General features: G+C 55.7%; 1 protein-coding gene across 1 annotated transcript; it reads right to left on the reverse strand.

Moving 5' to 3' along the window:
* Positions 1-37380: 37380 nt before the first annotated feature.
* On the reverse strand, positions 37381-55172 carry VEGFA (vascular endothelial growth factor A). The gene is made up of 10 exons (XM_045573159.1): positions 55162-55172; positions 53499-53507; positions 52089-53001; positions 48998-49046; positions 45688-45884; positions 44891-44967; positions 44601-44630; positions 42722-42793; positions 41438-41569; positions 37381-39388 (listed from the first exon to the last, which is right to left on the reverse strand). The coding sequence occupies exons 1-10, from the start codon at positions 55170-55172 to the stop codon at positions 39367-39369; spliced, it is 1512 nt and encodes a 503-aa protein (XP_045429115.1). The 3' UTR covers positions 37381-39366.
* Between the last annotated feature and the right edge of the window lie 5907 nt (positions 55173-61079).

The raw sequence follows: 61079 nt of genomic DNA on the forward strand, positions 1-61079 counted from the left end.
CACACATGGCATGGGCCACCTGCCCACCCAGACACCCAGCCGGAGCATGGGAACCCCACACTCCACAGATGCCCTGCCCCCCAAGGGTCCCATGAGCCCCTGCCACAGCCGGGCAGGCACCAGGATGCCGCAGGCTGCTGGGGTCAAGCCCTGCACACCGGCTGCAGCCCTGGCCCCTTCGGCACAGGGAGGAGCACGGGTAACGGAGACCCCACTGTCCAGCACGCCGTTGAGCGTGCAAAGTCATGTAAATCACAGTAAATGCTCATATGCCAATTACCTGCTGAAATGATACTATTTTTATGTATTAGGCTAATTATGTATTATGCAATCTATCATTTAACGTTTTGCCTGTTCATTTTGCTTTTTTAAGGTGCCATTTAGTAGAAAATTTTAAAATGCACAAGTGGCTCGCAGGATAGTTCTGCTGGACACGCTGATGGGAAGGCTGTACCTTTTTCCTCCTGCCGGACCCCAGATACAGTCACACCAGCCGCCCCAGTCCCCGGAGCTGTCCGACCTCCTGGCCTCAGAGCCAGGTCTCTACTCTCTCCTCATTTTGCCCAACTGCCCAGACATTTGGGAGGGGACAGAGGTGGCCTTGTGGACGTCGGCCATCCATGCCCCGTGGCCGCCGTCCGAACCTCCTCTACACTGACCGGTGGTCAGATTAGATGCCGCCTGTTTCACTCCGGCGGTCTCGAGAAGAGGCATCCTTGCTCTGAGACGTGAGGTCGGGCATTCAGCAGGGTATGGAGCGCACCCGGGGCAGGAATGGCTTAGGATGCGCACCAATGACAAAACTGGAGGGAGGAACAGTCATGACCCAAAGCCTGTCAGCTTCCACCACTCTGCCTCTTTCCATCATTTTTCCATGCACAGACCCTTCCCAGGAGAGTTCCTACTGGCATGGAGGACCCCCAAGTCCACTCTTCTAAGATAGACATCCCAGCCCCTTATCCATTTCCCTGAAAACCCTGTCTCCAGGTACTTTCCCCTGTGCAGACACACTGTCCCAGCCACCTCCGTCAGAGGCCTTGAGCTGCTGACTGCCCTGCGGGTCAGTCACCTCTCTCGTTCTGCATACGATATACCCATTAGCCCAGCCTGTAATTACCGTGTTCTTTGAATCACTACAAGTCATTGCTGACACACCTGGACTTGTCAGCAAGCCTCCGAGTCTTTTGCACTAGTCCCTCTGCCCCTCCCACCACTGGCGTTTGGTGTCAATGTAAAGCCTGGCCAATGCCATCCTGTACCACTGTCTCCCTCCAGGCCACCTGTCATGGCCCCTCTGGGCCCTGATTCTCTGTCTGGTGGTTCCCTTTTCCTGCCAGTGGGGTCAGCATATTATCTAGGCCCCCTCCCAGTCCTAGCTTGGTGGGTTGGATTTCACCCCCACTACTCCCAAATAGTTCTCTGGTCATTCCCACGGTCAAGTCTCGGTCCTCACCCCCGTTGGTCGCTGAGAGCACCACCCAGCACAGTTGGTCACTCCCCTCACCTAAGCCTTTGTTCACTTGATTTTCAAGCCATCACACTCCTCCGGTTTTCCTCCTACACCCTGGCCACTTCTCAGTGCCCTCCACTGGTTCCTCTTAGCTCCCCGGCTCTGTAACGTTCGGATGCCCCTGGCCAGTCCCTCATTCACTGCCTTGGTGATCTCATACAGACGATAGGCTTTACATATTCTTTATAAGTTGATGACTCCAAAATTTAAATCTGCAGCTCAGACCTCTCCTCTGAATCCCAGACTCACATGTCCATTGTACACTCTCATCTCCACCTGGGTATCTAATGAGCATCTCAAACGTAGCATTCCAAACTTGACCTCTGGTCTCCCCATTCCCAGCCACAAGCTGCACCATCCCAGGGCCCAGGGTCCTGTCAACTCCATCCTTCCAGCTGCTCAGACAAAAAACTTTGTGCTCACTTAACAGCTCTCTTTCTCTCACATCCCAGGTCCAATTTGCCCACAAATCCTGTTGGCTCGATCTTCAAAACATATCAGAATTCGTTTCTCTGTCACTTCCGATCTGGTTCAAGCCACTATCATTTCTCGCTTGGAATTTCGCAAGAGCCTCATGACTTTTTCCCTTGCTCTTGGGATTACTACAGTTGCCCTGCTCTGCCCTCACCACCCCAGCCCCCACACCCCTTCGTCTTTTCTCAACACGGGAGCCAGAACCATGCTATTAAAACCTAATTGAGATCATACCCTCCTCTGCACAGACCCTTCAGTGGTTCCCACCTCACTCAGAAGAAAGTCTGAAAAGCTCACAGGGCCCCTCAGGTCCATGAGATCCAGTTCCATTTCCCTCTCTGCCCCATTTCCTCCCCTCTCCCCTCTGCTCTCTCGCTCGTTCTCTGTGCTCCAACCTTCTGACCTCCTTGCTGCTCCTCCAATGTCCCAAGTGTGCCACAAGGCTCCCGGGCTTTGCAACTGCCGTCCCTTTCCAGTTGGCCTCAAGGCTCCTCCCTCCCTCCCTCCCTCAGTTCTCTGCTCAAATGTCACCTTCTCGGTGAGGCCTTCCCTACCCACCCCGTTGGGAATCACAACCCCCATCCTTTCCGACTTCATTTTTCTTCCTAACGCTTTTTGTCTTTCTAACATAGTATGTATTTTCATACTTATTTTTGTTGTTGTCCATCTCCTATCGCTAGAACACACGATCCTGGAGGACAGTGATTTTTGTCTGTGCTGTGCACAGCTGTACCCTAGCTCCTAAACCAGCACCAGGCACATGGTAGATATTCAATCGATGTTTGTTGAATGAGCAAGACGGGGCTGATGAGAGAGCCCTGGCCCATGGCATCCACTGGAAACTAAGCTCTTCTAGACCAGTGTGGGTTCATTAAAACAATACTCTTGGGGTTTAGCTTTCTAATATCCTCCATAATTTACTTATTTATCCTGGTTTCATTTGTTATCTGCCTCCTATAAAGCCTAGCTCCACAAAGGAATTGTTGTTGTTGTTGTTGTTCTGTTTTGTTTATGGATTATCCCAGTGTCTAGAGCAGTGGTTCTCAACCGTTCTAATGCCATGACCCTTTAATACAGTTCCTCATGTTGTGGTGATCCCCAACCATAAAATTATTTTCGTTACTACTTCGTAACTGTAATTTTGCTACTGTTATGAATCGTAATGTAAATATCTGTGTTTTCCTGTGGTCTTAGGCTCTACAGCAGCAGTTTTCAATCTGTTGAGAACCACTAGCAGGGTCGCCTAAGACCATCAAAAAACACGGATCTTTACATTACAATTCATAACAGTAGCAAAATTACAGTTATGAAGTAGCAAGGAAAATAATTTTATGGTTGGGGGTCACCACAACATGAGGAACTGTATTAAAGGGTCGCAGCATTAGGAAGGTTGAGAACCACTGGTCCAGAGGAATGCCTAGCAAACAGTAGGCATTCCATGAATGTTTGTTAAATGAATGGATGACCATTTACCCAGCAACCGAGCCATAAGAACCACTTCAGGAGCCCAGCTCTATTTCTCCACCTTGACCATGAAAGTACCTGAGAGACTTTATCAAGAACTTTGTCAAATTCCCACACTTGCCATAATATCTGTATCTGCCAGTCTCCAGTCCTCCTCAGAGTCAAAGATCCATTAGTCAGAAATCTTACTGAGAGAAATGCATGTTAAAACTAGGGTTTTCTACGGGGACCGGTTTGGCTCAGTGGGTAGAGCGTCAGCCTGTGGACTGAAAGGTGCCGGGTTCGATTCTGGTCAAGGGCATGTACCGTGGTTGCAGGCACATCCCCAGTAGGGGGTGTACAAGAGGCAGCTAATCGATGATTCTCTTTCATCGATGTTTCTAACTCTCTATCCCTCTCTCTTCCTCTCTGTGAAAAATCAATAAAATATATTAAAAAAAAAAAAAAAAAACTAGCGTTTTCTTCTATCTGATCACCCAGCACCAGTAAGACCTGAAAGTTAGAAAACATGCTGTTAGCACAAATATAGAGAAACAGACATTAAAGATGAGAACAAAAAGGGGCACAACTTCTAAGATATTTGATGGTATCTATCAAAATTAAGCATGCATATATTCTTTGGCTCAACAAGTCTACCTCTGAGTATTCTATAGAAACTCATATGTTTCACATATATTAGAGATGCAGGAAGAAATATGTATGCAAGATTATTCATGATGGAAATGTTGATTCAGTGTGGGGCTGATTGGATAAATGACGGAGCAGTTGTACCACTGTGCTCCCAGGACATTAAAGAGTGACGCAGCTCATGTGCCCTGTTGTGTAAAAATTTCTAATACATATTGTTAGAGGGAAAGAAAGTTAGATTTTTAAAAAGGTAAATAAGCTTAGCTGGTGTGACTCAGTAGTTTAGCATCAACCTATGAACCAGGAGGTCACAGTTCAATTCCTGGTCAGGGCACATGCCTCGGTTTCAGGCTCAATCCCAGGGGGCATGCAGAAAGCAGCTGATCAATGATTTTTCCTTATCATTTATGTTTCTATCTTCCTCTCTCCCTTTCTCTCTGAAATCAATTAATATATATATAAATATATATATATTTTATTTATTTATTTTTTTTAAGCAAGTGAAATATGCTTCAAATTGCCTTTTTAGCCGAAACCGGTTTGGCTCAGTGGATAGAGCGTCGGTCTGCGGACTGAAAGGTCCCAGGTTTGATTCTGGTCAAGGGCATGTACATTGGTTGCGGGCACATCCCCAGTAGGGGGTGTGCAGGAGTCAGCTGGTCTATATTTCTCTCTCATCGACATTTCTAGCTCTCTGTCCCTCTCCCTTCCTCTCTGTGGAAAATCAATAAAAATATATATTTTTAAAAATTGCCCTTTTTAAAGGGGTAGATAGATAGGTGGACAGATAGATTATGTGAATAGGCAATGGTAACACTGGTTGCCTTTGAGGAGAGACACTGAGAGGCTAGGGGTCAGGGGTGAGAGGGAGCCTTTTCACTGTGTAACCTTTAGTCCTTTGGAATTTTATTCCATGGATGTTTCTTATCTATTTCTCAATGTTCTTGCTTTTCACTGCCCTGACACACGCGCCATGGTGAGCCCATACTGGCTCCTGCTGACCCCTCTTCCTTCTTTTCCTTTCACAATCTGCAAAGATCCTGGCCAGGACAGCCCTCCTTTTGAAACAGAGAGCCACATTCTTCCGTGCCCCCAGCTTCCCTGGAGGGGACCCAGCGGGCTGGACAGTCTTATTCACAAGCTTCCTTTGGGAGAGCCGCCTGCAGACACCAGGAGCTGCAGGTGGGAAGGACTCATCCTTCCTGCTCCTAAAACTCCACCTTACCCCCACTCCCGTACCCGCTTCTCCTTCCCACTGCGGCTCTCCTCTGGGTGTGAGGGCCAGCCTCCACTTCTCCGGAGAGGGCACCGCCCTTTCCGGGCCCGGGCAATGCCATCAGGCCCATCACAGCCTCTTCCCCCTCGGTCTCCTCAGGCTCTGACCCCGCCCAAACAAGTTTGGGTTGCCTCCAGCATCTTTCAAAAGGTGCCGCCTATTTTTGTCTTCCAGACACCATCTCTACAGGCCCCAGCCCTGTCTCCTACCTGCCCTGCCCTTCTCTGCTCAGTCCTCCTTAAAACAGCCATCTGGCAAAGAGCTCCCATGCGGCCCACTCATTTCCTCTTTCCTCATCACAGGGACACAGACTACCCTGGGTGTGATTGCACCGTCTAATGTACATTTGGGGAGCTTCCCAGCCCTCTTGAGACATCTCCTGCCCCCTCCCCCTGCTCCCTCCCCAGATGCGTGCCATGGAATCCTGTCTCTCTTGCTGCTGAAACATTCGCTGTCTGGCTTCGGACAGGCCCTCAGAGGCTCTCTGCTGGGTGGCTGAAAGAACCCCCTTGCTTCAGTCAGAGCGTCTTCCTCCAGCCTCTCCCGTTCATTCTCTGCCCCAGCACTGCGCCGTCTTTCCAAAATGCAGTCAGTCAGGATGGCTGAGTGGTCTAAGGCACCAGACTCAAGCTTAGCTTCCCAAAGTGCAGTCAGCCAGGCCCCTCCACTGCTGGACGTTACTCAAGACCCTTCAAGATAAACCCAAGGTGGTGGGATGCCTTGCAAAGCCCATCTCAGTCCGGTTCCTTGTCACCTCTCCACCTGCACCACCCCCTCTCCCTCGCCCTCTGACTTCATCCTTTCACTAAATATTTCATCGCTCTCACTTCCCTGGGCACAGGGTCTTATTTAACTCCTCTGTGTCTCTGCTCCTGCTTTTCCTTCTACCCAGTGTGACCTTCCAACTCTTCTGGATAGGGGTGTTCATGTCCTCCCTCAGGAGTCAGCTTTCTGAGGAAATCTTCCCTGGCACTGCCCCCTCCCACCCAGGTAGGGCTAACTCTGCTCCTCTGATTTCCCTTTGCATTCTGGGCCTAACCTAGCTCTTCCCACACATGGCCTTCTACCCAACAGCCATTTCTCCCCACTTCTTCCTCACTGCCACCTGAACCCCACCTTTTCAGGTGTTAATGTATCCAGGCCCAGGTATTTATCAGGATAAATCAAGGTCCACCTGCTCCCAGCCACCTGGCCCTCACCTTCCCGCCTCCCTTGCAGCTTTCCCTCTCATTTCTGGCCAGCGAGGCAAGAGAGGTCGTTTTTCAGAGGAGGCTTCTGGGAGACAGAAGATAAAAATACAGCCCTTTTCTTCTCTGCCTTGGGTATAATTGTAGGGAGTGCCACAACCACCAACTTGCAACCATGAGGCAACCAGCATGTGGACCAAACGTTAGCATTTTGAGGATGGCAGAGCAGCAGTATGTTCAAAAGCTTGGGTTTTCAGTGACCTCGCTGAGTCCTTTCACCAACCTGGAGCCACCTGTCTCCAGACTTTCTGCTGTGGAGACTGATAAACATCGTCATTGCTCAAGCCACTGTCCATTGGGCAGCCTGTTTCTGGAGGCCAAACGCAATCTACGCTGACGGAGCGCGTTGCATGAAAATGTTCTCGGTGGAATTTGTCTCCATGACTAGGTGGTATGCTCCCCGAGGGCAGGAATGCTGTCCAGTTCCTCCTGGTGTGTGCAGAGCCTCGCACAGGGACTCGGTAAGGGATGGCTAACCACACTGCACCAGCTTCCCTCCCCAAGCCATTGCAGCTCCACTTTCATCCCTGATTTCCACTATCACTGCCACCCTGCCAATCCACTCTGCCAACCAATCCTCCTTCCTCCACCCCCTTCCCTCAGCCCTCTGAAAGATGGCATGGTCCCCAACACCAGAAGAGAACTGGGCAGATGCCCAGCAGGTCCTCACAGAGGAGGTCCCCATCGGCTGTGTCCCACCCTGAGCCAGGTGAACACTGTGCTTCAAGAGAGTGCCAACCCTGCCGGGGCCGGTGTGGCTCAGTTAGTTGGAACATTGTCCTGTGCACCAGAAGGTCAATTCCTGGTCGGGGCACATGCCTAGGTTCTGGGTTTGGGTTCCATCTCCGGTTGAGGGAGGCAACTGATTCATGTATCGCTCTCACATCAATGTTCTCTGAGAGAGAGAGAGAGAGAGAGAGAGAGAGAGAGAGAGAGAGAGAGAGGAGCACCAGCCCTGTGCTGCCTCCATGTCTAGAAGGCAGGACACCCACCCTGTTAGCCCCAACTAGACAGTTACTCCTTCTGAGCAGCATCTGGACCCAGATTCCTACTGCCACGGGGATCTCGCCTCTGCTCTCTTTAGAGTAAAGGCAGGAACATGACCTTCAGGTGGATCCTGGCCTAGCCAAGTGCAGACACTTAACAAAGAGGGCACCACGCTGGCCCCTCCCAATCACACTGCCTTTCCCCATTTTTAACAGACCCGAAGTTTACAGTCAATGCTTGATGCTTAAACCACAGACGGCATTTCCTATTGATTCCCGGGGGCGCCAGATATGTGTGCTAAATACCAAACGTGGAATTCGTCTTCTGGTAAAAAGTAACAGAAAGTGCCACCCAGGCGCAGCTGCCCCCCTCGCCCACATTCTCACCCGGTGACCGGCCTGGCCTGGGGCCTCCTCCGATCGCCCTCACGGCCAGTGGGAAGCCGGGAAGCCGGGAAGCCTGCCCACAGCCCAGTGCCCATCATGTGGGGGTGCAGCCAGCCCCGGGGCTCTCCAACGTGCCGCCCCTTCCCATTCCCGCCAGCAAACCACGTGTGTCCCAAGAACCATTGTGTTTGTCCCCAAACCTGTTTGCTAGTTTCACTTTTTGTAATCACGTAATTTAATTAACTATAACACAAAACGATGGAATAGGACTGAAAAGAAAGGGTTTTTCTTTAAAATCCAAGTTGAATGTTTTGGAAGAGATTGGTAATAGAAACTGCTGGGAAGAATTGCCATTCAGTTGGACGTTTAAGAGACAGATTGGTGCTGGCAGGCCAGGCTGCAGCGGGGAAGGGGGTTGGGGGGTGGGGGAGGGAAGCAAGGGGGGCACGGAGGGGCAAACCTAAAAATCTGGAAGACTCCTGTGCTTGCTTGGTTCTTAAAAGATACGAATTTCTTTTCTTTTTTTAAAATATATTTTATTGATTTTTTTTATTTTTTATTTTTTTTTATTTTTTTTTACAGAGAGGAAAGGAGAGGGATAGAGAGCTAGAAACATCGATGAGAGAGAAACATTAACGAGCTGCCTCCTGCACAGCCTCTAATGGGGATGTGCCTGCAACCCAGGTACATGCCCTTGACCGGAATTGAACCTGGGACCTTTCTCAGTCTGCAGGCCGACACTCTATCCACTGAGCCAAACTGGTTTCGGCAAAAAGATATGAGTTTCTTGCTCCACTTGATATAAACCAAAACAGAATCCAAAGAAGACAGAGTGTCACAGGGTGGTTTATGCAAGAAAGACCGTCCAGGGCTCAGGAGGGCCTGTGCCAGGGCCAAGGCCTCAGCCATGCCTCACCCAGGGGTCTCTATGGAAAGGCAAGTTTACGGTGTAGGCCTCGTTACTTTATGATCCCGGTTCTACCCAGCCAGCTACGAGCCTTGCTGGTATTGGATGGGAGGGCATCGCTGCACCAGGTGTAAGCCCCACCGCAGAGGCCTCATCCCCCGGGACCTATGTTTGCTCGTGGACCGTGAAGATTAATGGGGAGAGTGACGTGGTTAGCAAAGGCCCCAGCACACAGGAAGCACTCCGTCCAGCCAACCGGGTCAGCCAGCCAGGAGACAGAGGAGCGCTCCACCTTCTCTCGCCCCCTCGCCGCCCACTCCATCCATCCAGCCTATTGGTGCAACCTGCCACGTCTGCTGCTGAAACCTCCTGAGCCTGTCCTGGGAGTCAGATTCCCTCAGCCACCCCCCTACCACCCACCCCTCCGGCCGGAGTCACCAACATCGGCCCCTGGAGGCTGGCACCAGGGTCCCCTGCTAGTCCTGCAGCTTTCACTCTGCGCCCACCCCAGAGGCCAGCCTCCTCCAGCACCCAGAGGGATGTTCTAAAGCCACAGATCTGGTCATGTCATTTCTTTGCTTAAAACTCTTTAAACAACTTTTCAAACTCCTTCAAATGTCCAAGAAAGCCCTGCACACTGCCTGCATACACACACACACACACACACACACACGAGCACTTCAGCTCCTCAGAATGTGCTCTGACCTTCCCTGCCTCAGGACCTTTGTACATGCTTGCCTACCATCTGGAACAGTCCCTCCCCTCCTTGACCTCCCCTCTTTAATGCCTCCTGGTCCTCTGGGCCACTTAAGTGCCATTTTCTCAGGAATGCTTTCCCTTCCACTTACACTATATGTATATATATATATGGCACCTTCTGTATACCAGGCGCTATTCTAGGTGCTGGAAAGACAACAGTGAACAAGACAGACAAAATCCCTGCCCTCTTAAAGATTACATTCTACTGGGTAAAAAAATAATAATAAATTATTAAATAAATCTTATATTCTGATGGTGGTAATAAGGGCATCTGATAAAAATGATTCATTTTATTCTTAGAAGATATAAATATTAGACAAAGCTGACAGTCTTAATTGTTTAAAAAATTAAGATTCAACAATATGTCAAAGGCATTTATTTTGATACATATCAAATATATAATAAAAAGTATAATATATACATGTATATGCATAATCACATGATGGTTAAAATTTAGTTCCACTATGTTGTTTCTGTTTGTATAATTTTGAAAGTGTGGCTTTGGCATGTTCATCCAATCAAGAAATAGTCATTCAGATGATAACCAACAACTGGGGTGGCAACAAGATACCCCAAATCCTCCCCGCGAACACACACACACACTTTCAACAGCTACCCAGCCATCTGACCTCTAACAGAGGCTGAAGTCAAATTAAAATAGAGATAAAGGTACTTGGTAATTTTGTGGTCATTCTCTACTCTGAATTTTACTCAGCCCCGAAGCCCAGCATCACACTCAGTGCCCACCACTCACCAATACATCCACCACTCACCACACACGAACATACATGAGCACACACACGACCCTCACGCCATGTAATGCCCATCCTCACATCCCTGAAGTCACTCACAAACCCCACACTCAGACACATGCACGGAGATGCAGAAAAGCTGCTGGGCTTCTCAGAAGACGGGAACATCTGAGGTGTGGACCCAGACTCCCCACCCCTCCACACCTGCACGTACCCAGTTCCCAGTCCTGCCCTCTCTCCTCCCACTGCCTGACAGGCAGTGTGACTCATCACAGGGCAAAGTGGTACCCCAGCCCCAGCCCCAAGCCAGCCTCCCAGCCTTCCCACCATTCACTGGCACCTGACTTGTCGAACGCACTGCCCATGCCCAGGACATCTGAGGGCAGGTCAAAGTCTCTGACGATGGCCTCTGAAGTGGGCAGGGCAAGTCACAGGACCTGAGGTGACGTCAGAGGACTGCAGACATCAGGAATCCAGGAGCGTTGACCCCTGGACAGAGCACAGCTGACTGCCCAGGTCCGTGTTGGCATGGTGCTGCTGGGACACAGCTGGCCGTGGCAGCAGGGTCCAATGAATGGAGGGCAGTGGGGCAGCCCTCAGGGGAGCCTGCCCATTGCCACTGCGCCCAGGGAAGGACCAGGGATGTCCCTCCCCCTCACTCCAGGGCATGGCTCCTGGGTTCCTCTGGGTGCCATGGAGATAATCAAGAGCCACATCAGAGAGGCTCTAGGAGACGAGGCCAGAATACTTAAGGGTTTTCTCCTCTCTCTGATCCCCTGGTTCCGAGAGGGAACAGGGCGACCAGCAAGCTGTCAGGAGAATGGGCACAGCTTGATCCAGGCCCCTCGGTGGCAGGAGAACAGCCCTGAGACTCTGTGGCTCTGTGGACTGAGGCAGGGAGACACAGAGGAGAGTGGCAGCCCTCCCCAGCTCCTACCCTCCTCAAGTGCCACCCCAGCCCGCCTAGCCCCTGCCCCAGCCCAGCCCTGGCCCTTTATGGAGAGCCGAGAACCAGCAGTTTGCCTTCCTAGAGGCCCTTAGCTGGTAGAGGGCTGCGGGGGAGGGAGGAGCAAGACCCAGCTGTGCAGCAGGATGATGGGGAGCAGGACTAAACGTGTCAGAAAGCTGCAGCAGGAAACACTAGGGACAGAGTCAGGAAGGACGGTCCGGTTGACCGAAGACAATTTAACTCAATGAACAAATGTCAGCGAAGCACCAACTCTGGTGTAGGTGCTGGGGTCACAAAGGAAAGTGTTCTCTGCCCTCAGAGAGCTGAGACGAGAATGAAGTCATCCCAGCCAGCACCCAAGTGATGTTTATTATCTGCTGAGCCCTTTATATTCATAACCAACCCTCTAAGCCAGATGCCATTATTACTCCCAGATGCAAAGAAACTGAGGCATAGAAAGGTTAAGCAACTTGCCCAAGGCTACACAGCCAAGAGAGGATTTGAACTGGGCACTCTGGCTCCTTGCCATCTTACGCTCCCCATCCTGCATGGCAGTAGCAGGCTGACTCCAACCCATTCTCCATGGCTGGGAGCTCCTCATCTCTCCTTTCACTCCACCCCTAGCCGGAATCATCTGTTATCCACTGAGGCCGTCTTCCCCCATTCACCAAACACACACTACGCACCTGCTGGGCGTGAGTGCAGACCTTAGCTCGCTCAGTCTGGCGGGTGAGGCCAGCCAGGTAAACAGGCCATCAACGCTTGGACATAGGTCAAGAGGCACCAAAGGTACGTGACACTGGAACCCAGGTGAAAGGGCCACAGTGACAGCACCAAGAACTGTGGGCATTCGTGAACGTTTTAAACCCTTTGTGCAGCCCCTGTTCTTTGACAGATGGTTGGATAAAGACGTGGAACACGTGCAGTGGAATACTACTCAGCCATAATAAAAGATGAAACACTGTCATTTGTGACAACGTGGATGAATCTTGAGAATATCACCCTAAGAGAAATAAACCAGATGGAAAAAGTCAAGGACTGCCGAAACCGATTTGGTTCAGTGGATAGAGAGTCGGCCTGGGGACTGAAAAGTCCCGGGTTCGATTCCAGTCAAGGGCATGTACCTTGGTTGCGGGCACATCCCCAGTAGGGGGTGTGCAAGATTCTCTCTCATCGATGTTTCTAACTCTCTATCCCTCTCTCTTCCTCTCTGTAAAACAATCAATAAAATATATTTTTTAAAAAGAAAAAGTCAAGGACTATATTTCACTCATGTGGGATATAAAACAAAAAGTAACAAACAAGCAAAGAAACAAAAACTTACAGACACAGATAACAGTATGGTGATTAACAGAGGGAAAGGGGGAGGCAGGAGAGAGGAAAGAGGTCTTAATAGACTGATGAAAGGAGACTAGACTTTTGGTAGTAAACACACAATGTAATATAGAGATGATGTATTATAGAATTGTATACTTGAAGCCAATATAATCCTATTAATCAATGTCACTCCAAAAATATTCATGATGTTTTTAAAATAGTAAGGATTTTTTTTAAAAGACACTATCAAAAAACAACCCACTAAATAAAGATGATATTTATGTCATATATCTGATAAGGGGTTAATATCTAGAATACATAGAGAACTCCTAAAGCTCAACAATTTAAAAAAAAAAAAAGAAGAAAAAAAAAGCCCTAGCTAGTTTTGCTCAGTGGATAGAGCATCTGCCCTCAGACTGAAGAGTCCCAGGTTTGATTCAGGTACCTTGGTTGCAGACTCAATCCCCAGCCCTAGTCAGAGTTCATGCAGGAGGTAACCAATCAATGTGTTTCTCTCTGTCTCTCCCCATCCCTTCCACTCTCTCTAAAACTCAATGGAAAAATATCCTCCAGGAGAGGATTAAAAATGGGCAAAGGACTTGAATAGACATTTCTCCAAGGAAGATATACAAATGGCCATATAAGCACATGAAATGGTTCTCAATATCACTAATCATTAGGGAAATGCAAATCAAAATTACTCAAAGATACCCCCTCCACACCTATTACAAAAGCTGCTATCCAAAAAAGAAAAAGAAAAAAAAAGAAAGAAAAAAAAAAAAACAGAATCACAAATGTTGGCAAAGAGATGGAGAAACTGGAACCCTGTGCACTGTCGATAGGAATGTAAAATGTTGCAGTTGCTCTAGACAACAGTAAGGCGGTTCCTCAAAAATTAAAAACAGAACTAGCATATGATCCAGCAAGTCCACTTCTGGGTATGTAGCCCAAAGGACTCACAGCAGGGTCTTGAAGAGAGACCTGTGTACCATGCTCATAGTACGTCACTCATGATAGCTAGCTAAAAGAAGGAAGCAACCCAGGAGTCCACTGACAAATGAATGGATAAGCAAACTGTGATATATCCATCAATAAAATATCACTCAGCCTTTTAAAGGAAGGAGAGTCTGCCCTGGCCAGGTAATTCAGTTTATTAATTCAGCTCAGAATGACTGGATGCGCCAGGGTTGTGGGTTCAACCCCTGGTCGGGACATATACAAGAATCAACCAATGGGGAGCAGGCTGGAAGAGGTTTATGGGGGGAAAGGAGGACCATTTAATATTTTCAACAAAAAGTTTAAAAAAATCAAAACAAATAAAATCCAGGACCCTCCTCCCCCCCAAAAAGAATCAAATAATGAATGCATAAATGAGTAGGACAACAAATCAACATCTCTCTCTCTCTCTCTCTCTCTCTCTCTCTCTCTCTCTCTCTCTCTCTCTTTCAAAATCAATACATAAGTTTTATAAAGGAAGGAAATTCTGCAATATACTACAATGTAGATGCGCCTTGAAGACATTGCGCTAAGTGAAATAAGCCAGTCACAAAATGACAAGTACTGCATGATTCCATTTGTGAGAGGTATTTAGAGTAGAGACAAAGTATAATAGAAGGGTGGTTGCCAAAGGCTGTGGTGGAGAGGGAGGGGTAACGAAGAGTTGTTGAATTGGTACTGAGTTTCAGCTGGACAAGATAAAAGGTTCTGGGGATGGATGGTGATGACAGTTATGTAAGACTATGAATGTACTTTATACCACTGCACTGTATACTTTCAAGTGGTGAGGATCGTAAATTTTATGTAACGCGTATTTTACCACAATAAACGAAAGTTAAGTAAAAGAACCAGGGACAAAGTGTAACTCTGAAGCCAGCCAGGCTGAGACAGGACCGGTTCACTGGGGCAGGGACAGGGCAGAGGCAGCAGAGAAAGTAGCCGCAGGAAGCGCTGAGTGTGGGTCTTGTATGTGTCACTTCCTGGCTTGCGGGCGCAGTCTCCTCATCTGTCCCATGGGATTAATAAAATCTGCTCTGCGGATCCCATAGGAAGCCCTGTGTGCAAAGGACTTGGGGAAGGATAAACCGCGAGCACGTGGTACTGGAGACAGATGGTAACAGCTGAAAGCCGCAGACAGAAATCTGGTGAAAGGATTTAAACCCCTGAGTAAAGAAAGGTGTTCGTGAGAGCTCTGTGACTCGAGAGCAGGGCGGGAAGGTGAGCTTGACATAAGGTCTTCCCAGAAGTAGGGTCAACTCGCTCCACAGTTCTGGTGCCTGAATCATCTTATCCATCCACACCTCTACCTCCTCCTGGCCGGTCCTACTCAGCAAGCCCCCCCCCCCCCCCCAGCCCTCCTTCTGTCCCCTGGGCTGCAGGAAGGCCACCGGCACTTGCAGCCATGGAGCCCAAGACGGTGACAGAGGAATCCAGCCTGGCTGCGCTCAGGATGGCTGGATGCTCGTGGAGTGGGGGAGAGGAAGAGAAGAGGCTGGTGGCTAAAGCTCAGAGGTCTCTGAGGCCTGGGAAATAACAGGATTACAGCCCATCACTGCCATAGACCAGGGGGTGGGAGACGGAGGGCCTGGCGGGGTGGGGGGGGCGGGGGGTCCCGCTCTGCCCCTTGCTCTGTGTAGGATGGTGAGTGGTAGCATAAGCTCTCGGGGCTTCCTTTTCCACGCCGGTAAAAATGGAGGGGAAATCTGTACCCTTCTCCAGGGCTTTTGTACATAGTGAATCTATGTACTGAGCCCAAGACCCAACAAAAAATGGCTCTTGTAATCATTTATTACTTATGACTCTGCTCCACAAGGCTGGGGAGGGGGTGGGACAGAGATGGAGAAGGACTGGAGGTTTGGGGTGACGCGAAGGCACCTTCCAAGTCTCTGGGACATGCGTGTGTCAGGGGCCTGAGGGAAGGGCCCCAGGGGCTAGCCTCACCAAGCTGTGACCTCCTGAGGTACCCCTCATGCCCCTCCCTCTCATTTGGCTAGCAGACCCTCTCCCCTCCCCCACCGACCCCCCTACTGTGGGAGCCCTAACCTAGGCCTGGCATGTTTTGTTTTGTTTTTGTCTCCCAAACTGCTCTCCTGTCAGAGCCAGGGGCAGCAACCTGGACTTTACCCTCCCTTTTGGGCTCACAAGTTCCCTCGGCTGTTTGCCCTTAAAGACACTGGTCCCTCCTCCCGGCCCGAGGTTCAGCCAGAAGAGGACGCATCCCCTGCGAGGATGGATTCAAGGGAGCTACTGCCCTCCCTTGGTCTCTTTCCAGTCCCATCCCAGCCACCCCTCTGTCACCACCTCCTCCCACCCATCCTCACACTCACTGACATCTGGGTCTATAGGCAGCCCAGCAGGCAATCATTAATCCCAGGAGGGGGCACTGGCCCTTTAAGGCTGCCCTGGGAAGAGATGACAAAATCACCCCATTGGACTTTGTACCCGTAAGCTACTGGGGAAAACAAGGCCTGGGAGCTGTGTGGGAGACTGCCCAGGCAGGTCCATGGGTTGGAAGTCCAGCCCAGACAGCCTCCCGCCCCACTCTCTGCCTCTGATAGGCTTTCCCTGCCCGGGATTAATGGGCTCTCTCTCACACGAGCATCCTTCTGCCCGAACGGCGAGGCTTCTTTCAGACCCCACCTCCCCCCAGCAGGTGTCTTAGCCTGGGCCATCCTTTCAATGCCATTGTGCAAGAAGGGGAACCCTGGTAAGGACCCTCCCTCCGTGCCCAGCACCCTGCCCAGAGTTACTGCGGGGCCTCGGGAGGGTCTCTGCCCTTCTCTGAGCCTAGCACGCCTGCCTGCTGACGATGGGCCCTGTCACCGCCCTGTGGCTCTGCAGCCCTTGGTGCTGATGATGGACCACAGGAGGTCACAGGCAGGTCTCGGGCTAACAGAGATGGGCAAAGCTCTCTTAAAGGGCCCCTGCCAATGAATGGCTGTGTAAGAATCTTTCCAGGGTCTCAGGTGCCAGCTCCTGGGGGAAGCATTCGCTGATGTCCCGACATTTGGCTCCAGCGCTGAGGACTTCTCTAGTAAATATCCCGCCTCCCTCCATGGTCTGCACCTCCTTGAGGCCGGGAAGCTTTTCCTCCCACCCAGTCTTCCTCTTCCTCTTTACCTTCTCTTCACTTGCCTTGGCCCAGACTGGCTGGTGGGACAACCTTAGGGACCCTTCTGGGCAGCACGAGGGAAGCTCCTAAATGTCCAGCCAGCAGCCGGGTTCTGGGCCCACTCTGCCACTCACAGGCTGTGTGGCCTTGGGCAAGTCACCAAACCTCGCCAACTCTGAGAGCCAGAGCATGCACAGTGCCTGGCATGCCCGCAGCCTGGGCAAACAGCTTTTGACCGAATAAATGAATGAACGTTGAAGGTTTTAAAACATCAGCTGTGTACACAGGTCTGAGGGATGATGGGCGGGCAGGGCCAGGACAGACCCAAGCTCTTTCACAAAAAAAAACACTGAGAAATAATCGGATTTTCCTGGCCCCTCTTCGGGCCAGACCCCACAGGTCAGTTAGTTGGTGAGTATCGATTAGGGGCCTGCTGTGTGCACGGCATTTGCAGTGGGTGTCAGAGGGCCACAGGGGAGAATTAGAGGGCATGGTCTCTGGCTTGGCAGCGTAAACTGTGATTGAACATGCCCATCTGAAGTAACCTGAGAGCAACAGCAAGGAGAAATCAGGAGAAGACTGACAGACCAAACGTAGGGATGGGAGGGTGATAAGAATAGGTAGAGGCTAAACTAGGGGGTGCCCTAAAAGAGGTAAGTTCTGAGCTATAGTTCCATTCGCCCATTGAACCATCCACTGAAACAGACATTGTGAATGCCAGGCCCTGAGAATATACCGGCAAATAAATACAGTCCTCCCCTTGAGCAGCTTACAGTCTCATTGGGAAGCCAGCATCAAAGGTTAGGTGAGGTGTGGGGGGCTTAGAAGGGGTCAATGGGATAAAAAGAGAACATATGTACTACTTTGTAATACTTCCAACAATAAATATTTTTATTCTTTTTAATTTAAATTCTTTATTGTTGAAAGTATTGCATAAGTCTCCTTTGACCTGTCCTTGGCCGCTCCCACCTCCGAGCACGTGCCCACCCCTAAAGATTATTTTTAAAGAGACTGGAAAAAATATTTTTCTAAACAAACCTTTCCACACACTTACAAGCAAATAAAAATAAAAAACTCAGGTGACCATGCTGTCTGAGATCTGATCTAATAGACATATGGACCATGGACCAGAAACTGGAGGAGTCGGGAGATTCTTGGGAGTGTCAGCATTGAAGTCCCCACCAAAATCTGCCCAGCGGATCTGAGCTTCTAAGGGAGCAGGAGGCTCAGGTAATGAAAAGGGGCCAAGGAACCTTATAAGGCCACAGGTACCGGCAGGTAAACAAGGTTAATGAGGGCCTGTTGTTTCTCCACGTTCTTGGTGACCTCACCTTTGACCAACAATTTCCTGGCACTGGTTCAGACTGTCAAGGGGGGCGGGGGGGGGGCAGAAGAGGAGGAAGAGGAGGGTAAATAGCAGGTGAGGCCAAAGGTGGCCCTGGAAGGCATGGGGCACATTCCAAAAAGTCTCTCCAGCCAGAGGCCTGAAGCAGAGCCCAAAGTCCGATAGAATGCACACACCTGCATTCCAGGCTTCCAAGGAGGCTGTAAATACCTGAGGACCCACCAGGAGGGATGCTTTCTGCTACCTGGGAATTCCTCCCTTCCACCCTTCCACAGCTCAGCTGGAGCTCCCCAAACGCCGCCTCCTCCAGGAGGCCTCCTGGACTTGCTGGAAGGAGCTTCGGGTTTCCACCTGGGCATGACCTCTGCCTCCACCACCTCGTCCTCTGCTCCCTTCTCTTCACTTGCCTCGGAGCAGACTGGCGGTGGGAGAACCCTAGGGACCTCCCTGTGCGAGACCCTGCTGGGCAGTACAAGGGAAGCCCTGAAATGTCTCAGCCAGCGGTCAGATTTGGGGCACACTCTGCCACTTACCTCGAGCAAGTCAGCAAACCTCATCACCGCGGCTTTATCACCTAAAAGGGGAGGACATGTTTTCCCGGGGCTTTTGGAAAGAGGAACTGAGATCGTGTGCATGGAACAACATTAGGAATTATTAGAATACTCGGTGCTGGATGTTACGAGAGGTCACCCCAACTCCTAGTGTTACTGATAAGGAGACTCTCCCTCGTCTTCTTAGTGCAGCGTGGTGTTCTCAATCTGGGTCCCTAAATGTTAAGGGGCCTTAGAGAAAGCAATGACAGCAAGAACTTTCTCTCCCCAAAATACATTCATCTGCATACCCCCAAGTCTGTGCGGTCAATCTCGGGGGTCCGTGAGCCCCAGGCAGGGAACACTTGCCGCATGGCAGCAGAAAAGGAGATGGGGATGTCACCATTCTCGACGTGTGACCCCAGTCTCAGGGGAGCAGAACAGGACAAGGGGCAAACCCCGAACTTGGAAGAGCAAACCTTGCCCAAAGGGTCCCCCAAAGCCAATCTTTAAGGCGCTGAAAAGAAAGGCCTCTCCAAAACGGCTCACCATCCTTTCCCTTGCCCTCACCCATCTCCTCTCAACCCACTAACTCCTCCATCCATTCCCCCCCCCCACTCCCGGCCTCCTTCATTCCACTCTGGTCCTTGAAAGTCAAACCCAATCTTAGAGACCATCTGTGCATTCCTCTTCCCAGAGGAGGAATACAAACAGCAAAAGGCCTCGGCACTTGCTTGAAGTCACAGATAATCAGCACAGAAGCCAGGCTGTGTGAACCAACTCAGCCCGGGGTCCTCATGCGTGTTCTGTGTCCTCTGATGGGGGTGGGCTGCCAAGAATGGGTGAACTGTCACTTCATTGACAAGCAAGCTTAAGATCCTTGGAGTGAGGGTACAAACAGGTTATCAAGCTCCTGGTTGTGTAAGAGAGGTTGCAAAATCTCTACAAGTTCAGCCAAGGCAGAGTTGTAGCATTCATTCATTCATTCATTCATTTATTCATTCAATAGATTTGTATTGAACCCTACTAAGCTTTAGACATGGGCATGTAGTGGCAAATCACCCAGTGGAATCTGAGCGGGAAAGACAATAAACAAGGAAATAAAGGAAGCTAGTTTAGCTAGCGATAAGTACCATAAAGAAAATAAATAGGGTGCTATTTGAACAGCGTGGTGATATAACTGTGGAGGAGGGAGTACCCAAAGAAGGCCTCCTGGAGGAGGTGACATTTGAGCTGAGTTCCCAAGGGTACATAGGAGGCATCCACGCATGTTCCGGAAGGAGGAAACATTGGGGCAGAGTCCCTAAGACAGACGTGAGAATGGTATGTTCAGGAGCAGACAGATCAGTGTGTGCAGGGGGTGAGAGAAGCTCTCGAGGAGGTGGCAGAGGTGGTCAGGGGGAAGGTGAGGAGGACGTGCTTATGCTGCATGTGACCAGGGTTTAAGCAGAGGTGGCATGACTCTGCACGTTGTGCATGACGTCATTGCGTCAAAGCTCACCTGGGTGGCTGAGGGGGGCAAGATTAGAGGGCTGAGGGAGCAGAAAAGTCACAGAGGCCGGGCCAGTGGGTGGGAGAGGGGAACAAGGGACAGAAATATTTTTGAAGTTGAACAGGCCCCGGAGATGCCAATAGATTTGTGGGGGCGGGATGGGGGTGGGGGGATCAAGCCCAAGTGCTGATCCAACACAAATGGCAGGCTTTGGGCCGCACCAGGGGGTGGTACCACTTGCAGGTACAGGAAAGTAACGCGTTACAGGGGAAGCCAAGGGTTCCAGGTTGTGTATCGGGAAAAACCCTTGGTGTCCTTTGCCCACAAAAGCTGTCCCCCATGAACGTGCTACACAAAAGCGTGTCCCTATCAGCACAGAAGACCGAGCCTCCGAAAGAATCCAAAGGAGGTTGTGACACAGGACGGGGGGAGCAGAGGCCAGGCTCTGAGAAGGGCCAGCATGGCCAGCGGTGTCTCAATCAAGAGTAGAATTTCAAAACCGCTCTCCTCCTTGGGCTCGGGCTCACCATGCGGCAGTCCGTCCCCCGGGGGAAGGCAACAGCGTCTGGGCAGGCCCCGCTCACGCCCGTTCTGGGCGGCTCTTTCACTCTTCTCGACCATCTCTTGGTCCATCTCCAGGTTTTCCCAACAGCCATCGTTGACTTTGGCATGGTTCTTTTTTAAAAGCCAAGAGTTTCTTTTTATTGGAGAAAAGTATCAGCTTGAACCACATACAAGAGCCACTCTGGGCGCCACATCCCGGTCACAGTGCGACACTGACCACCTCCCCCGGGCCTGAACCGGAGGGAAACCGGCACGTTCCTCCTCTCGGGGCTCCCGTTGGGTAACCCAGCCTTGTCCTGCCACTCTGTTCTGTGAGGCACCTCTGGACCCAAACCCAGCCCTTGGGGCCTGGACCCACTCCTGCCTCCCTCTTGGGCTCAGGCTCACTCCTGCCCCTCTCCTGCCCCTCTCCTGCCTCTCTCTTGGGGTCAAACTCACTTCTGCCCCTCTCCTGCCCCTCTCCTGCCTCTCTCTTGGGTTCAAGCTCACTTCTGCCCCTCTCTGCCCCTCTCCTGTCCCTCTCCGGACCCTCTCCTGGGCCTCTACTGACCTCGGTCACATCCTTCTCTCTTTCCCCATCCCAGCCCCTCCACGTGGTCCAAAGTTACTTCTGATTGAAGCTGTCAGGTGATTTCCTCCTCCGGAAGCCCTCGTGGGTTAGCTCGACGCCACCTCACTCCGACAGCACAGTTACCAGCCTTCCTTCCCTCTGCTCAGTACACTGACGTGCGACCATCTAGAGTAGGGGTGTGAACTCAATCAGAGAAGGGGCCAAAATCTAAAATCCAGCCTAAATCGAGGGCCGAATGGTTTACTGAACAGTCATAAACTGTCATTGTGATGGAAACGCAGCGGAGTGCAGTGATGACAACGCGGGGCGGGCCACATTGCAAGGCCTGGCGGGACGGATTTGGCCCGCGGGCCTTGTGTTTGACACATGTGATCTAGAGTGTGTGTGTGCATATGTGTATATATGCATGTGTGTATGTATGTGTGTACATGTATGTGTGCGTGTGTGTATGAGTATGTATATGTGGGGGGTGAATGTGTGGGTATGTATATATGTGTATGTGTATATATATATGAATGCATGGATGTGTGACTGTGTGGATTTGGATGTGTGTACTATATATTTGGATGTGTGTATTGTGGATGTGGATGTGTGGGTGTGGATGTGTGTATATGTGGATTGTGGATCGGTATATGTGGATGTGTGGGTGTATATATGTGGATGTGTGGATGTGGATGTGTGTATTGTGGATATGGATGGATGGATGTGTGGGTGTGTGGATATGTGGATTGTAGATCTGTATATGTGGATGTGTGGATGTATATATGTGGATGTGTGTATTGTGGATGTGTGGATGTGGATGTATGGATGTGTGTCTTGTGGATCTGTGGATGTGGATGTGTGCATGTGTAAGTGTATATAAGTATGTGTAACAGGCCTGGAATAGCATAGCTCTTGCCCAGATTGGGGGATCCCAGGAGCCTTGGAGTGACCTGTGGACATCCTCCCATCCTCTTCCTCATTGACCCCTCTTGCTAGGCCTGTTCTTAGTTGCTATCCTGCCTTCCTGCCCTCCCTGGTCTCTGCCTAAGGTCCCTTCCATCCAGCTGACAATACATAAGATTGCTACTCTGCAGACAGATGCTGGGAGCACACCAATGAGCAGACAGAGAAGGCCCCAGCCCTCACAGAGCTGTAACCAGGGAGGTGGATGGGTGAGTGGGGAGCAGGTGAGTAATAGAGGCAGAGAGATGGGGGGAAGATCTTTCCAACAGGAATAGGTGCTAGTCATTCACTCCACACATTGAGCACCTACTGTGTGTTGGGTGTTGTTCCAGGGACTTCAGGTCATTCGTGAACAAGCAGACAACGAAACCTGCCCTTGTGGAGCTTCCTTCCAGTGAAGGGAGACAGACAATGCACAATGCGCATGCTGCATAAATAAATGCCTTTTAGAATGGGAGGGCGTTAGAAAGGAGTTGGTGTTTGGAAGAAAGATAGAGCAGGCTGAGATGGGTGAGAGTTGGGGGGGAGGGGTGAATATTGCCATTTTACGTAGGATGCTCAAGGCAGGCCCCAGGAAGAAGCTGATGTCTGAGCAAAACCTAAAGGCGGCGAGGGAGTGAGTCACAGACCTCTAGGCAGAGGAGAAGGCTGGCAACAGTCCTGGGACAGAGCAGGCCTGGTCCGTTTGAAAACCAGCCAGGAGGTCGGCAGGTTGCAGGAGCGGGAAGGAGCAGAGCTGGAGAGGATGTCAGAGAGGCAAGCCGGTTGAGAAGGGATCGTGCAGAACCTGGAGGCCTCTGGGAGGACCTGGACCCTTTCACTCCGAAGAAAACGAGGAGCCATTTCGGGGACCTGAGCCCAAAAGCGACTTGATATGACTCGCCCTTTCCTCATGACAGGGCGTCATGGACAGAAAGTGACGGGGGAGGAGGTTGCTGCTTGAGGCAGTGAGGTCAGGGGGGTCTTTGTTAGAAGGAGTACCTTAGCCTTAGCCAGGCAGCGGCAGGTGATGGACAGGCCCCCTTCTTCCCTCCTTTTCCTTACTCTGTCAACGGGGGGAAGCCTGCTGCTGTCTGATGCCACCTCTCTCCTCCCCACCCCTCCTCTCTGCCCCTCATCCTCTGTCCCTCCTTCCCCCTCTTCTCCCACCCCCTCCTGACCATCCTCGCTCCTCATCTCCCTCCTTCCCCGTCTCTTTTTGCCTCTAGCCTGACCGCATGGCGGTGACGGCCGCTCCCCTCCTGGGTTCTTAGGAAACAGTTGTAAAAAGCAGAAGGAAGCACCGCAGAGGCCGGTGAAGGAGGGAGGGGCCGGTCACAGCGTCTGGTCCTGGCTGCTCAGCCCGTCGTCAGCGGGGGTTTCAGGTGGACAGGGGCCCTGGGCATGCCCTGCCAGGCGGGCATCCTCTCCTCAGCCATCCCCGCCGCAGGCACCGGGCAAAGAGAGCGGGCATCTTCCGGGCCTTCGCGCCAGGAGAGAAGCTAAAAGGAACCCCCACGCTGCAGGACACAACCCCTCGTAGTACTGAGGGCGGGACTGAGGCCCGGAGAGAGAGCCGTGCAGCTCCGGGTCCCATGGGGAGATTCTAACCCAGGACACGGTCCACGCCCCGGGCTGTCTCACCTCTGGCCCAGGTCTGGGAGCCAGGCAGCAGGTCCGTGCTTGGTCCTCTGGGCCTCGGGCAAAAGAGACCCGGCCGTCCGGGCTCAGACACTGGGCTCTAAGGGCAGGGGCAGGCCACCGTGCTGGTGGACGTTGGCTCCAAAGGGCCAGGTAGAACTCTTGCCGATGGAGAGGGACCCTGACCCACACCTCCCAGGACGTGGGGAGGGCTCAGCCCAGCTTTGCCCACCGAGGGCCACTCAGCCAGCCCACAGGCCACGGCGCCGGCTGGAAGGAACGCTGGGAGGTCGGCGGCCTGGTCAGCCCACCCCGGGGCCCGGCTCCCAGGCTGTGACCAGGAGCTTCCTTATGCTGGGAAAGGAGCTCGCCGTGTCAGCCTCCTGGGCCACCTGTCTGTCCAGTAGGAACCGGCTGTCACCTGCCACTCGTGGCTGTGGCCTCTAGCACCTGAGTCATCCGTGACTCATCGCCCTCTGCCCTGGGTCCCTGGAGGGCTGGGCCGTGGACTCCCCGTGGAGATGGAACGAGACCTGCTAGTCTCCCTGGGACAGGCCTGCCCCTCCCCCTCCGCCTGCACTGAGACAAAGCTGCAGCCAGACCCCTGGCCGGGCACCCTCTTGTGACCACCTCTGCTCAGAGGACCAGGGGGGCTTGTCCAGATGCCTCCCCCTTTTCCAGATCTCACACACACGCGCGCGCGCACACACACACACACACACACACGCACACACACACCTCCTGATGCCTTCCCACTCACGCGAGTGCTGGTGGCCCCACGTCCCCGAGTCTCCATCTGGCCCAGAGCAGGGCTCTGGCTCAGGAAGGACCCTTTCTAGGCCTGTTTCCTGCTCTGACTTGGGTCTCCCAGGCCCCAGACCTTTCCAGCCCCTAAGCTAAGGACAGACGTGAGTGCGGTGACGGCAGGCCAGTGGTCAGCCCGTGACGGGGCAGCTGGGACGGTGACGGTGGGCATGGCGGGAGTGGGCGGGAGTAGAGGGGGGCCTTCTTCCTGGGATCTGCCCACACCGCACAGAAGGCCACGGGCAGCACCGCACAGAAAAGGGTGGCACTGCCTGGCAGACTCTTCCCCACGCCGGCAGCTCAGGACCTCCAGGGCCTCACGGCAGCTCCACCAATGCCAGGGAGGATCCCACAGACTCCCCTTCCCTCAGACTGGGGCTCCCTGAGGACAGGGCTGTGTCCCTCAGACTGGGGCTCCCTGAGGACAGGGCCGTGTCCCCCTCAGACTGGGGCTCCCTGAGGACAGGGCTGTGTCCCCTCAGACTGGGGCTCCCTGAGGACAGGTCTGTGTCCCCCTCAGACTGGGGCTCCCTGAGGACAGGGCTGTGTCCCTCAGACTGGGGCTCCCTGAGGACAAGGCCATGTCCCCCTCAGACTGGGGCTCCCTGAGGACAGGGCTGTGTCCCCTCAGACTGGGGCTCCCTGAGGACAGGGCCATGTCCCCCTCAGACTGGGGCTCCCTGAGGACAGGGCCGTGTCCCCTCAGACTGGGGCTCCCTGAGGACAGGGCTGTGTCCCCTCAGACTGGGGCTCCCTCAGAACAGGGCCATATCTCCCTCAGACTGAGAGCCTCACAGATCAAGAACTTTGGGTTTCAACATTTTATTTTAAACCAAAACCAAATGTTCCCCTCGCTGAGTGAGCCTGACCCAACTTCGGGGCCTGCTTCCCTTTCTGCCTGTTTTCCTAGATGTGAGCTGGACCCCAGGATGCCAGCTTCCACAGAGAGAGGTGGAGGGAGGCAGTGATGCAGTCTAAATATTATCTACAGGCCTTTCCCACCTTCGATCTGCTTTATCCTCAAGTCCCCCTGGGAATGCTGGGCGCACCGAGACCTTATTTCCCAGAGAAAGATGGCAGTGAGAGTGGGGTGTGTCAGGTGACACGGCAGAGCCTCCCCAGCCCTTGCCCTCTGTCTGTCACACCCACCACCACCACTCCCCCCCCCCCAAGACCCACAGCCAGGAAGGGGTTAAGGAGCAGGAGCCTGCGGGGTGGAGGGCAGTTGGGAAAGCAGGAGGCAGCAGTGTTTCTCCACTTGGCCAGAACTTCGGTTTCCCAATACATGATTACTGCAGGCAGAGCCGGGCAGCGGGCAGCGGGCAGACTGGGCGCTGCCAGGCTGAGGGTCCCAGCACCTTCTGTTGAGTGGCCGGGGAAGCAGATGAGCCCCTGAGGCTCTCCCTTAGGAGGGGCCTGGCCTCGGGAATGGGTGGGGGTCAGGCCCACAGAGGCAGGGCAGGAAGTAAGGCCTCGGAGAACGAAGAGCCCCAGAGAGGGGCCTGGGGGAGGGGGGGAGGGCGGTCCCTGGCGTCCATGAGGTGGAGCAGCAGCAGACACCCTCTCAGAGCCTTCCGCTGCCCCTCCACTCTCTGTCACAGCCTCTAAGATAAGGTCCCCCTGACTTCTTGGTTTACCATCACCCATGCGAACCCAAGTAAACTACTCTGTGACCCCTGCACACACACACACACACACACACACACACACACACACACACACACACACCAAGAGGGTCAGGAACCAACACTTCCCCTTGCTGCATGCGGCCTCTCTGAATGTTTCCTGCCCTGTTCCTTTCCATATTTAAGGAAAAGCACAATGTCAGTTGCAAAACCGCAAACCGAGATCATGACCCACTGACAGCCCCTCATTTGCCGTTGGGAAACTATTGCTCCTGGGACAGCAGGCTGGATGCTCTGCATGGTACCGACGGGCACACCGAGGGCAGGGGAGTGTCCACTGCCCACGGTCACCGTGACAGGGCTCAGGTAGCTTCCGAAATAGTTGTCTGCAAGAACAGATTACCACTGGCTGGTGTCGAAAAGATGAGACGGGCCCGGCCAGCTGGCTCAGTGGTTGAGCATTGACCTATGAACCAGGAGTTCATGGTTCGATTCCCAGTCTGGACACAAGCCCGGGTTCCAGGCCCGATCTCCAGTAGGGGCGTGCAGGTGGCAGCTGATCCATGATTCTCTCTCGTCATTAATGTTTTTTCTCTCTCTCCCTTCCTCTCTGAAATCAATATATAGATATAATTTTTTATGAGCTGAATGCCTGCTGCCCAGCAGGACCTTCCGGATCTCCTGGCTCTAAAAACCAAATGGAGCCCTAGCCAGTTTTACTCAGTGGTTAGAGTGTCAGCCCTCAGAGTGAAGAGTCACAGGTTTGATTCCCAGTCAGGAGCATGTACCTCGACTGCAGGCTCTGGCGCAGGCAGGAGGCGACCACTGGATGTGTCTCTCTCACGTCCATGTTCCTCTCTGTGTGTCTCTTCCCACCCCCTTCCACTCTCCCTAGAAAAATCAATGGGGAAAAAAATATTCTCCGGTGAGGATAAACAAACAAAAAAAATTTTTTTTAATATATTGAACCTTGGGAAAGGCCAGCCTTGAGCTCAGCATCCAAGTCCTCCTGAGAATGGTTCCCATCGCAAGGAGCAGAGAGAGGGGGGCTCCCAGTTTGAGGAGAGATCCCACGGCTGCCCGCAGAGCCCGCCTAATTCGCACCTGGACTGCAGGCAAACACTGAGGGCACAGCCTATCCCGATGGGACTCGTGGTCAGAGCAGCGAGAAGCACCCGCGACCCTGAAGGAATCGCCTGAGGGGAAGGTGCGGCCACTCCCCCCGAGGAGGGCCAGAGTAAGTACAAGATGCCCAGTAAATGTGAATCTCAGACGAGCGATGAAAATTCAACTGGGTGATCCTGTAGTGTTATTCATTCTACCTGGCCATCCTGCTCCAGGACATGCCCTCCTCAGACCCAAGGAGGTCCTGCTGGCCAGGGGCCCAGAGGCCCATGCAGCGCTACCAGACAACCCAAGAGGCTCAGACCAGGTGCCAACTACCCGTCTTGAGGGCAAGGGAGGGGTAGGCATGAAAGCCCTGGGACCCCTCAGCCTCCAGAGTGCCCTCCCACAGATACCCCCAGCTTGGGCAGCCACCTCCTCGTCCCCAGGAAGTCTGGCTGGGCGGGGGCAGGCCAGGAATAAATGGGCTTTGGAGTGGCATGTGGTGGCGATGGGCAGGGAGGTGGATGGCTTCCTGTGCCCCTTCTCGGCAGCCAAACCAGACCAGTCAAGATAAGACAACGTGAGGGATGCTTCCTGTTAGGCAAACGCCAACGGCTGGGCCTGGCAAACCACCGGCATCTGGGGGCAGTTTCTCCGAAGTCTGGGGGAGGGTTTACCAGCACTGAGCCGCGCTCTTCCCCTGCCCGCGTGTCTCTTCTGCCTCCTTCCTTCCTGAACCCCTCAACACACACACCCACAGCTCTGGCTTTCAGTGTGACCGCTAGAACCGGGCTGTGCCAGGGCTGTGGCTGGGGTGGTTGTAGCCAGAAGAAAAGTGGGTGACCCCTCTGGCCTCCCCAGGAGGGCATTCCCTGAGCTCGTACAGCTTTTGTGGGAGAACACATTCGTTGGCTTCTCCAGGCTAAGGGGGGGCGAGGTGCTGGGCCCTGGCCTTGCCCGCACCTCCTTGCTGAGGAAACAGGAAAAGCTTTCTATCTCGCCCTGTGGGTTTCGAGACTGGCTCCTTCCACATTCCACACCGACCAAGGGAGTAAACCATCCCAAATGCGGAACCTTTTTTGGGTGCTGTAGATCCGTCTCCAGGAAACAAGCCCAGAGTTGCACCCCCATCCTCAGGGAGCACCCAGGCTGAGGGAGAATCTGTCCCAGCCCTCGGGGACCCTAACAGAGGGATGTGACTAACGTCCATCCGTTCACTCAACAAGTGCTATCTTTACTGAGCCCCTCCTAGGTGGCAATCGCTTCATATTCGGGGTCTGGTTGAGCCCACATTCACACCTGGGAGTAGGTGTTATCATGCCCCTATTGCAGATCACTTGAGGCCAAGAGAGGTCAAGCAACATGCTCGGGGTCACAGAGCCAGAAAACTACTGGTGTCGAATGTAGAGCCCAGCTCTGTCTGCTTCCAAGTCCCCTCTTCCTGCCACCCTGCACCACGTCACAACAGACACAACAGCTGCCCTTCCGGGGGTACTTACTACAGGCCAGTCACCACCCGAAGCAGCGCCACACGGGTCTGAGCCTCAGGTAACGTGGCACCTGCTTAACAGATGGCAGCCGAGGCTCCACTGGCTCTTTTTGTCCTAAAACACAGGTTAGACGCTGACTGGGTTGGGGCCTTGTTTTGGATTCGGGTTTTGGACGTCGGGAACTCAGAAGGAGCAGCTGAGATTTGAACCCGGGCAGTGCGGCTGGGCCCGGCCAGAAGTGATCCGGTATTATCAGTTCAGTGGCTGCCAGATAGAGGGTGATATTAATAGCCATGAGGTGTTTATTGCTGAACAGTCAGCAGTTCCCAGAGGGCGGCTTGGGGTCACGGGACTGCCGCCAGGTCAGCCCCCCACCCCCAGCCCCATGGGGGCTCGTCCTGACAAGCCAGCTCCCTCCGCTGGGCCTCACAGCCCCCCTCCCCCCAGGAGCCCTTACCCAACCGGCGGCCGCCCCGTGACTGGGAGCCGTGACCCCTGTCACACTTGTGTGTGCGCGACCCTGTGTGGATGTGCGCGTGCAGACAAGGCCTGTGACCCGGTGGCCTGCACCGCTGGGAGGATGCTTCGGGGGTGTCTGTCTGCCCCACAGTCCCCACCCCAGGGACCACCCTTTCTGTCTGCAGCCAGGTGGAGAGGAGCAGAGGAGGAGCCGCCGGGAGGGGAGTGCAGGGGGTGGAGCAGAGAGCCCTGGGTTGGGGCAGCGATTCCTCTGGAGCCAAAGGCGAACTAATAGGCCAACAGCCTCCCTGCAGATTCCTTTCCCCAGAAGCCATCCTCCTGCTGCCTCCCCAGAGATGGAGCCCCCAGGAAGGCCTTCCTCTCCTCCGTCTAGGAGTCCTGTCCATCCCTGTGCCACCAAGCTTTCCCCGTAAAATCCCGATCCCCAGGAGGGTAGTCTGGGGACAGACACTCCTGAGGCCCCCCATGGCGGGCCCCCCAGATGTAAGCAGGACCAGGCTGGGAGCAGCGGGACAGGCTGCCCTGCCCCAGGCCTCAGGGTTTTCTGCCCGGAGCCCTCATGTGTGTACAAGGGTGGACCAGGCCTCCACCGTCACACCGAGACTCCCAGTGTGCTTGGGGGCAGAGAGAGAAGACCAGCCTTGTGTTCTGGGCTGATCATTTACTCCACCAATACGCATGGCAACCCCAGAGCCGCAGGGTGTCACCCCTGACCAGGAGGGGAGGGTCTCTCCACGCCCTCCTTCCCTCCGTCCGGCCCCTCTGCCCCACTGCTGGCTCAGAGCTGAAGCTGCCCTGCCTTGCCTCACTCCTCAGTGGAAAAGTGAGGCTAGAGAATTGTAAAAGATGAATGTAAAACCCAATCGTGGTATTTTAATATAAAAATGGGGAAGGGCGGGGGGAGACCTGGCTGGTGTGGCTCAGTGGTTGAGCATTGACCTATGAACCAGGAGGTCACAGTTCCATTTCTGGCCAGACCACATGCCTAAGTTGTAGGCTCAGTCCCATTAGAGGGCATGGAGGAGGCAGCCAATCGATAATTCTATCTCTCTCTTCCTCTCTAAAATCAATTGTTTTTTTAAGTTTTTTAAATGAAAAAAAAAAAAGAAAAAACAAAGTGGGGGGAAAACAGCCAGATTATACTAAAGTGGGAGCTCAGAGAAGAAAAAGGCTTGAATTGGGGACTAGAAATAAGAGCATAATTGTGATGACTGTTTGTAAGCACAGCCTGCATTCCAACTACTGTTCTAGATCCTTCCACACGTCATCCCTTCGTCCCTTCAAGCTCACAAGGCAGGGATGACCGTTCCTATCTCACAGATGAGAGCACTGAGGCCCAGATAAGTGATTTGGCTTGTGGCAGACCCAGCATTCCGACCTGTCAGAGTCTTGGTGGGCCTTCGGGCGGCCCAGACTGGGCTCAGCAGAGCCCAGCCACCCAACAGGACATTTTCAGAGAGGTCTCTGCAGAAGGGGCCTTGCAGGCCATCTCCACACCACCTGGGGGACTTCCAGCCAGGCCCAGGATGGCGGGGGGAGTGGGGACATGGTCTTGCTGCAGGAGCCTGAGGAAGTGACGGATGGGGCTGTGAACGCGGCGGACAGGCGGGGCCTCGGCATGTGCTGGCATCTGCCCCACTTGGGGCCAGACCAGGGATCCTCGGGGGACGTGTGGGGAAACATCAGGGCGCAGATTGGTGAGCCACTCTCGGCCCATAACAAACGGAAAGAGGAGCCTGTGGGGAACATGAATGCGTGCTGGGAGAAGGGGGGAGGGGGAGGGTTCAGGTCCCCAAAGAGCTCAGCAGGACCAATATCCGGTGATTCCAAACATTGCCACGGCCAAGTGAATGGTTTCCATATGAATCAGCAAGGGGCTGTCTGGTGGCAGGGGGCTGTCTCCTCTCTCGGACTAGAAACTCTGTGAGGGCAAGGGCCAGGTCAGCCTCTCAGACTGGGGGCCCCCAGAGGCCAGCACGTACAGTTCCTTCATGAAGGGCCTCGTCCCCCGAGAGGCCGATACAACCTTATAAAATGTGGTTTAAATCTCAGCCTTGGAGACCAGGCCCAGCCTTCCTCTGATAGGCACCAGTGCTCGATGGTCCTTTCCCTGTGGGTCACTTTTCCCCTTTCTGAGTCACTCTGCCCCGCCTCGGACGCAGCCAGGCCCTAGCTTTGCATTTTTCCTTTCCAGGCAGATAGTCAATATTTGCTGATCCCTTTCCTGACCTTCCCCATTCCCCAGTCCTGATGGAGGATGTCCGATGGATGCAGCTGAATTGTCTTCCTCCCAACAACTCTGAATCCAACCCGGTAGGGTCTCGCCAGGGTTACCTAGGCCATCCCCAGTCCCTAGGCTGGCATAGGCTAAAGCCAGCCCTAGTAACCAAGCCATCACTCTACACCAGGGCCTAGCACGTATGGCTGATATTCCATAAACACTAGAGAATCCAAGGGAGGAAGAAAGAGAGGGAGAGAGGGAAAGAGAGAGAGGGAGGAGGGTGGAGGGAGGAAGGGAGGAAGGGAAGGAGGGAGGGGGGAGGAGAGGAATGATGAAAAAGAGTCTGTGGCTCAGTGATTGAGCATTTGACCCATGAACCAAGAGGTCATGGGTTTCGTTCCCGGTCAGGACACATGCTGGGGTTGGGAGCTCAATCCCCAGGAGGAGGCATGCAGGAGGCAGCTGATCAATGATCGGTGATGTTTCTCTCTCATCGATGTTTCTATCCTTCTGCCTTCCTCTGTCTCTCTAGAAATCAATAAAAATTTCTTTTTAAAAAGAGCCCATAGCCTTTTCCTCCAAATCTTGTTCTTCTCTGCCAGTTCTTCTCATCCTCTAGTAGGTCAGGCTGGTTTCTCTTGGTGAGACTTCAATACCACTGAGTCACTCTCCCCTAGAAATTTGGACAATATTTCTCCTGCCTCAGCCCTTGCCCTGAGTCTTCCCACCCGGGCAGACCCCTGGCCTCTGATTCTTTTAGAAATATGTCCTACCATCCTTGAACCTCCCTCTACCCCCTGTGACCATCAAGCATACGAGTAAAACCTTATGAATGGGAAGGGACAGAGGTGTTAACCCTCAAGAAAAGTGACTCTAGTTGTATGGCTCAGGTATGATTGCTGTATTACAACCATCCCAACACATCATAGCTTGAAACAGGGATGGCCCACATACCGCGTGTCCCCAAAAAACACATACGCCCTTTGAATAATTAGGAAGGCAGTGTTTATTAAAATACGTTTCCTTTTCATTTGGTTCTGTTTGCTCACAACTCTCTAACCTTGGGCAAGGAGAGTGAAGTATGGTAGCAATCGTCTCAGTTGGACACTGCTGTTTGGGTTCTGTACTTATTTGTTTGCTAAAACAATAATAGTTATTTTGATTTTCTGAATTTATGTATGCTCTCCCAGTACTCCATTGATGATGGTTCAAATATCCCATCGATTGTGATCTCACCGGTCATCGAAGCACATTCCTGGGACCCAGGACAACTCAATTATCCTAAATTGTCTCAGGGGCTACAGATAACGAGTTCCTGTTGACTCAGTGATCCCAGAATCCGGACAGCACAATCATTCTAAATCGTCCCAGTGGTCCCAGATAATGATAATGTGTTTCCGTTGATTCAGTGATTCGTAGATAACTAGTTGCTCAGATTCTGCTTCTGTGAAAATGTTTTTGTACGAAACAGGTTCCTCATTCCAGACCCAAAGATGTAATCAATACCTTTGTGATATTCTGCCAATATGAGCCAGATGTGGCAAGCTGTTCAGACCTGCGAGATCTGGAGCGCTTTTGCTCCCTCATATGCCGCCAGCCTTTAATAAATGACTCCATAATTTGACTTTTGAGGCGCCCTTTGTAAGAGAGGGTTACACTACAGTAGGGGTGTTGAACTCAATCAGAGAAGGGGCCAAAATCTAAAATCCAGCCTAAATCGCGGGCCGAATGGTTTACTGAACAGTCATAAACTGTCATTGTGATGGAAACGCAGCGGAGTGCAGTGATGACAGCGCGGTGCGGGCCACATTGCAAGGCCTGGCGGGACGGATTTGGCCCGCGGGCCTTGTGTTTGACACATGTGCACTACAGCAATAGCTTCTCTCTACTTGGTGTGCTGTTGACTAAGATGGTTCACCTGGGTTTGGAGAATCCAAAATGACCTCAATCACCTGCCTGGTGCCTGGTGGGAACAGCTGGGGGTTGTTTCTGCCTGAGCCTCTGTCTTCCTCTCTAACCTGGTCTCTCCGCAGCACGGTAGTTGGGCTTCCTTACAGTATGGCGGCTGCCTTCCAAGAGGGCACAAATGAAAATGGCCGTGACCCTTCAGGCCTAGGCCTAAAAGCCCCAGAATCTCTTCTGCCACGTTTCTTAGACCCATGGTCGGCAAACTGCAGCTCGCGAGCCACATGCGGCTCTTTGGCCCCTTGAGTGTGGCTCTTCCACAAAATACCACAGCCTGGGCGAGTCCATTTTGAAGAAGTGGCATTCGAAGAAGTTTAAGTTTAAAAAATTTGGCTCTCAAAAGAAATTTCCATCATTGTCCTGTTGGTATTTGGCTCTGTTGACTACTGAGTTTGCCGACCACTGGCTTAGACAAAGCAAGTCACAAGGCCAGCCCAGATTCAAAGGAGCAAGAGTAGACTCCATTGGCTAGGAGGGGCAGCAGGCAGGCACCGGGGTGAGAACCGTTCGCAGCCACGTCTGCACACAGGCTACCACAATGGTCCTGACACCCGAACCGGAGCCAGAATCGCCCAGGTCCACATGGATCCATCCAACCTGCCTCCTTGAAGGAGGGAAGAGAGAAGTCCGTCAGGTTCTTTGGAGAAGCAAGTACCCAAAGGCCTTCGGGGCGATGACCAGGGTAGGTCACTCTAGGAAAAAGGGAAAGGGACTCCGGGAGGGCAGAGCGAGAATGAAGAGGAGCACTGTGGGTCGCCAAGGACAATGGTGGTCAGACCAGGGGGCAGGATGTGAGTCCCACAGCAGGGAGGGGTGAGCTGGGACAGCTTGGCAGACCCAGTGACAGGGAACAGAGGCACTGGGCCTTGCCTGGGCCTTCTCGGTCCTCTGAGAAGGCGACAGGGGTGTATGTGCAGATCTTATACAACTGGGGAGCGCGCCGTGTCCGTTTTCTCCTTCTTTTCTCCATAATCTATTTAAAGACCATTTCTTCCGAGGCTGCGTGTTGCAATCTCTTTGGTACTAAGGTTTCGGATTTTCCACTGACGAGCCCCAAGCCCTGGAGACAACTCTTGCCTCCTCTCGCCTTACCACACTTGAGGAAGTCTGGATTTCAGCTCCGGTTTGGCCTCCACCACATCCTCCCCCTGTTGCACTTTTCTCCTGCCTGTTTGTATTGAGTCTAGACTTTCCTTTTTATTTGTTGATGCCCTACCCTAGCCTGGGGCGGCTGTGGTGCGGTGGGAAGAGCACTGGAATTGGAGTCATCGTCGTCGTCGTCGGGGAAAGCTGGTTTTGATTCTGGCTTGGCCATTTCCTGGCTGTGCCTAGCTGTCCAGGCGAGTTATTCACCCTCTCTGGGCCTCCTGCGTGTCCTCTGCCACTCGAAGTCACAGCCTCCTCTCCGGGGCTGCTGAAACGAAGAGACGGTGCCTGGACTGACAGAGAGTCCCTTCTCCCAAGCCCTGCTCAAATCCCCACCTTTCTAAAAGCCTAGAGTGTCTCCTGTCCCCTCCCCTGCACCAACCCTTCTCTCCCCTGCAGCCCTCGTCCACCTCCACAGTCTTGGCGCGAAACCCACCATTACGTCTCCGCTTAACAAATGTTTATTGAGCATGTACTACGATCCAGGCACCGTTCTGGGAGCCGGAAACACGGCGACAAACAAAACAGACAGAAACCTCTGCCCTCCTGTCGCTGGCACCCTAGCGGGGGGAGGGGGGGGGAGCGGATGGGGGAGAGGCGGTGAAGACAGGCCCAGTGGGGAGTACATCTTAGAGCTACACTATCCAAAATGGTAACCCCTGGCCACCGTGTAGATGGAGCATTAGAAATGGGGCAACTCCCTCTGAGATGTAAGAACAAAATGCACAATGATTCGAAGATTTAACTTCAACAGTGTTCCGTCTCTCGTCGGCTTTTATACCGATGAGGTGGTGGGATGCTACTTTAGGTCTGGGATTACCTAAACCTTATTATCCCGCTCAACGCTACCTGTTTCTTTTTACCTTTTACAATCTGGTTCCTGGAAAACGGTGTTACATACATGGCCCATGCCACGGTTCTATTAGCAGCTCTGTTCTAGAATGTCTTAGAAGGCTGTATGTGCTGTGGGGGGTGGGGTGGGAGGGGTGCTAAACAGGAGCATCCGGAGTAGAGGGAGAGAGGCGTGTCGACGGTGAAAGCAGTGGCCCAGGTGGCCGCACGGACGAGGCACCGAGACTTAAGGCGCGTGACGCCTGGGAAAGATGCTCCAGGAGGCGGGAATGCCAGTGCCAGGGCCCAGGCAGGGAGCGTGCCTGCCGCGTGAGGCCCAGAGAAGCCAGTGTGGCTGGAGCCGAGTGACCAAGGAGGCAGAGCTGGGGAGGTAGAGGCAGCCTGGAGGGTGCAGGCCCTTTCAGGCCATTGCACAGACGTTGGCTTTTTCTGAGTAAAAGACAGTCTTGCTGGGTCTTAGGCCAAAAGGTGACACAGCTGGGCTCACACGCTAACAGGTTCACTCTGGCTGTTGTGTGGCAGCTCAAGTGAGCCGAGAGGACAGTTCGGGGTTGAGAGGCTCCGGCCAGTAAGTCCTCGGGATGGCCACAGCCCCACCGGGCAGTTGTGTGGGCTCAGTGGGGGGGGGGGGGGGGGCAGCAGATGGAAAGCACCTGGACAATGAGCTCCAGTGCGGGCAGGGACCTTGCCTCCGGCCTCAGTGTAGCCAGGAGGCAGCAGGCACCCTCCCCAGCGGTTGTGAAGTCACTACACCACCACCATCCAGGCATCTCCCCGTGCAGGGCTGCAACCCCTGCCTCGCTGGGATGCTCTGTGGAAAGCCCTTCAGCCGCTGCCCAGTGGCTCTGGGGAAGGCAGCATTGCAGGCTCCCCAAAAGCTAGCCCTGCCTGTCTCCCGGGTCTCCACCCCTCACCCGCTCCCTGTCCGAGTGCCCCTGCCAAGCCTTTGCTTACTTTCCCTTCCACCTGGAACGTCCGCTTCAACCCTTCCACCCTCCCCTCCCTGTTCGGTCTCCTACCGGCTCCTTAAGGGGCAGCCTAGAGGCAATGCCATGAGAAGACCCCCAGACTCTGCTACCCCCAATGCATCCCAGCCCCACACTGGGTCAGAGGCCCCCATCCTAGTTTATGAAATTTTCTCTTCGTGGATTTACAGTTCTGTGAGGGTTGAAGTTGTGCCTTGGTTCTAACAGCATCCCTTGCCCACGCCTGATGGCTGTCCCCGTAAGTCCTGTTTGAAGGAATCAGAGAGAGGCAAGAGGGGGTGGGTTTGGAAGGATGTTCACACATGCCAGTGACCCAGGCAGCTTCTACTTGCCCCAGGACCCCAGGAGAGAAGACCACTCTGGGGCAACCAGGTGGGCTTCTGAGAAGAGCTGTGGGTCTACCTTCCAGGGACTCAGGGAACACCAGGGTTCACGCAGGAAAACTCACGTACATCTCGGGGTCCAGGTCCCCATGAGCACTCACTTCCCAGTCCCATAACAGCCAAATCCAGCCCCCCCCCCCCCTTCCGCTGAGTAACAAGCTCAGACCCATGGCCAGTTCCTTCCTTGACCAAGGGCCAGGGAGGGCCAGGACTGCGTGGCTCCTAAAGGTAGCTCTACTCACCTCGGAGCCCGAGGCTCTGTCTAAGGAGCTGCCCTCCCTCCCCCGTTCCCAGAGGGCCCCCCACCTCGCCGTATCATGGCAGAGCATGGACCAGCCCAGCTACACCGGAAGGACTCAGGCCCCAGCACCTGGGACCCCTTTCCCAGGCCTCAAATAAATGCCATGTTCCCCGAGGGAGGAGGGAAAGGGGGCAGGGAAACCTGGAACAAAGATTCAATGGAGAAGGAGAAACCAGGAGGAGCTCTGAGATCAGAATTAAATTCTTTAATACAAAATGCTTTTTTTTTTTTAAGATATATCTGTATTTCTTTGTTGCTGTTTAAAAATAAATATGTACTACGGAATATCTCGAAAAACCTGCACTAAGGGACAAAGATGTGATGTTAATATCTTTCCCCCCACAATTATTATGGATAAACAGTAGCACCAATAAATAAATGATAACAAATATTAAAATTAAAAAAGGAGAGAGATTTAGTATGTAGAATTCTCTATTTTTTCTTGTTTTGTTTTTACATATAAAAAAACAGAATAGCAATGTCTATTTCATCAGAATCACATATATACATAAACATATATATATATATACAAACATGAGTTGCCAAATATATATATAGTATGTAGATGTATATTGAAACCTTATTTCAAAGGAATGTGTGGTGGGGAGCCGGGGGGGGGGGGGGGGGGGCGGGGGGAAGGGTAGGGCAGAGTTGAGTGTTAGCAAAATTAAATATCTGTTCAGGACAAGCTAGTGACTGTCACCGATCAGGGAAGAGAGACTGTGGGAACACGGATTTTTTATACACAAAGACCAGCAAGGAGCAGTACAAATAAGAGAGAGAGAGAGAAAGCGAGCGCAAGAGAGCGAGAGAGATACATCTCATAAATAGTTCAAATTAAATATTAACCAAGAATACTGAAAAAACCCTACTCTTTAATTAAATTAACTGTTTTAATTTCTAATTAAAAAGAGATATTAAATAAGTACCGTATATAAAACACTTTCTCTTTTCTCTGCCTCCATGGTGGGCACGTGGATCCTGCCCTGTCTCTCTGAGCCGTGGGAAGGGTCGGGTGGGGGGACAGAGGAAGGTCAACCACTCACACACACAGAGCCAGGTCTCCTGCGGGACAGAGCTAGTGGTTTCAACGGTCTGAGGACCTCGGGGCCCCTGGGCCTCGCACCCAGGAAGGGAGCGGGGAAGCGGCCGAGGCGAGAGGCCCTTCCCACAGACGACGCCGCGCTTCACCGGGCTGCTCCTCTTCCTCCAGCGTCCTCTCCTCTTCGCCAGGACGCCTGGCGGCGGCCTCGTGGGCATCGCGGAGGCAGGCGAGAGCGGGTAAAGGCTGCCCGGGCTCCTGAGTCCTTCAGGCAGCGCCCCGGGGGGCAGCGTGCCCATGCAGCACGTGGAGGGGCTCCCCGAAGCACAGCCGTGTCCGGAGGCTCCCGGACTCCTGAGTGGAGCCGGCGTCCTCGCCCCTGTGCCTGTCGCCTGTCCTCGGGTCCATGTGACACGGGGCGGAGGCTCGGAGCCAGGGCTGGGTTTGTCGGTGTTCCCAGAAGCAGGCCAAATTTGCCCCCAGGCCCTGGCCGTGCATGCTCCTGGGCCAGGGAGCGTCCTGGCCACCCTAAGGGCCGCAGGAAGCTCATGGCAGAGTCTCTCTCCTCCCAGCTTCCTCCTTGTCGGGGTCTGGGCGGGAACCGTCTCCTCCCAACGCAAGTCCACAGCAGTCAAATACATCCAGTGAAGACACCAATAACATTAGCAATGTTAATTTAAAAAAAAAAAGAATATATATATTTTATATATATATAAAATATATATATTTACTTTTATATATATAATATATATATATATAAACATATGTATGTGGGTGGGTGTGTCTACAGGAATCCCAGAAATAAAAACTCTCTAACCGGGCTCGGTGATTTAGCAGCAAGAAAAACACAATGGCGATCCGAATCCAAGAGGGACCGTGCTTGGTCACCGGCCCGGGAATGCTTCCGCCGGAGTCTCGCCCTCCAGCCCCAAAGTGCTCTGCGCAGTCTCCTCTTCCTTCATGTCAGGTTTCTGGATTAAGGATTGTTCTGTCGATGATGATGGCGGTGGTGGTGGTGGTGGTGGTGGTGTGGTGGCAGCGGCGTGGTTTCTGTGTCAGTCATTCTGTATCCGTCTCTCCTGGTGAGAGGTCTGGTTCCCGAAACCCTGAGGGAGTTCCTTCCTCCGGCCTGGCTCACCGCCTCGGCTTGTCACATCTGCGGGACGGAAAACGGAGGTGGGTCAGGGCCGGGGGAGGAGCTGGGGGGAGTCCCCAGAAGCAGGAGGACGGTGACAGCTTGGTCCTGCCTCGGGGAGCCCGGGCGAGGGAGAAGCCAGCCCCTGTCTGTCCAAAGGGCCCTGTCCTAGCCGCTGTCTGAGCAGTGGCCATGCTCAGGGCTCCCCATCTGCCCTCTACAGCTTACAACCCAGTTGAGACAAAGCAAGGACATAGGGACACCCCATCACAGGCAACAGATAGACACATAAGAAACAACGGTCCCCGCATGACGCTTAAGAGCTAAGGGGCGGCCAGAGCTGGGCCCAGTGAACCTGGAAGGGTCCCTGCCGAGGGAGGTGATTCAGCGCAGTCTCTTGGGGCAGGTCTGGGGAAGAGAGTGAGGAGAGCGCCTGGAGCAAGGGAAAGGGGCCCAGGGAGACAGCCAGCCAAAGGAGGACGCTGCCCTGAGAAAGGGGGCTCCCGAGGCAGGGGGAGCCGGTGGAATGGGGCTGCAACTCCCTTCCCCACCCGCCCTCCCAGCCTCAGCCACGAGCCTGGCCCTTCCCGCGCTCCCAGGCAGCAGCAGGCCAGGCCCCGGGCTGCTTTCCTTCCCGATATGCTCTTCATCGTAGGGTGGGGACAGGCCATCGGCGGCCGGGCCTTCGCACTGAAGCAGAGGGGACCCCAAGAACTCGCTCCTCGTGCCCCCACCCCTGGGCTGATGGGCATCTGCCCGCCCCACTGTGAGGAGCTGGAGCAGGCCCTGCTCTTCTGAGAGTCTGAGAACGGGGACCCGAAGCCATTAGCTGGGGTACTGGATCCCCCCTACAGCTCAGCCAGGGCTGCGGGGGAGGTCTCCACCAGCTGGGGTAACTCAGTTAGCGCCCAGGCCACTGCACACATCCCCACCCCAGACAGTCTCTCTGCAGAATAATCTCTATGGAAGCCCTAACGTGGCAAGTTCCCAACCTCCCCACCCCCCCCCACCCCACCAGGCATTAGGCAGAGCCCCCACCGCCAATGCCAATATACACTCTGTGTCTCCACATATCACCAAGACAGACAGAGCCCCACAGCGACACCCCAAGACACGGTCCCCAGCACCCGCTGGACACTCACAAGCCACAGGGACCCGGTGGCAGGGCGGTAGCCACATTCTGAGGACGTTGTTAATGAAGCTTGGGGGCCAGCCCGGGGGATCCCACAAAAGCCCCTCCTTCCCGGGGGATGCCTGGGCACAGGCCACCCTGGTACACCCTCTGACCTCGCTCACACCCTTGACCCTGCCCTGGTCGCCCCCCTGTGCACAGAGGTATAGATGCCTGGGGGGGGGGGGGGGGGGGCCGTCACACAGGTACACAGATGAGTACTAACCAGGACCAGGTGTGAGGAGTTAGTTCAGTCTTATGTTAGGAAAGTGGGCATCAGCCCTCCCTCCGCCCGTCCTGGGGGCATTTGGGCTGTTAGGGGTTGTTGCCGCGACTACCGGAGTATTCAAGAACTCTTCTGTGCCCAGATGTTAAACCTCCTAAAACCCTAAACCAGCAGCCAGAACCCATGCCTTCGGGAGCCCCAGTATGAGGAGGGACTCACACCCTGGCCCCTGTGGAGAGGCAGTGAGGGGTGAGGAGCCTAGCGGTGCAGACTCCGGAGGGCCCACACCGGGAAGGGCCCTCGGTGTTAATAGCGATGGTAGTCACCACAAGGTCAGGACCAACAGCCACCACGAGCAGGACCACAGGACACAACACTCAGCTTGCGTCCACACCGCCACATTGAGCCACACCAGCCTACCCACTCAGGCAACCAGGGCAACCTCTGAGGGGCCCTGCCAGGCCAGACCAGCGCCCGCCACCCGCCCACCGCAGGGGCCTCGCCAGCCAGGAAGGTAGTAGTCGCCAGGCAGGCAGCTAGAAGCCAAGCAAGCAGCCGGCCCCTCTCGGGTCCGCTGGCTCTCTCGCACTCTCTCTCTCACGCTTCCTCTCTCTGTCTCCGACTCTGGGTCAAGCCCCTCTCTGACTCGCTCGCTCGCCCTCTGGGAACCAACCTGCAAGTACGTTCGTTTAACTCAAGCTGCCTCGCCTTGCAACGCGAGTCTGTGTTTTTGCAGGAACATTTACAGGTCTGCGGATCTTGTACAAACAAATGCTTTCTCCGCTCTGAGCAAGGCCCACAGGGACTGCAAAAAGGCAAAAGGAAAGACATCTAAGCTAGAGCATCAGCAGAGAGAGAGAGAAAAAAAAAAAAAAAAAAAAAAACACCATGCAACTCCCCCTACTGTGTGCAGCAGGGCCCCCACCCAGCTCGTGGGCCCCGCGGCCTTCCACGCCCTGGAAGGCTCCGAGTGCCGCAGTGGAGACAGAGCGCGCAGAGAGAGGCAGCACCGGGAGGAAGCCCGCCCGCGGAGAGAGGCAGACATAGACGGGCAGAGTGCAAGGAGAGACAGGGCTGCCGGGAGGGCAGTGCTGTCCACTGGACAAGCGCAAGCCTCAGGCCACAGGGTCCCCACTGCTACTGCCCCCCAAAACAGCACCTGACTCTTCACCTGCTGGTGAACCACCCTCTCCCCGTGCGAGGGCGTGTGCCCAGGCCCAGGCCCCTCCACCGGGGGTGGGCTGAACAGGGTGAGACGCCTGGCTGAGCCCAGAGGCAGTGTCCACGGAGGGAGCCCTGGCAGCTGCCCCAGAGGTTGGCCCACCACGGCCTCTAACCCAGAGGAAGCAGCCGCCCACCTGACTGAGGGGCTTCTGTGGGTGCCATGGTCGGGCTGGAAGAGGGGGACCCCCTCGAGGAGCTCCGAGTCCATGAGAGGAAGGGCCGGATGGTGCCTGACCACCCCCTCGCCTCCTCACCTTCCCCATCAGCCAACAACAAGCTGCTTCGAGTCATTCAAGCCCACTCCTCACACCACCCTCCTCACCGCCCTCAGCTTCCAGACAAGCACAGAAGCCCAGAGCAGTGGAAACCAGTCGGGTGAGCGGGCACCAGTGCCCGGCACCCATGCCAACATGGGCCGGCCACCGGTGCCCAGTGGGTGAGAGAAAGGCAGTGCCCAGCCAAGCACAGGCCAGAGCCCCCTCCCTGATTCCTCCAAGCCCACTTTGCCCGCCCACCCCCAACGGTTGGACCAGCAATACCACCACGAAATCTACCCATTGGTGCCAATTAGTGGAGTGAGAATGAGAGAGTGAGAACACTGGGGCAGAGGGGTGGACAGAGGCAGGGAGGGAGGGACAGAGGGAGGGAGAGGGTTAAGGGGTCCTGCAAGCGAGAGTTAGATGGGGGGCCCTGGGGAGGCTCCAGGGAACGAGACAGTAGCGGCACCACGTACAAGTTCCAGGATTTATACCGGGATTTCTTGCGCTTTCTTTTTTGCCCCTTTCCCTTTCCTCGAACTGATTTTCTGGAAAATAAAAAAACAGAGCCAGAGAGGAAGGGGGGGCAAGGGAGAGGAAGAGAAGCCGTGAGGAGGGCAGGGGACAGGACGTGCTCGGGGTAGGAGGAGGCAGGCGGCCTCCAAGGAAGAGCTTGCACTCATGTGCAGGTTGGGGCAGCAAGCACGGGGGTGGCTCCTTCTGCTCACTTCAGCCACCCTGGGGTGCCAACCCCAGCCCTGGGCATGGCCTTGGGTGGAGGGCACAAGCTCCAAGAGTGGGCCCTTTACCCTGCACAAGCCTGGTCCTGTGGGCAGGGGGCTAGACAAGGTAGGCCAGGCTTTGGGGGCAAAGGTCAGAAACCTGATTCAATTGGGGGTGGGTGGTGGAGGGTGGGGGGGCTGGCTGGGCTTCAGGCACCTTCTACCTTCATTCCCAAGTGCAACAGCAAAAGGGTCCCTCCAGAGGCCCTACCTCTGAGAGTGTGGGGGAACAGCTCCACTGGGGGCTGGCACCAAACCAAGGGCGGCACATATAAGGCACCAGCCCGTCCGAGTCATAACCTGGGCTGCGGAGAGGTGGGGCCGGGTGTCCTCACAGCCCCAGACAGGCCGGCAGGAGGGTGGGGTGGGAGCCAGGGAGGCGTGGGGAGGAGGGGCCTGGCCGCACTTGGCAGCTTGCACCTCCCCAGCCTGTCAAAGCCTGCTGCACCCTCTCACCGGGCTCCCTGCTGAGCCAGGCGAGCCCCCACTCCCTGTGGGCAAAGCAGGCCTTTGGGGAAAGGGCAAGGGAGGCAGGCTGGAGCCTGTCCAGTCAAGGGAAACAGTGCTCTTCTCACATGCCAGCCCGAGAGAATGCCCCTCAGAATGCCCCTCCCCAGGGGAAGAGAGAGAGAGAAAGGCACCGAGGAAGGGCCAGGTCTGTTTCCTCTTGTTGGGAGAAATGTCAGAAGGAGGAAGGTCTTCGAGTGTGTGCACACGCATTCTCCCTCTTCCTCCTCTCTCTCCCTCTCTCTTCCTCTCTCTCTCTCTCTCTCTCTCTCTCTCTCTCTCTCTCTCTCTCTCTCTCTCTCTCATAGCAATTCTGGAAGTTGAGGACTTCAGGAAGAGGTGAAGGGTTGAGGCCTAAGGGCCTTCAATGTCCTCCGAAACTGAGCAGATAGGGTGGAGAGGGAGAGGAGGGAAGGGCATAGGTCATCTCTCTCAGTCTCTTCTCCTGCAGACTGGTCCCCCAGGCCAGCGGCTCACGGAGTCCTGAGGGCTCACCGCCCCCAGGCCTCACCCTGCTCCTCCCCTGCTCCATCCTGACTTGACCCTCCACGCTGAGCCATTAGAAACCTCAGAAAATGACCGACATTCCATCAATTCTTTCTCCCTGACCCGGAGGGCTGGGTGTCTCTGGCCTGTTTCCCTCCTGCAGGAGGGCATGCACCCAAAAGCACGCCAGCCGGCCCCAAAGCCAACGGCACCACCACAGCAGCCACCGCAGAGGCTGCTTCATCTGACGCACCAAGGCTGGCCTCTCTGCCACCCGCTCCCTCTCCCTGCAGTGGTGATGGGAAGCTGCAGCATGCCAGGGAGCCAGCATCCACACTGCCCCTCGGCACACCAGAGCCTCGAGTCCCAGCCAGGGATGACCTGGAGACCTGGATGGGTTTTGTCCAGGCGGGGTTTTGTCCCTGGAGTTGGCTCCATCCCCTTGCGGCCACCACATGGCCCCATGAGACCACTTCTTGACCCAGTGAAGTAAGTCATCAGGCCCCTGACAGAGGAAGCCAAGAGCCCCAAACCAAGAGAACAGGCAAAGAGAAGGAGAACTGAAGTCATGGCCACTTACTTTTCTTGCCTTGCTCTCTCTTTCTTTGGTCTGCAGTGGTAGAGAAAGAGGAAAAGAACAAAACAGAGAAGGGTTTAGATGGCGATGATAGTGATGATATAATAACAACAATGCTACTACTAATAAAAAGTTAGCAATAGTATTTACCATATAACAATACAACCTTAATCCCTTTACATGTAACTCACTTAATCCTATAACAATATGACGAGGTCTATTATTGTACCCACTTTACAAATGTGGAAACTGAGGCACTGAGGTACCATTGAAATGCCCAAGGTCACACACACCTGCATTCACATTTGCTGTGCTGTAGGAAGCTCATCTCTCCTATGTGCTGGACTTTGTGAATTCTGATCCGCATGATCTAGAGGAGAAGGAAGCACATCACAGAGGTTAGTGACCCAGCCAGCCATACCCAGGTGGGACACCCCTGTGGCTCCTGCCACTCAGCCCCCAGGGGTTCTCTACAGAGCAGTGACGGGTGGCGGAGTTAGGGGGACCGGGGGCTCTATCAGAAAGAGCCTCAGGCCCACCCCAACTCCCCCAACCCTGCTGACCTCAGGGAGCCCCTGCTCCGCTTGAGGGCAGACACAGCTGCACGGGTTGGCCAGGCTGGGAATTCAGATCCTAAGTTCTCACCACTCCCCATCCCTCCCCTTCCCTTCATCCCTTTAGTCCTTCCTCCCCCCCCTCCCCCCCGAGAATCCCCACCCCGGGGTCTCACAGCTCCCTCCCGCCCTCCCTATCCAGGCTGAAACGGACCCCATCACCAGACAGCATCAAACCACTGGCTTAGAAACTCCCCACAAACCACGCTCGTCCAGCTTCCCAAACAGAGCCCCAAAGTGGGAGGGAGGCTCCTGTCACAGGTATCCTCCTCCTCCTGAACCCAGGGGCAAAGGTCAGGGAGAAGGAGGAGGCGGCCGGGGCTTGCTGGGAACCCTGGACTGGGAAGTACAGGCTTCTCTTTCCCCAAAGAGGCGAGGCCTGCCACGCCTCCCCGACTGACTCAGGGGCAGCGCTGGACCGGGCAGGCGGCTCCTCCTCTCACGTGCCCCTGCCCCTCCTCCTCACAGGCACGCACCTGCATGGTGATGTTGTGCTCCTCGGTGGGCACACACTCCAGGCCCTCGTCGTTGCAGCAGCCCCCGCACCGCATCAGGGGCACGCAGGACGGCTTGAAGATGTACTCGATCTCGTCGGGGTACTCCTGGAAGATGTCCACCAGGGTCTCGATGGGACGGCAGTAGCTGCGCTGGTACACATCCATGAACTTCACCACTGCACGGGAGGGGGTGGCACGTGAGCCCGGTAGGTCACACAGAAGACGGCCAAGCCCGATCTCCACCCAGCTCCGTAAGGCTGCTCCCGGGCTTTCTGGGAGAGGCACCCGCTGTGGGGCAAGTCCTCTCACACGTCTAACGTAAGTCCCTCCAGCTGTGGTGGCAGTCCTTCCCTGAGCTGTCTATCAACACAGCCGAAGACCTGCTTTTATGCCAAAGATGGCAGCATGCTGTCAATTTCCTGCCACATCTCATCCCCCTGCCCCGGCATGACAGCCAAGCCAATTCCCGGGTCAACCCTGATGCCAGAGGACAGTCTGAGTGGGAGTATACCTGTTGGGGTGCTCTAAGCACCCCATAGAAAAAGGAACAGCCAGCTTGGCCATCCTCCTCCCCATGTATGTACAGCCTCTCCACAGCCACTGCCATACCCTACCAACCTACCAGCTACCATTTAATGAGCACTTACTGTATGCTGGGCACTGGACACAGGACCCTATAGTTGACATCTCAAACAATCCTCTACTATGAGGTTCTGGCAGGACCTCCATTTTATAAATATGGAACCACTGGCCTAGAGGCTGAGTAATTTGCCCCAAGGCCACACTGCTAGGAACTGGTGGCATTAAAATCGGCCTGGGCATCAGAGCCTTGCTTAGCCTTCCTCTGCCATGAGACAACAGAGGGGAAGCTTCAGGGGGCACCTTGCCACCTGCCAGACCCCTCCCCACAGGTAGGCTGAGGCAGTGGGCACAGCACAACCTGGAGTCAGCAGGTGGCAGAGGGCGGGCACACTGTGCAGGCCCTGCCAGCCACCGATAACCCCACCCAAGAGGGCAAACTGCTTGCATCATGGAAAAACGGTGTTGCCACCGCAGCCACAGGGCACTTCTGGAAGCCGGTCCGGAGGGAGAGCATGGCGAAGGCCGCTTCCCAGGCTGGGGGCGGGGCCTGGGGTGCATCGGTGCATGAAGGGGTAATTCTGGGCCACAGGGGCGGGCCCTTGAGAATAAATAAACTCAGGACTCTGGAATGACTACTCCAAATTGTGGCCCAGCCTGCCACTCCCTATCTCACACACACCCCCCTCCACATTGCAATTCTGTCCCTGAAATGAGTTTCCTCTGCACAGGAGGGGAGGGCAGCACCCAGCCAGCGAGGAGGCAGGGCTCCGGCCGCCACTCAGTGTGACAGCGGGCCAGTCCCTCCCTCTGCACATCTGGGCGAGCGGGTTGGGCTGATCTCGAAAGACATGGAGACAAAGGCTGAGATGTGGAGTTTTTGTCTACCATTTCCAGTCCCAAAACACGCTCCCTTTTCTCAGCCCCAAGTAACACGAGGTTCGGAACCTCGGCCCAGATGCTCTCCCCAGAGATAGCAGCTGAGCCTCCAACCTCCTCCCTCTTCCCTCCTCCCTCCTCCCTCCTCCCTCCAGGGGAACGAAGGCAGAGGAGCCCGGGGGCTGTGTCTATCCTAAGTGGGTTGAGGAGAATTCGGAGAGATGAGGGAAAGTGAGAAGAGGGGAAGCCACAGATGTGAAAACAGAGAGAACAGTGGGGATCCCCACACCAGTCCCAGGCCCTGCCTACCACCTCTACTTTCTCTATTCAGGCAATGGCCACAAAATTCTTCTCTACCCCCAAAAGGGTTAAGGTAAGGTGTCTTGAAAAAAAAAAAAAATTATAAAAACAAGACTAGGGATCTGAAGAAGTCCTCTCTAAGCCAGGTCTATATTGAAGAAGATGACTAATCCAGACCTGACACTTTGTCATGGTTGGGGACAGACGGGGCCCAGGCCTCAGGGCCACAGGTCCCACCCAGGACAGGGGAGTAGGGAAGTCTGGCCAGGTGGCTGAGAGCTGAGGGTAGAAAGGCTCTGGGTGAGAGTTCCTGGGGGAAAGCTCCCTGGATTCCCGCCCCCCCCCGGGGAGGGGGGGGCAGGTAGAAGGGGACAACTTCACCAGCACCCTGAGCACCCTGAGCACCCTAACCGCTGCCTCCACGGAGAGCTGTCCCGCTCTGGCACAGGGCGAGGACACACAGACGCTCGAACATCGGGCTTCCGCTGTTTTCCTTGTTTCTCGAAGACACCCTTTCCCCCAACAAAGACCATTTGTCTTGCCTCTCTCGGGCCACAGAGACCACTGGGAGGCTCAGGGTTAGAGACACAAGGAGCGGGTGGCCTTACAGGCGTGGAGCGGCCAGGAAGCCAGGCCCAGGGCCAAGGAAAGGGCTCCCAGGCCAGGAAGGAGGCAGAACCGGCTGGGCATCACCACCGGCCACCGGCGGGGAGTGCAAACACAGCCCTTGGCCACTACCCTGGGCCGGCTTGATTAAGGTCAGGGAAAAGCGCCTCCAGGAAGACCTCCTGGGAGCTGGGGAGCTGGGGGAGGAGCATGGGGCACTCCGCCCGCCCCGGGCTGGAGCAGAGGCCCGGTGCGGCGGTGGGGAGAGCCTGGACCTCCCTAGAGACAGGGGAGGCGCCCTGCACCAAACCTCAGTGAACAAAAGGCAGGCCGCCTGGGCTTGGGCAGGGGGTGGGGCGGGCGCCGTGGAGCTACAGCCAGCCCTCTGCTGGCCCAGCAGGGAAGTTCACAGCACCCAAACCTCCTCCACCTGGAGGGCTTTCTCTCTCCACCCCCAAAGGAATACAAACTGGGGGGATGGGGTCCCATGAGGCTGGGTCTCCGCACCCCTAGCTCATGCACAGCCACCAGCTCTCTGGATGGCAAGGGTCACAGCCCCTGCACACAGGCCCGACAGGTGAGACATGCTGGGTTGGAAGTGACATGGAGTATCCATCCTCCCTTGGAGGAAGGGGTAGGGGGGAGGGTGTGAGACAAACAGACTTCTGGGATACTTGAACATTGTCCTCCTGGTCCATGCTCATAGCTCCCTCTTCACAGAAACTTTACTGGGAAGAGCAGAAGGAAAAGGCCACAAGTCCTTTCCCTAGTAAAGGCCTGCATAGGGAAGAGCCAGTCCTCTGGAAAGAAGGGTTAACCTTTCCCTTTCCTGATCTCCACCCCAGACCATGAAAGAAGAAACGGGGCCTCCCACCCCAACCCTTGGGGAGTTAAGGGATCCCATCCAGGGGCCGGGGGGACTCACCTGGGTGGGCTTTCTGCTCTCCTTCTGCCGTAGGCGCAGCCTGGGACCACTGAGGACAAAACAAAAGGGTGAGACATGGGCATGGGCAGGGGGACGGCCACTCTGCCCCTCCTTCCTCCTCCTGCCCCCCACTCCCCACCCCATAGCCCCTGGCTTCTCTGAGGCTTCTGAGTAGAACGAGGCACCACCAGGGACTCCCTGCAGGCCAGAAACGCCCCCCCCCCCCAGACTGCTCCGATTGTGAAGCCAAAAGAAGATAAAGACTGACCAGGCATTGGGGGTGGGAAACTCAAAAGGCAGTAGGAAAACAGCAGAATCTCTAGATCCCTTCTCCACAGTTCTGAGCTAAGGGAAGTAAATCTTCTCCCACACCCCACACACACATACACACACACACACACACACACACACACACACACACCCCACACACACACACATACTCCCCCACTCCCTAGTCCAAAGCCACAGGTAAGTATTAAGGTCAAAAAGGACAAATTTGGGCTGGGGCAGGAAGGAAGGACTGGGGGCGAGAAAAACAACATGGTGACCTTCTCCTGCTGACATGACAAATACCAGGGTGAGCTGACGCTAGGAAGGGAGGGGGCACAGAGGCCTGAAGGGCACCAGCCACCCTCCCCCATCCAGACTCTCAAGTCTTCAGGAATATCCAGAAAACCCACAGGTTGCCTGGAGGGTAAAAACCTGGGAGGAAGGCTGGAGGGAGGGGAGAGCTCATTTCTCCCCGTGCCCAAGTCTCACCGGGGCCTGAACAGATCTCCAACACCTTTAGCTTCACACTCCTGGCCTGTTCCCTGGTTTCTCCTCCCTCCCAGACTGAGGGGGTCCCCAAGTCCCTCTCACCTGGGCTCTTTCCTCAAATGCAACCAGGGAAGTCTTTTATGCCTTAGCAATGCCCAGCCCCTAGGGGGCCCCCTGCACTACCTAGGCCTGAGGCCTGCCCCCATCCTTACCCACCCCCACCAGCTCATTCCTCCCCTCCCCAGAAGCTGTGAAGGTCAACAAGTCCAACCATGTGAACCTGACAGCACTGGGCAGAGGCTCCTTCCAGAGGGTCTGCCGTTCTCACCAGCTGCCCACCCCATCTCCCCCTCTTTGCGGGCAGAACCTGAATGGCAGAGCCACCCCCTCGCCCACAGAACTGCAGAGCCACCGAGAAGTGAGCATCTCAGTCTGTCTGCCTCTCTCTCCTTCCCACCCACTCCCAATGCACCCCGGTTCCCCTAGCCTTGCCCCCAGGACCAAGGTCAGATAACAGTTTCCAGACTCCCAGCTGGATAGCCTCCAACTGCAGCTCCCTCAGGAGCCCCCCAGAGTGTCCACCTCAGTCCCTCACCCATGCCCAGGACACCCCCCAGGCTTCCCTCTGCCAACTTTCTCTCTGTGGCCTCCATGCCTCCTGGACCCCAACTAGGAAAGGGGACAGAAACTCCATACCCCTTCCAAGGCCTGGGGGCACAGGGAGGAGCAGTTCTGCGCGGGGAGGGGCCAGGTGCCCTTCTCTGGGGGCCTCTGAAGGTCACACTATGGCCAGTCCGCCACTCCTCCCCTCCCCTCCCTGCTTGGAGGCCTGGAGCCAAGGCCTTTGTGCCAGGGTCTGAGGAACTCCGGTGGCAGCAGGGACCCCGGCCCGTTTCCTTCCCTGGGCCTCTGTGCAAGGGGCAAGTCCAAGGGAGGGGTGGGAAAGTGACCTCCTAGGTGGCTTAGAGAATCGAGTTGGGTGGGCAAGTTTGAAGTTCCAAAAAACCACCTGCTCCCGCTCCAGTGTCTCATTTCACTGGGACAAAGTGTGTTTGCAAGGCCGGCAGGCATGCTTCCCAAGGTTGCCTACCTCTCAGCAAATTTGAAACCGTTTTTCCAAAAAAGTGTAAAGTGGGGTAATAATGACACTCTGTAAACCCTCCCATGGCCCACCCCACAAAGGCTAAAGCGCATCCCACCTGGAAGTGTGGGGGAAGGGAGGGAGGGACGCTGCCTGTCACCAAGTGGGAGCTCTCCACAAAGCCCCCCGTGGGCCCTGGCACCCTGACCCCTTGACGGGGATCCTCCTCTGCCTGGCCTAGGGGCTGAGCGAGGTTTGATGGGAATTCTCAGCCGAGGGGAGCGAAGACTAAAGGGATGGGCAGGGGGCTCTCTCCACGCCAGGGAGGAAATGGGGAAGGGGCGTCTGGAAATCCTTCCTGGCACAGGAGGAGACAGGGAGCTGGAGGCGGCCGGAAGGGACAGGGTGGTGCTCCGGGTGCTCCCGCCGGACTACCTCGAGAGGTCACCTTCCCGAGGAGGGCCGGCGGGGGGAGGGGCGCCGCTCGCCGCCCGGGACTCCCAGCTCGGGCCGCGGCGGCTCCGGGAACACGCGGCTGGCCAGGCCCGGGCTGATGTAATCGGCTCCGCGCCGCGCGCGCCCGGCCGGGCGGGGGAGGGCGGGCGGGCACGGAGCGGGACGCGAGCGGGGCCGGGCGGGGGTGGCGCCGCGCAGGTGGCCCGGCGGAGAGGGGGTGGGGGGGGTCCCCGCAGCAATCCACCCCGAAACTTTTCCTAAACTCGCGGCGAGGGCCGCAGGGACCCAGCGGCGGTGACAGCGAGCCCCTCTTTGCGCCGGCGCCCTGCCCCCTCCTCCGCGCTCTCAGCCCTCCTCCGGTCCAAGGTCCGAGCACCCCCCTGCCCGCTGGACTCCGGCTCCCGCCCCCGCTGCCCGGACTTTCAGTTCGTCGGGGACCCGCCGGCGGCCGGGAGCAAACTTCAGCGGCCGGCGGCGGCGCAAGCCCAGCCCCCTCGGCCTCCTCCCGCGGCTCCCGCCCTCCTTCCCTCCGCGGGTCGGCCCAGATCGTACATGCGGCGATCCGGTGGGTGGGCAGGGCCCGCGTGGGCGGTGAGCCTCTACCCCGGTGCCCTCCCACCTAGCGCGCGCCCCCTCCCCCTCCGCGTGCGAGGACGGAGGGGGAAGCCGCGCGCCCGGCGCCCGGGGACCCGCGTGGGGCACGGAACCCCCACGCGCGCGCTCGCACGCACGTCCCCAGCCGCCGGGAGAGGCGCTCGCAGCGGCCCGCGGCGCCGGGCGGGGACGGCCGCTTACCTTGGCATGGTGGAGGTAGAGCAGCAAGGCGAGGCTCCAATGCACCCAAGAGAGCAGAAAGTTCATGGTTTCGGAGGCCCGGCCCGGGCCGGCGCGGCTCGCGCTCCCTCTCCGGCTCGGGCTGCGGGGCGGCCCGCTCTCCTCGTCGCCCGGGCGGGCTCCTCTTCCTCCCGGAGCCGAGGCCCCGGCCAGGGCCCTGGGCGCGCGCGCGGCTGGGGCACTGTCTTCGCACACGGCCGCCTCACCCGTCCATGAGCCCGGCTGCCGAGCGCCGAGTCGCCACCGCGGCCCCCTCTCCTCTTCCTTCTCTTCTTCCTCCTCCCCCTCCTCCTCCTCCTCGGACGGAGGCTCCTCCCGGCCCGGGCTAGCACTTCTTCTCCCGGCTCCGCTCGGCTCGGCTGCCCCGGCGCGGACCACGGCTCCTCCGGAGCGGGAACAGCCGAGAAGTTGGACGAAAAGTTTCAGGACGACGCCGCGAGCCCCGACCCCCTCCACCCCGCCTCCGGGCGCGGGCTGCTGCGGCTCCTGCCCGCGGCTCGCCGCCGCCGGCCGCCGGCCGCCGAGGAGGTGGGCGCTGGGGCGGGGGGCGGTGTCTGTCTGTCTGTCGGTCAGCGCGGCTGCTCGGGTGCGGGGCCGCGCGCCGGCGGTCACCCCCAAAAAGCAGGTCACTCGCTTCGCCCCTGTCCCTCTCGCGGCTCGCCCGCCCGCTCGCGCGCGCTCTCCGACCCGGTCTCTCTCTCTTCCTCGACTTCTCTTCGGCGCTCCCGCTGCCTCTTTCTTCTCGCTACTGGTTTCCAAAATCCGGAGTGATTTGGGGGGCGTGAAGGAGCGATCTTCCCAAACGGCCGGCCCGATTGAAGCGGGGGGAATGGGAAGCAAAAAATAAATTAAAAACTGAAAAGAATACGGTTTTTGTTTTTTTTAAAAAAAATGTTTAAGAAAAAAAGGGAGGAGGGTAAACCCTGGTTAAATCAATTTCAAATCCCAGTGCGGAGACCCCTGGCTGGTGACTCCGAGGGTTCGCCTGCCTCCTCGCCGCGTCTTCCGACCGAGCGCCGCTGCCGCCGGCTCCGCTAGCCCCCCGCGCCGCGGCCTCCCCGCAGCCTGGCTGCCCCAAGCCTCTGCGCTTCCCAACGCCACCAGCCGCCCCAAAAAAAAAGGCCTGGCTCCGCCCCCGCCGCCAGCCCCGCCCCCGGCACGCCCCCAGGCGAAGACGCTCGCCTCCAGCAGCTCCGCTCCGGCCCGGCCCCCTGGCGCAGCCTTCGCCTGCGGACACCTAGTGAAGCAAGCCTATGCCCCCACCCACCCAAGTGAAGGGAAAGCTTGACCCCCACCGCGGCGCACAGCCTGAAAATCACCCATCCGCCTCCCCCACCCCCCACCCCACCCCCGCTTTGCCCGGAGACCCACTCGCGGTATCTGCGGGGAGGGAACAGGAAAGTGAGGTTACGTGAGAACAGACTAGAAAGCTATTCTCCTTTGCTGGGGATATTGGAGAGGGCGTGAGGATGGGGGCATCCAACAGGAACGGGTGGAGATAGGGAAGCACAGGTCTTCTGGAGTGACCCCTGCCCTTCTCGCCCTCTCCGACACCCTCCTCCTCCAACACGCAGTTCCCCCTCCCCGCACTCACCCTGACACTCAGCGCGTCCTCACTCTCCGCTGACGCTGCTCTACCAAGTTCACCCAGCCTCCCTGTGGTGGCCGAGCGCCCCCTAGCGACACACCCCAGCTCTGGCTCAAGAGGGAATGGGCCTCAGGATGAGAGGGGAAGATTTACCCCTGAGCCCTGCATTTCTGACCTCCCAAACAGTGGTCTTTTTTTGGACTCGTGGCCCCATGTGCAGAGAGCCCAGTAATGGGCACAGAGGGCCCCGTGTACCCATCTGGACAATGTGCTCATCAGAGTGAGCTGCAGCCAGCAGGCTGGGGTGACTGGGTTCCTTTGGGAAGTATGGAGAAGGGGGGGAGGGGTTCTTCTTGGGAAGAGTATTTAACACGAGTTTGTGGGGCCTAGAATGGGAAGCGTGTGGTTCTGGGGTTAGTCAGCGCCCAGAGGAGAGAGGACCTGTTGGAGACCACGTATGCTCAGTGGAGTCTGGCAGAGCCCAAAGGGAGAGGCAGCTGGACAGACAGAGGCCCTTGTTTCTGCTCCCCCCACCCAGATGTTGCCAGGGAACTGAGGCCAGGGGGCTGGTGGAGCGGATGGAGGCCAGGGCCTGAGTGATGATTCAAACCTACTCACCAGCACTGAGGAACGTCTGTAGGCCAGCTGCCCAGAGCTCCCACCTGGCTGGGGGCCAAGGGTTCCATCAGCCCCATCCAGGCTCACAGCTCCTCTTCTGAAAAGAATTGGGGAGTTGTCCTCTGCACCCTCAGAACCCGGATCCCTTGCCTGCTTCTCCCAGTTGGTGGCCTCCCTTCTCTCCTCTCCTCTCATCCCCTCCATTTCTTCAAAGCCTCACTCTTTCCCAACTCCCCTATCTTCTCTAAGTGTTCCCCAAGGCCCCCCACCCCACCCTTGCATATAGGACCAACCTGGGGAAATTCCTGGTTGGGCTTTGACCCAGTAGCTCCTAGGCTCCCCAGGGAACAAAGGGGGGCTCTAATACCTGTGGGAAGAGAGGGACCAATGGGTCGCATTATTTATCTGGGTCTGGCCAGGGCCTGGCCTAGGGCTGGTATAGCCTCTGTGAACGCCTCGCCTAGGCTGAGAGTGGAAGCCAGGGTGAGAGAGAATGGGAATGCAGTAACTTCCCCCAAGTTGGTCAAAATGATCCAAAAGGGTTACTCCGCCAGCCCCCCACCTCAGCAGTGGTGCTGTGTTTTGGGGGGAGTGCTAGGTTACCCCTTTAGTACTCCAGTTCCATGGGAGTGGTGTCCCGAGACCCCTATGAGCAGAGGGGCTGGCTCCCCCCAATTCTATCCTACCCTTTCCATCATTCATGCCTCCAGGCCTGTCTCCACCACCTGGCAGGCTTCCCAGCAGCAGGAACAAGGTCTTTTTACAGTTTACTTTTTAGTAAACATTTATTTGCTGGCTCAGGGCCCCCTCCCAGGCAGGCCTCCTCACCTAGGCTCCATGCTCAAGCTGCCGCATGGGATACGGAAGGCCAGCTGCTGAGCGTCCTCCTCGACCAACCTGGTTCTCCTCTCAAACCTCCGGAGCACAAGGTCTGGGCACCTTGGCACAGTCCCCCTCCCTCGCTCCTACCCTGAAGCAAGCAGAGCCCAGGACAGAGACTCCCAGAGGCATCACTTCCATATCCCGCTCATCTCAGGCTTCCCCGGCCTCCGGGGAGGCCTGAAGAGGAGGTCTTAATGAACTGCCCTGAACTCGGAAGGAGGGTGAAGAGGTTCCAGAGGTTCCAAGGAGGTATGGCCATTCGCTGTCACTTACTAGCCCAGTGCTCTCCCCGGCCTGGGCCAGCCATCCCCGTTGGTGGCATTCGGCAATGTGTGTTCCAATGCCCTCTGTGAGCTCCACCCAAGGAGCCACAGGAAACGGGGGAGCGGAATTGCAGGCTGGCCTGAGGGGTTTTGGCACCCTAGTCAGGGACGAGGTGGGGAGGGGGAGGAGAGGGTGGTCTCCCATCTCCACCTGTTATTTCAGACACACAACCTGGTGGCGACTTAGAGGAGGGGTCTTGACTCTGAACGCCGTCCCCCAACCTGGCATCACACGCTTTGGTAACAGTACACCATCATGGGCCCAGCCGATGCTCACATTGTCATGGAATGGAAAGCCCGATGCACAGAGCAATCATAAGACCACGTCGTGTCTCTATAGCGCCTTCTCTTCCCAGCAGCCTAATCCACAGACTTAATTTCCCTTCTCCTCGCTCTGTGGGTGGCTTCAGGGCCGGAGTGTCAGGGAAGGCTGTCCCTCCAGAAAATCCCAAGGGCACAGAGGGGCCCAAGATCACCCAACAGCATGGTGTGGGAGGGGGCATGGAGCCGAGAGCAGCCCATACAGAGGTCACGCTGGTTCCCCTCGGGGACAGCCTCAGCCGCACTCGGGGCTCAGGAGGCCTCCGCAGAAGGCTCTGTGCAGTTCAGAAGGCGCCTAGGAGGAAGGGGAAGGTGTTCCAGGGGAGGCGGGAGGAGGGAGAAGGGAGAGTGACAGAGGTGGGGTGGGAAAGAAGGTGAAAGGTGGCCAGGAGCCAGCTGTGGCCCCAAACAAAGGAAGTAGTGATCGGCCCAAGGCACAATGGTTGTACTTTGTCCCGAGGTCCTGTCACCTCTGATGTTCAGGGAAGCTCTCCCGCCTGCGGGTGTGGGCAGCTCACCTCCAGGCCTGCAGATAAAGGCACAGGGCCCCCCTCACGTGAGGCGAGGGTCCCTGAGCCTTGCTGTTGTCTAAACATTTCTCCAAGTGGTCTCTCTGTGATGGGAGGAAGGTCTCCTCCCTCCACTCAACGCCCGACCCCCAGACACGGAGCAGTCCACAGACGTAACCCGCAGCAGGGGCAGGAATACCAGCCCGTAGAATTGAGGGGGAGAGAATGGAGTGGGTTCCTCTCAATTCTGTGTGGCCGTGGGTCAGCCTCTCTGTGTGTCTCACTAGTTATCTTTGCAACAGAGCAATGGAGAGACAAAGCAAAAGCCAGGAAGCCAGGCCTCTTTTCCAGTGCCAACACCATAGCCACATCTGGATCTGGAGGCTTGGCTCGGTTAATGATAGGTAATCTTGCTGACTGGTAACAAAATGGGAGCCGGGGACGCCAGAGAGGTCAGCTCCCTTCAGAACCCAGTCAGGAAAAAGGAGTGAAGGAGGAGGGGGGGCAGGCTGGGGACCGGGCAGAGGAGCTGGGCAGGGTCACTATCTCGGGGAGTGCACCTACCCACACCACCCCCTGCCCCATCAGCCAAGCCTCTGCCTCTCCTTCCTGGGCCTCCGTTTAACCCCTAACACCAGGCTGTCTTCCCGGATTGCTTCTCGCTGTCAGCGCCCGACATGTCCACTTCCTGACAGCGCTGTCCTCGCTAACCCTCAGAGTCAGATCCTCATCCTGCCCGTTGCTGCCCCGTCCACACCCCTGCCCCGTCTGCTGGGAAGAAGGTGATGGTACAAGGTGGTAGCTAAAGTCCTAATGATATATCCCCCTTCGAACCTCACTCCTGCCTGGAGCCGAGCTTCATTTCAACTTATGTATCTTTCCCAAGGCCTGCCAGGCACCGGGCTGATATTATAGGAGGCACAGGGAGACCTGAAGTAGGTTCGTGGAAAGCTCGGGGCTTCGGGTCCAAATGGACCCACGTGGCACTCCTGGCTCTGCCTCTTTTTAACTGTGTGACCTCAGGCAAGCTACGCCACCTCTCTGGTCCCCAGTTCCCCTTGTCTATAAAACTGACGGAAAATCCCGGCCTAGGAGGGTTGCTGCACAGATGGTTGTGCACACAGTCACCCCAGAAGGCATGATGGGAAGGAAGCCCCTGAGCGAGGCACACGGTGCCATGAAGGTTCTGAGGCCGAGCAGCCCACCCGGCTGCAGTGGGCGTCGGGAAGAGCTTTCCGAAGGAGGTGATGTAGGATGTGATCCCATAAGCAGGCACTGAATTCAGCCCACGAGCCCTGTTCTGGGCTGGGCCCTGGGACGGCACCAGTGTGGAAGGAGCTTCCCACGTGGAGGTGAATCAAAGACGAAAGTGGAGATAGAAGCTCTCCAAAGGGGGCCGTAGTTGTGGGGAGTAGAGAAGGCCTCCTGGAGGAGGTGGCAATTGAGCCTTGATCGAAGAACAGATTAGCCAACAGGTGAAGCAAGAGAGAACAGGCAGGGAAGTGAGGACTCTGGTGGCCTCCATGGGGGATTAGGCTTTTTCACAAAGATTCCTAGACAAAGCCCACAGGGACAATGATACTCCCTGGGAGAGGGGAAGCCCCACATGGTGTCCCCACCCTCTGGGACAGCATGTCTCTGCCAGAGAATTTAAACAAACAAGCAGACACTGGAGGTGGGTCCAGCACTGATGTTGTTTGCCTGGGGCCAGAGGAGGAGACCAGCCAGGGACCAGCGCAGGGCCGCTCAGCGGGGGCAAGGCGAAGCAGCACGGTCTCCACTCCAACTCTGCCCTCTCCCCATCCCCAGCAGGTGCCCATCGCGCTCCTGGTGCCTGCCGCAGATGTATGGAGACCTGCAATCGCCCTGGGCAAAAAAATGCCAAGCCTCCTACATGTGGGTGACCCTGGCCAAGTCAGTACCCACTTCTGAACCTCAGGCTCTGCCAAGGTCAAAGTCCCCTGAGCTTCAAGTCTCTGTAGCAGCTCCATCAAGCATCCGAGTGCAATCGCTAAACAAAGTGCACATCTTCCAGGCAGTGTGCCCTCCTAAAGGCTCCTCGAGAGGACAGTGCTGAGCTCGGAGAACCCCAGCACGCGTGTGAAATCTGAGGCACGGCACCACGTGGTGCAGGGGAGATGTGGTTCCAAGGAACCCATCACATTTCAGCAGGTAGGGAACTGCTTCCCTGGGAGGCCAGAACCTCAGTCTTAAAAAAAAACAAAAAAACACTGGCTTGGTGAACCCTCACTGTGAAAAGCCCCCAGCAGCTCCCCTCTCCCACCCTGCACCTACCTGCGCAGCATGCGGTGAGAAAAGCCAGGCGAACTGGGCTCAGTCTTGGTTCACCGTGTCCAAGCTGTGACTTCGCACATGTCACTTCATCTGTTTGAGCCTCCGTCTCCTCGTCTATAAAATGGGAGTCACAGGCCTTCCTCCCAAGGTTGGAGGGGGACACAGCCTGCCCGCCATACCCTCGGAGGTTTGGCAGGGAGGATTTTGGTTTCTGGCAGGGTTATGGATATCGAGTGACAATGAATACAAGCAACGCTCCTGGCTAGGTTAGAGTAGGGGCCCCATCATGTCACTTCCCTGCCCTTTCTCCTGTCCCTCCCACCCTCCCACCCCCCATGCTCCCCCACCCCTGTGAGGGAGCAAACTCCCTGAGAACGCAAGCCCACTATCATTTGGCTAAAGTCAAACAGAAAGAAATAGGAGCGTGGGTTTATCCCATCCCATCCCCCTGTTAAAAAAAGAAGCCACACGATGCGTGCCAAAGATGACGAGGGGTGGAGTATGCCGGCCGGGTTCCTGCTTTCGCCTTTCTTTGGAACAACTGTCACCAGGTGGTCACTGAGTTGATGACAATGTAGGTTCCTTCAGGGAAATCCTAGGGGAAAATGAGAGAGGCAGGGACCCAAAACACCCCCCACACACACATACTTCCTAGCAAGCAGGGTCCTTTCCCTCCTCCTCTAGTGACCCCCTGGGCCTTGGCCGGAAGCCTAGCCCAAGCCCCCCAGGACCGTTCACAAAGATAAAGCCAGTTAATGATTGGCCCCTGGGAGGAGTCACCCCCACCGTGCTGCCTGCCTTCCCAGACCCTGCAGAGAAAAGGGCAGGCCATGGGGAATGGGAAACACACACACACACACACACACACACACACCGCTTGGCTTCCAGGAGCAGCCTGGCCTAACGTCCTCGAGGTCATCCATGAAGCAGTTAGTCAAGGGGTATCCCTGTGAGAACTTCGGACCCTGATCGTAGGGGCCTTGGGGGCCTCAGAGGTGGGGCGGGTGGGGATGGACAGGCAAAGCACACCATTTTATCTTGCCTCGCTGATTGGAAAAGGCTCCACTGCTAAAAAGGAAGTTTGAAAACTCCTTCGACGGCCAGATGAACAGAATGGGGCCCAGCGTTGTCCAAAGCCATACATCTGCCCAGAGGCAACCCCTGAACTCAGATCTCTCTCTCTCTCTCTCTCTCACAGCTGGGTGCCATTCCTACCTCTCCAAGGGCCACCACCTCGGGCTCCAAGGCTGAGCCAGGCACCTTTGGGACACTGAGAGCTCCTGCCTCCAAGAGCTGACTCACCAGGTGGGGAGCCAGGCAGTGCCAGGGTGCGCTGGGTGGCATGAGCATCTGGAGCAGGCCCACTGCTGGGCTCAGGGCTCCAGAGTTGGCTCCTCCTTCCCATGTATGCACCATGGCCTGGGTCCCCCGGAGAGATGGTCCTGCCTCCCTCTCCCCACATGCCAGCCTGCTCAGCCAGACCAGCTCCTTCCAGAACAGCAGGAAGCACCAGGAGACGTAAGGTAGGGCAGCTCTGCCTGCTGCCAGCTCCCCTCAGTCCCAAGACCTGGCCCTGGACAGCTCCAGCTCTGAGGCACCTGGTCCCCCAGCGGAGGTGACGGCTGAAATAGTATTCAACGCCATTATGGCCCCGGCACAGTTCACCTAGAACTGGGGGCATGTGCTGAGCTAGGCATAAACCCCTCCATCTCCGGATTGTGGGGAGGTCCCGGGGACCCAGGAAGGGACAGGGATGGTCAGAGCGGCAGACAGAGGACTCGGGGGGCTGGAACAGCCGCATTGACCAATCAGATGCCTGTGCCGGGCTGAACCAGCTGCCTGTCTGCCCTACCCGGTTCACTGTGGACTCTAGGCTGGAATGTGCAGTTCCCAACCGAGAAGGAGGCCTGTCTGGGGCCCCGATCTACATGCTTCCGTTCCTCCTCCATTCCTGGGAAGACCAGGTCAGGATTCCCCCGACTCTGTGGGCATAAGTGTAGCCCACACCCACCATAGCAGGGGCCTCACAGGTTCCAGCCACAGGTTCCAAACATGGCCAAGCCCACCCTGGGGCTGGAATTCCAGCCCCAAGTGCCCGGATCACAGACAGTGATCAGTAATCGAAGCACTTTCCTTTCACTTTCTCTTTCCTCAGGTGTCTCCAGCCCTCCTCTCCTTCTCCCCCCACCCCCACCCCTTCTCTGCCAGGCCCCAACTGGCCCAGGAGAACAACTGGCCGGTCCCAGTGGGTCCTGTTGGCTGAGTGCTTCTCTGTGCCCAGCAGAAACTTGAGCTTCTCCGAGTCCCCTGGGGGGTGACCGCTCCCCACTCTCCACTCACTGTTGGGAGCCAGGCTGGGTAGCGGGGGACCAGCTAGGGGGAGAGATGGTCTCCACATCTCCCCAACTTCCGTCAG

The sequence above is a fragment of the Pipistrellus kuhlii genome, unplaced genomic scaffold (assembly GCF_014108245.1).
Source record: "Pipistrellus kuhlii isolate mPipKuh1 unplaced genomic scaffold, mPipKuh1.p scaffold_m20_p_5, whole genome shotgun sequence".
NCBI lineage: Eukaryota > Metazoa > Chordata > Mammalia > Chiroptera > Vespertilionidae > Pipistrellus > Pipistrellus kuhlii.

Bases quoted from the DNA above. Each gene is read 5' to 3' on its own strand.
- VEGFA (XM_045573159.1), bottom strand. The intron at 45,885-48,997 runs GTGAGTCCCCCC...CCTCCCGTGCAG, and splicing joins AGAGCAGAAAGCCCACCCAG to TGGTGAAGTTCATGGATGTG. The intron at 44,968-45,687 runs GTGCGTGCCTGT...CTTCTCCTCTAG, and splicing joins AGCACAACATCACCATGCAG to ATCATGCGGATCAGAATTCA.